The sequence below is a fragment of the Lotus japonicus genome, chromosome 4 (genome assembly GCF_012489685.1).
Source record: "Lotus japonicus ecotype B-129 chromosome 4, LjGifu_v1.2".
NCBI classification, from domain to species: Eukaryota; Viridiplantae; Streptophyta; class Magnoliopsida; order Fabales; family Fabaceae; genus Lotus; species Lotus japonicus.
The window spans coordinates 22,933,175-23,004,785 of NC_080044.1; the positions used below are offsets into that span (position 1 = coordinate 22,933,175).

Consider the following 71,611-nt stretch of genomic DNA (forward strand, 5'->3'; position numbering starts at 1 on the left):
CCGTAGGCAAAATGTACAATCCCCAAAATGATAGGTCAAGTGTCAGCAACACAAACCCTCCAAAAATAAGAATAAGTCAGAGCTATGACACTAACACCCAACCTTAATAGACTCTAATCACCCATCCCCCATACTTCCATCATCGACTCCCATCTGGTCATGCATGAAGTCCGGGTCCACGTCGAAGGCTCAATAGTAGTCATTTCGCTCCGGGTCTTCCCCGAACGACGAGGAATCACGGAAGAATCCACCAACGACATCTGACAAAAAGGGCATACATAGCCCCCCAAACACAGGTAGCACGTGCAAGGGTCAACTTACGGAATATAGGATAGAGAATACAAGACAACAGGTAAAGTATAAGGGGTATAGATATATATGTTATATATATACATATAAGTTCTGCATTGTCTACCCTAAGGTTTAAACATAGCATGTTATCAACACTCTAGTACAATTCCATCATCAAAGCACATAACGATATCTATCAACATCTACTCATCAAAACACATAACGATGTTTATCAACATCAACTCATCAAAACACATAACGATGTTTATCAACATCAACTCATCAAAACACATAACGATACAATTAGAGTGCATGATATGTCAATGCAACGTCACTCTCGACGGTTCCAGAAAGAATAGGCTGGGCACGTTTGAGTCGGTCCTAACACTGGCATTGTGTCGACCATAACCCCCGAGTGTCACTTACAACCTTGACATAGCCGGATCAGTCCTAACCCTGCGGGTCGACTTTTCCCTCCGCTATGCCCGACAATCAACAGGTCGATCCTAACCTCACGGTCGATCATATCCCCCGTCGATGTCCGAATTACCCGAAGGTATAAACTGTACCCGAAGGTATAAACTGTACCCGAAGGCATAAACTGTACCCGAAGGCATAAACGATACCCGAAGGTATAAACTGTACCCGAAGGTATAAACTGTACCCGAAGGCATAAACGGTACCCGAAGGTATAAACTGTACCCGAAGGTATAAACTGTACCCGAAGGCATAAACTGTACCCGAAGGCATAAACTGTACCCGAAGGCATAAACTGTACCCGAAGGCATAAACTGTACCCGAAGGCATAAACTCTACCCGAAGGTATAAACTGTATCTCGTGATGATCTCCAAATCATCCGACTCATCTCTATCCGATGGTCAACACTGCTCAACGAGCAAAGAGCATCAACATGCTCGGAAACTACCCGTTTCCCGGCTTATCTCTCAGATAGCCCAACAACACAACTGCTCCCAGAGCACAAGAGTATCAACATACTCAAAACCTCTCAATATCTCAACACTTGGATCCGACGACACTTCTCGTTTTCCAAAACTAAGATTCGACTCCTAAGCTTCCTTCGAGATTATTATCATTACTTAAAGATTTAGAGGTTGTTTAAGGTCTTATGAGTTTTCTTCACAAAATAATATCCTTTTAGCCTTATCGCAATTCTTATAAGTTCTCGGGATCTCCAAATCCCCAAATGACTCCAGAGAATGTCTCGATCCATAAAACACCATAACAAGGCCCGAATCTCATTCGTCCTATCAAACTTTCCCCAAAACTCTCAAAATAAAATCGGCATGACCTGCCCGCTATTCTCACTATTCAGAAACTCAGATTTCATTGCTAAAGCATAAATAACTCAGCACCATCAATCAACATGTCATATATCAACATAATAAGCAATAACCACATAGCACTTAGCATATAAGGCATGCACCACACATCCTAGATTACCCACATAGCACATAGCATGTAAGTCAATCTCAAAAACATAGTAGTAGATTCATCATCTACATTGTCAGCCGAAGCCTCAGAAAACATTTTCCCAGTCATACACAAACAAGTGCATAAACAGTAAATCAAGTCGAATGCGTCGACACCTAAGGCATTAGCTAGTAAGGTAAGTTGCCCTTACCTCTAGTTATTCCAGCGTTCTCCTCAAACGTTCCTTCACAATGAGCTCCTTGATCTTCAGGAAATTCTTCAAAAGAACCTTTAAAGTAAAACCACAGTATTCTATCAAAATCTATCGGAAACTAAGCTATCAATGCTCACTAAGGTTACACGAAGTAGTTCATACTCCGAGGTACGATAATCTAGCGCGAAAGGACAAGTTTTCGGAAAAGGAATTTTCCTCCTCCTCCCCTATAGGGCTCGGCCACTTTTCACAATTGTGGGGCTCGATTTTTCTTCGATCAAACTTGGTTCCTATGCTTTCATTAGCCGTAACTAAGGGTATTCTGAACTCGGAAAAATTATCGGATCAAAAACTGTCGCAGGGATATTTTGGTCATGATTTTTAACTTAGAAATTTCAAAACTGAAATCCCAAAAACCAAATTTTGCAGGGACGTTACTAACGACGTTTATGACAACTAATCCTACTAACACTAAGCTAAGGCGATAGTTTTTAGCCTAAAGGTTGAAGCTTTACCTCAAAAACTCCAAAAATGGGTATTTAAGGCTAAAATTGATTCCGGCGGAATTCCGGCGACATAACGGAAAATCTAATCCGACAGGAGTGATCTTGGGCACATATAGAAGAGGTTTAGAATCAGAAATGAAAGATTCAGGATAGTTTTGAAAAAACCCATAAACTATCCGCTCAGAAAACTCTACAGAAAAGCTATGGAAAAAGCGATCAGAGGTAAGGATTAGCGACTATACCTCGAAGCCTTGAAGTAGCAACTGATTGATCGACGATCAAGCAAGAAATGAAGAAAATCTCTCCTCCTCCTCTCCTATGCAAACTCGCGGCCTTGAATGGGTTTTTGGGTGAGTTTTGTGATTTTTTTCTCATTTCTTGGCTATATATAGAGGTTGGCAAAACGCGGGAAAATGAAAGTTTCGCGAATCTGATTTTTCCGGCGTCATTCTCCGTGAATTAATAGATATGTTTTGGCAAAAGAATTCCAAAACTATAAAGAGGTCTCCTTGTATTTTTTGCAACTAATGCATAGTCGGTATAAAACTATTTTACCCGATAAGTTGCTTTTTGCATCGAATGTCGGAATAGAAAACTTCCTTCGGAAGAAAGATTGAAATCATCAAGAGAAATGGGTGTACGCGTGTAGAATATTCATTTGAAGCTCTGAATAGATAAAGTCTTCATTGTCGAGAAATTCTAGGGTTTTGAAATACCAGGGTTTCGGTTTCGGCAAACTTCCGATGATTGGAATCGGACGTTCGTAGATCCTAGAGTTTCGCCTCGAAACGATTGTGATATATGGAAAAAGAGAAGTTCTAACATTTCTCTGAAGATTTTTGGAATTAACTTCCATCGTGCCTATAAATGAAAATTAGCTATATATTAGGGTTTCTGACCTAGGTTTAAGCGTATAACGATCGTGCTATAACTTTTATCGACTTCGATACGATCCTTTGACTTTTCCTGAACTTTCTCCTTCATAAATTTATTTCATTTGGTAAACTCTTGTTCAGGTTTCCTTTCACGATACATCAAGCCTAATCGTAAATGGAAATCTCTTCCACTTATTCTAAGCTTAAAATCTTGGGTCTTACATTACTACCCTCCAAAAAGAAAGTTTCGTCCTCGAAACTTAAGGGTCAGTAATAGTTCTGGATATTATTCCTTGATCTTTTCCTCTAACTCTCACATAACACCGTCCGTGTCTTTATTCCAAATAATTTTCACTAAAACACTCTGCTTTCCCTTCGATTGTTTCACTCTTCTAGTCCCAATGTTGACCAACGGCGTCTCAACAGACATATCATCTTTCAACTTGCCGAGGTTTAACTACAATCATCAATGATAACACCACTAAAACTCTTACTCGAATATGATCTCCAGCTTCTGAAGTCAATCTTTACCCTAAGATTCTCATTCCACTTAGCAAAATTCACTCGCTAATCTCTAGCTCGTATCACCGAAATCCATAACAAGTTTCATTCACTCTTAGACTTTAAGCAACTTGTCCAAATATGACAACCTCAAGTGTTCATCTTAATACTAACACTTCCCTTTTCTGTAACTTGATCACCATCTCGTCAATCAACTTCTTAATCTCTCTATCAAATTCTAACCAACTTCGAGTCCTAGAAACTTAAGACAACAATTCATAGACTTAAAACCTGAACCTTCACCAAGTTTGGACCTCTAATGTCCGTTAATTCTTCAATGCTTCCTAAATGAATATCCATTTCTTCAAACTATATCTCCTTCGCAAGAGAACTTATACTTAATGCGAACTTTTTCCTCCCAGCTCGACTAATCCTCGATCCAATCAAGTTAATCTTACCAATCCTTCTATCAAAGTCCATAGCCAGCTCTGATTCCGAATATCACCCCCTCAATATTAAGTTGATCAAGCCTAATACATCGAAGGTGAAATTTAGAAAAACCCACTGGAACAGTCAATGAGTTCCTATCATCCAATAGTCACAAATATCCTGACCTCACATCCTCAACGATTCCGCTACGGAACTACACGCCCTCGACATCATACGTATACTATCCATAAGAAATCTCTATGAGATTCATTCTTCAGCTTCTAGCTTCCTTTTAAACGCATCGGTAGAAGACTACTTTCTAAGCTTAGCGGGTCATTCTAAACCTCGTATAACTTCTATAGCTAAAATACGAGCTACGATCAAATAAGGTATTAATAGGCATAATAACTATAAGGTCAAAGCTTAGACAGTATAAGTAAGTTAGGTGTGTTTGCACACGCTACGAGAGTAATGGAATATATTATACTGAAATGAGAAAGAATGGTTAGAAGGTTACCGTCGTTCTTGCGCTCTCCTCTGGCTAACTTCTTCGATCCTCCTCCGTCCATGATATAAACTCTTCCCCTAGTAGTGAGGCGCTTTCCCCTTGCAGTGTTAACAGATGGCTCCTTCTTGGGCGCCTTACAATCCACAGCTCGATGTCCCACTCGGTTGCAATTAAAGCATCTTGGTCCAGTCACTGGGCACTTGTCAGCAAAATGTCCAGTCTTCCCACACCTGAAACATGTCACGTCCGTGTTGCCGACTTGATTCCCTGCACCTCCAGTAGCAAGGGTCATCGGTTTGTACTGTCCTAGGGTATAACCTTCCCCCATAGGGCGCTGATAAGGCTTCTTCATCTGAAACCTTCCCTTTCCAAGATTGTCTTGGGAACTCGACCTCATCGGTCCCCCAGTTCCAGCTCCATTCATCCTTCTATTTTTCATCAGCTCCACCTCTGTGGCCTTCTCCACTAAGGCTTGAAACCGCATAATACCCAACGGCCTCACAGAATCTTCGATGTCTGCTCTCAGCCCATTCAGAAACCGCTTACACATGTAGCGTTCATCAACATGGTTGTTGAAAAACTGGAAGTGCTTAGCCAATGATTCCAGCTTGGAAGCATACTCAGGTACGGTCATGCTCCCTTGACCCAGGGTCAGAAATTGTGCCTCCCGCTCGTCTCGAGCGCTAGTTGGAAAGTACTTCTCTAGAAACGCAGTACGAAAGGAGTTCCAATTCACCTCTTCGTGGTTAGCCCTCATAATTCCTCTGGTACCCTTCCACCAGTACTCAGCGTCGCCCAGCAGCAGATAAGTTGCCAGGCCCACCTTAGCCCCTTCAGCAGTCTGCAGTACTTCGAAAATCTTCTCAATTTCTTGGATCCACAAATCCGCATTGTCCGGGTCAGTCCCACCCGTGAACTTGGGTGGATTCTGCCTTCTGAAATCATTCAGTCCTCTGTTCTGGTCCAGGGCTACTTCTCTCTGAAGCCGGTGTAGCTCGCGTGTATCCTCAGTAGCACGCCTATGTGCATTGTCATTCGTCTGTACAGTCATTGCTTGGACCAAAGTGGCCACCATCTCAGCAAGTTGGTTAGAGTTCACCATGTTCTGTTAAGTTAAGCAAACAGTTAGTACTCATCATAAGATAGCATTTCCATAACTATACAATATGATTAAGCAATAACTTCAATCAATTTTTAAGCGAACAATCGCTTGCAGACAATCAATTTTTCACTCTTTGCAGAGTCACACAACCTAGCACAGAAGACCTATTCCCCAACAACTCCCGAAAGACTCGACAAGCTCTGATACCACAATGTAACACCCCGATTTCGGTGGCGTCACTTTAGTAACCAAAATAAACTTAATGCGGAAAAACGTAAATATTTTTTTTTTTGATGACAACTAAGACTGAAATAAATAAAACCCAAATGCGAAAGGTAACAGAACTAATACACAATACATATAACATTCCCCGCTGTAAGTAGCGACCTCGTCACGAGTAACCTCCAGTGACGGAAAGTAGAAAAATGTAACGCCCGTAGGCAAAATGTACAATCCCCAAAATGATAGGTCAAGTGTCAGCAACACAAGCCCTCCAAAAATAAGAATAAGTCAGAGCTATGACACTAACACCCAACCTTAATAGACTCTAATCACCCATCCCCCATACTTCCATCATCGACTCCCATCTGGTCATGCATGAAGTCTGGGTCCACGTCGAAGGCTCAATAGTAGTCATTTCGCTCCGGGTCTTCCCCGAACGACGAGGAATCACGGAAGAATCCACCAACGACATCTGACAAAAAGGGCATACATAGCCCCCCAAACACAGGTAGCACGTGCAAGGGTCAACTTACGGAATATAGGATAGAGAATACAAGACAACAGGTAAAGTATAAGGGGTATAGATATATATGTTATATATATACATATAAGTTCTGCATTGTCTACCCTAAGGTTTAAACATAGCATGTTATCAACACTCTAGTACAATTCCATCATCAAAGCACATAACGATATCTATCAACATCTACTCATCAAAACACATAACGATGTTTATCAACATCAACTCATCAAAACACATAACGATACAATTAGAGTGCATGATATGTCAATGCAACGTCACTCTCGACGGTTCCAGAAAGAATAGGCTGGGCACGTTTGAGTCGGTCCTAACACTGGCATTGTGTCGACCATAACCCCCGAGTGTCACTTACAACCTTGACATAGCCGGATCAGTCCTAACCCTGCGGGTCGACTTTTCCCTCCGCTATGCCCGACAATCAACAGGTCGATCCTAACCTCACGGTCGATCATATCCCCCGTCGATGTCCGAATTACCCGAAGGTATAAACTGTACCCGAAGGTATAAACTGTACCCGAAGGCATAAACTGTACCCGAAGGCATAAACGATACCCGAAGGTATAAACTGTACCCGAAGGTATAAACTGTACCCGAAGGCATAAACGGTACCCGAAGGTATAAACTGTACCCGAAGGTATAAACTGTACCCGAAGGCATAAACTGTACCCGAAGGTATAAACTGTACCCGAAGGCATAAACTGTACCCGAAGGCATAAACTGTACCCGAAGGTATAAACTGTACCCGAAGGCATAAACTGTACCCGAAGGCATAAACTCTACCCGAAGGTATAAACTGTGTCTCGTGATGATCTCCAAATCATCCGACTCATCTCTATCCGATGGTCAACACTGCTCAACGAGCAAAGAGCATCAACATGCTCGGAAACTACCCGTTTCCCGGCTTATCTCTCAGATAGCCCAACAACACAACTGCTCCCAGAGCACAAGAGTATAACCATACTCAAAACCTCTCAATATCTCAACACTTGGATCCGACGACACTTCTCGTTTTCCAAAACTAAGATTCGACTCCTAAGCTTCCTTCGAGATTATTATCATTACTTAAAGATTTAGAGGTTGTTTAAGGTCTTATGAGTTTTCTTCACAAAATAATATCCTTTTAGCCTTATCGCAATTCTTATAAGTTCTCGGGATCTCCAAATCCCCAAATGACTCCAGAGAATGTCTCGATCCATAAAACACCATAACAAGGCCCGAATCTCATTCGTCCTATCAAACTTTCCCCAAAACTCTCAAAATAAAATCGGCATGACCTGCCCGCTATTCTCACTATTCAGAAACTCAGATTTCATTGCTAAAGCATAAATAACTCAGCACCATCAATCAACATGTCATATATCAACATAATAAGCAATAACCACATAGCACTTAGCATATAAGGCATGCACCACACATCCTAGATTACCCACATAGCACATAGCATGTAAGTCAATCTCAAAAACATAGTAGTAGATTCATCATCTACATTGTCAGCCGAAGCCTCAGAAAACATTTTCCCAGTCATACACAAACAAGTGCATAAACAGTAAATCAAGTCGAATGCGTCGACACCTAAGGCATTAGCTAGTAAGGTAAGTTTCCCTTACCACTAGTTATTCCAGCGTTCTCCTCAAACGTTCCTTCACAATGAGCTCCTTGATCTTCAGGAAATTCTTCAAAAGAACCTTTAAAGTAAAACCACAGTATTCTATCAAAATCTATCGGAAACTAAGCTATCAATGCTCACTAAGGTTACACGAAGTAGTTCATACTCCGAGGTACGATAATCTAGCGCGAAAGGACAAGTTTTCGGAAAAGGAATTTTCCTCCTCCTCCCCTATAGGGCTCGGCCACTTTTCACAATTGTGGGGCTCGATTTTTCTTCGATCAAACTTGGTTCCTATGCTTTCATTAGCCGTAACTAAGGGTATTCTGAACTCGGAAAAATTATCGGATCAAAAACTGTCGCAGGGATATTTTGGTCATGATTTTTAACTTAGAAATTTCAAAACTGAAATCCCAAAAACCAAATTTTGCAGGGACGTTACTAACGACGTTTATGACAACTAATCCTACTAACACTAAGCTAAGGCGATAGTTTTTAGCCTAAAGGTTGAAGCTTTACCTCAAAAACTCCAAAAATGGGTATTTAAGGCTAAAATTGATTCCGGCGGAATTCCGGCGACATAACGGAAAATCTAATCCGGCAGGAGTGATCTTGGGCACATATAGAAGAGGTTTAGAATCAGAAATGAAAGATTCAGGATAGTTTTGCAAAAACCCATAAACTATCCGCTCAGAAAACTCTACAGAAAAGCTATGGAAAAAGCGATCAGAGGTAAGGATTAGCGACTATACCTCGAAGCCTTGAAGTAGCAACTGATTGATCGACGATCAAGCAAGAAATGAAGAAAATCTCTCCTCCTCCTCTCCTATGCAAACTCGCGGCCTTGAATGGGTTTTTGGGTGAGTTTTGTGATTTTTTTCTCATTTCTTGGCTATATATAGAGGTTGGCAAAACGCGGGAAAATGAAAGTTTCGCGAATCTGATTTTTCCGGCGTCATTCTCCGTGAATTAATAGATATGTTTTGGCAAAAGAATTCCAAAACTATAAAGAGGTCTCCTTGTATTTTTTGCAACTAATGCATAGTCGGTATAAAACTATTTTACCCGATAAGTTGCTTTTTGCATCGAATGTCGGAATAGAAAACTTCCTTCGGAAGAAAGATTGAAATCATCAAGAGAAATGGGTGTACGCGTGTAGAATATTCATTTGAAGCTCTGAATAGATAAAGTCTTCATTGTCGAGAAATTCTAGGGTTTTGAAATACCAGGGTTTCGGTTTCGGCAAACTTCCGATGATTGGAATCGGACGTTCGTAGATCCTAGAGTTTCGCCTCGAAACGATTGTGATATATGGAAAAAGAGAAGTTCTAACATTTCTCTGAAGATTTTTGGAATTAACTTCCATCGTGCCTATAAATGAAAATTAGCTATATATTAGGGTTTCTGACCTAGGTTTAAGCGTATAACGATCGTGCTATAACTTTTATCGACTTCGATACGATCCTTTGACTTTTCCTGAACTTTCTCCTTCATAAATTTATTTCATTTGGTAAACTCTTGTTCAGGTTTCCTTTCACGATACATCAAGCCTAATCGTAAATGGAAATCTCTTCCACTTATTCTAAGCTTAAAATCTTGGGTCTTACAGCCACCCTTAGAGAAAGGGCCTCATTAAAACCTTACAAGGAAAAATCCATTAGGGAGAAAACCAAGTGAAGGAAAAAGAGTACCACAATCCCTGAGAGAGCTTTCAAATACACAACCTCCCAAAATCCTCACCAAGCCACCCACGAACTAAACAACCCAAAAACCCCTAAGCTGGTATGCAAACCATTATATTTATCAGCCAAACAAAAACTTCCCCTCGGAGGGACGATGATACTATGCAAATGATGTTTGGAAAGGTTCTGGCTATGAAATACTTGGTATTTAAGCGTGTCCATCAATGTAACTCACCTCTCTTTCCTGGGGACTTACCTGGCGCACAATTTACAACTATTATACACATGCGATGGTGTTGTAATGGAGAAATTGGATGGAAAAGTCTATGTGATCAAGATTATACAAGACATTCTCAGCATGTACAAAAAAATTGTCTAGGTAGCAAACATACATTGGTTGACATAGATGCAGGTGTGTGGAGAAAGCAAATGAACATCGATTGACAAGAATGTAAGGTGTGTGGTGATAACGCACGAGAAATATTGGTTGATGTCGATGAAATATGTGTGGTTATATCGATGAATGATTAACTACCAGAGAAATCCAATAAGGAAGTTGCACCATAAGTTTTCAGCATGGTTTCAATATGTAGAAATTATTTGGATGTTTTTGTTTCAAGTGAAGTGAAATTCTTGGGACGATTTAGTTCAAGTGAAGTGTACTCATTATGATGTAGTTTGATGATTTTCTTCCTCGGTATAGACAATGAACATTATGATTATCGCTTAAGCCAATGAAAACTATGATTGTTGATATAGACGACGAAGGCTGAGGACCTTTCCATCGGTCGATTTCGGTCGGATTCGAGTCAAAATAGTCAATTTTATCGGGTGAAAAACATCAAAACACTAGATCCATCACCAACCAATTAGTAACTACGAGTTATTCGGGTTTAGTTTGCACAAATCATAGTTTTATCGAATGGGTTCATACTTTTCATAGACTAACATTATGTTTGGATCGGGTGATTTTACATGGAAGGAAAACAGATGGGCTGGAAAATGGCATGAAAACACACTCATTATGTGTTTGGATAACACATGCATGGAATTTGATGGGAAATCCGTACCTCCACAGTATTGTGTCAGTTTTCTTCGCATAGATGAAGTGAACATAGACAGAGGGTGAGAAACTCATTTGTGCCCCTATTCTTTTTTACAAGAAGAACAAATATTTTGGTGCAAGTTCACGTTACCACTTATGATAGAATAGAATAATAGGAATAATTTATTTATTCTATTTCCTGTAATTACGTTGGTAATTAGGTTTAGTCATTATTATTTAGTCAACTGTATTTTGTATAAATACCTCATCTATTATCAATAATAGACATGAAAAATATTTCCTTCATGGTATCATTGAGCAGGTTCAGATCCTCTCCTTTTCTGACCTAATTTTAATCATTGTTTTTTTTCTCTCCTCCTTCAACCACCCAAACCCTAGCCGCCGCCTACAGCCTCCCACGGGCCGCCGCCGTCGCTCTTCAAACCGCTGCCGCTCCGTTGCTCGTCCCTCAGCCACCGAGCCGTCGCTCCTCCCCTCCAGCCGCGCGTCTGCCCCGCACCTGGTTCTTCTTCACTTCGCGCGTTTCTCCAACCGCGACAGAACCACCGCCCAGGCCACCGCAGTTGTCGCGCCGCTCTCCGCCAGCCGCGCACGCTCTTGCCCGCGCCGCCGCCTCAACCGTCCCGTCCCTCTCTCGGATCCGCGTCTCACAACCCAGGTGAGGCGGACCCAGATTGAAGAAGAGACCCGACCCACATCAGATCCGAGTCTGTCTCTTGTTTCCGATTCGCCCGCAACCGGTTCAATCAAACACGGTCCAACCGCTCCAGCCAGAACCTAAAAAAAATTTATTTATTCTATTTTGCAGTTTCTATGGCTACCTCCAATGACTCGACCACTGGCTCTCCAATCGGCGACCCCACTATGGTCCCCGCGCCCACGGCGTCGTCGTCCTCCTCTGCCAAGCCGGATTTTCAAACTACCCTTGATGTCACCAATATCAAAAACAACATTCCTTTCAAACTCGAGATAGACAAGGATCATTATGCTTTGTGGATTGAATTGTTTGAGACTCATGCTCACGCCACTCAGGTCTCCACCACATTATTCCTCAAGCTGACATGGAGCCTCCTGCGCGCACCGATCCTTCCTATGCCCGGTGGGCTACTCTTGACTCTACTGTCAAACAGTGGATTTGTTCCACCATCTCCTTTGACCTTCTCTCCACTGTTATGGAGAAAGGTTCTACTGCTATGGCTACTTGGAACTATATAGCTTCTATGTTTGAGGACAATCAGAACTCCTGTGCTGTTGCTCTCGACTAGGATTTCATCTCCACTCGCATGGAGGATTTTCCTAATGTTTCGGCCTATTGTCAGCGTCTGAAACATATCTCTGATCAGTTGAGGAATGTTGGTGCCCCCGTTAGTGACCATCGTCTTGTTCTCCAGTTGGTCTCTGGTCTCACTGAGCCTTTCCGTGGTGTTGCCACTCTGATCCGTCTGAGTGAGCCTTTGCCTCATTTCCTCAAGGTCCGCTCCATGCTGATTCTCGAGGAATCCGGTCTCGCAAAGATGTCAGGCCCTGCCTCTCAGACTGCTTTGCACACTTCAGCTTCCCATCCACGGGACTCTGATGACTCTTCTCAGTAGCGCGCCCCCAACCGCAACAATCAGGGACACTCTAACTACCGTTCTGGGTCCAGGCAAAATCGTAACTATCAGGGTAGTTCTGGAAAACCTAAAAAGAAAGATGGCTCCCGCTATACTGGATCATCTGGCTCCTCTGGTTCCCCTGCTGCAGCTCCTCCACCATGGCACCCGCCTCCACAGGCATCCTGTAATCTCTGGGGTTGGACTCCTCCCCTTAGTTGGGCCCCTTCCCCTTGGGGCATTGGGGCATGCCTCCTTGTCCTTACCCCACCTCTCAGTGGCCGCGTCCCATGGGTCCTCCGCAGCAACCCGGCGTTATGGGTCAGCGTCCTCAAGCCTACACCGCTACTGCTTCTCCAGCACCCACTGATATCGCTGCTGCCATGCACACCGTGTCCTTGACTCCTTCAGACACCACGTGGTACATGGACACCAGCGCCTCGTCCCATACTGCGTCATCTCAAGGTACTCTCACGTCTTATTCTAATTTAAGTCATTTTAATCAGAAATTGATAGTTGGTAGTGGTCAGGGCATTCCAATTCAGGGTTCGGGACACACTTCTATTCCCATCCCTCACAAACCTTTAGCACTCAACCATGTCTTGCACACTCCGCGAATTATTAAAAACTTAATTTCTGTGCGACAACTCACTACTGACAATAATGTTTCTGTTTCTTTTGGATTCTCAGTGTCTGACTTCCAGACGGGGATGCCTCTCCTGGGATGTAACAGCCTCGGCGACCTCTACCCAGTCACCTGTTCCTCTCATTTTGCTGGTCTTGCTTCTGGTATTTGGCACAATCGTCTTGGTCATCCAGCTTCCTCAGTTTTAAATCACCTTAGGAATAATAAACTTATTTATTGTGAACTTTCGCGTTCTAGTACTGTTTGTGATTCTTGTGTTTTAGGCAAACATGTTCGGTTTCCTTTCGGTTCCTCTGAAACTATTACTTTGAGGCCATTTGATATTTTGCATAGTGATTTATGGACGTCTCCTATTTTAAGCACTTATGGTCATCGTTATTACGTTTTGTTTTTGGATGATCACACTGATTTTTTGATGGACGTTTCCTAGTAGCAAGAAATCTCAGGTTTATGATATATTTACTGCTCTTGCTACACTTATTAAAACTCAATTTTCTGCAAATATTAAATGTCTTCAATGTGATAATGGGCGTGAATATGACAATGATTCCTTTCACCGGTATTGTGATGCTAATGGCCTTATTTATCGCTTCTCTTGCCCTCACACTTCTTCTCAAAACGGCAAAGCATAACGAAAAATCTGCACCATTAACAACATGATCCGCACCCTCTTGGCTCATTCGTCTGTTCCTCCTTCCTTTTGGCATCACGCCCTTCAAATGGCAATGTACCTTCTGAACATTCTGCTCCGCAAGACTCTTAGAAATGATTCCTCCACTCAGCTGTTGTATCATCGTGACCCTTCATTCTCACACTTACGTGTCTTTGGTTGTCTATGTTTTCCTCTTTTTCCTTCCGCTACAATAAACAAACTACAGCCACGATCGTCTCCGTGTGTTTTCCTGGGGTATCCGATGAATCACAGAGGTTATAAATGTTATGATTTGTCAAACAGAAAACTAATAATTTCGCGGCATGTTATCTTTGACGAATCTAGATTTCCTTTTGCTGATTTGCCCTTGGACTCTACGTCCTCTTATGATTGTTTCACCGAGGACCTACCTCCTTCTCTGATCCATCATTGGCAAACTACATCCACACACCCTCCTGACCTTTCGATCCCACCGTCGAGTCCCACTGACTCTACGACACCCTCACCGACCCCCACCTCCTCACCTACTTCTTTCGTGCCTTTACCCTTGCCTCCGGTCCCACCTGCACCTCCAACTCGTACCATGACCACCCGTAGCATGCACAGTATTTCCAAACCTAAAAAGCCTTTTAGTTTTTCGGTCTCTATTGATGACCCGTCCATCTCACCCTTGCCTCGTAACCCAAAACAAGCCTTATCCGATCCTAATTGGAAGTCCGCTATGCAGTCTGAATTTAATGCTCTTATTAGAAATAATATGTGGGAGTTGGTTCCCCGTCCTTGTGATGTTAATGTTATTCGATGTATGTGGATTTTTCGCCATAAAAAGAGTCTAATGGTTTGTTTGAGCGTTATAAGGCTCGTCTTGTAGGTGATGGCAGGTCTCAGATTGCAGGTGTGGATTGTGACGAGACTTTCAGCCCCGTGGTCAAACCGGCTACCATACAGACAGTTCTCAGCATTGCTCTCTCCAGATCCTGACCCATTCATCAGTTGGATGTCCAGAATGTCTTTCTGCATGGTGATCTCCATGAGACTGTCTACATGCATCATCCATTGGGTTTCCGCGACTCTCAGCACCCGAACTATGTCTGTCGTCTGAAGAAGTCTCTTTATGGTCTGAAACAGGCGCCTCGTGCTTGGTATCAGCAGTTTGCTGACTATGTTTCCTCTATTGGCTTCCAACACAACAGTTCTGATCATTCCCTTTTTATCTTCCGACGGGGTACTAACATTGCCTATATTCTGCTATATGTTGATGATATCATCCTCGTTGCTTCTTCTCATGATCTCCGCAAATCCTATATGGCACTTCTTGCATCTGAATTTGCTATGAAGGATCTGGGTCCTCTGAGTTATTTCCTTGGCATCGTTGTCACTCGGCATGCCGGTGGCCTTTTCCTCAGTCAGAGCAGTTATGCTAGTGAGATCATTGCCCGCGCCGGCATGGCGTCGTGCAACCCTTCTGCTACTCCGGTTGACACCATGCAGAAGCTCAGTTCTTCTTCTGGGACTCCTTGTGAGGATGTCACGTTGTATCGGAGTCTTGCTGGTGCCTTACATTACCTCACCTTCACTCGTCCTGACATTTTCTATGTTGTTCAGCAAGTGTGCTTGCACATGCATGCTCCCCACACCGAGCATATGCTTGCTCTTAAGCGTGTCTTACGCCATATTTGTGGCACTCTGACTTACGGTCTTCACTTGTATCCCTCCCCTATTGAGAAACTTATTTCTTATACGGATGCTGACTAGGGGGGATGTCCTGACACCAGACGCTCTACTTCTGGCTACTGTGTTTTCCTCGGTGACAATCTTATTTCTTGGTCATCTAAGTGGCAACCCACCCTATCTCGCTCTAGTGCTGAAGCTGAATACCGGGGTGTTGCTAATGTTGTCTCCGAGTTTTGTTGGATCTGCAATTTACTTATGGAGCTTCACTTTCCTCTCTCTCAGGCAACATTGGTCCACTGTGACAATGTTAGTGTCATCTACCTCTCTGGAAATCCAGTGCACCATCAGCGTACCAAACATATAGAGATGGATATTCACATTGTTCGGGAAAAGGTCGCGCGTGGCCAGACTCGCATTCTTCATGTTCCTTCCCGTCATCAGATTGTGGACATTTTTACTAATGGCCTTCCTCGGGTCCTCTTTGATGATTTTCGTTCTAGTCTCAGCGTCGGTGAACCTCCCGCTTCGACTGCGGGGGTGTGATAGAATAGAATAATAGGAATAATTTATTTATTCTATTTCCTTTAATTACGTTGGTAATTAGGTTTAGTCATTATTATTTAGTCAACTGTATTTTGTATAAATACCTCATCTATTATCAATAATAGACACGAAAAATATTTCCTTCAACTTACCAATATGCTATTATTATTTTGAAATAAAACGTCAAATTTAAACTAAAACATGATTATTATGCAGTTGCATGTAAAAAGATAAAATATAGTTATAATAATTTATTAAATTTATTTTAAAATATGTTAACTTAACATATATTTAAATTCTGAAAAAAGAATATATAAAAGGGTGACGTAGTAATTACATGAACATTACTTTCACTTTTCCTTTCATTTTTTCATCTTTTTCTCTCAATCCAAACAACTTGACAATCATTTCATTTTCCATCTATATTCATTCCTCTTATATCCTTTTCACTTATATTCATTTCACTCATTTTCATCTCTATCCAAACTGAGCATAAAAGTATGTTCACATTAGAAAGGCATGAAAGCTAAAGGAAATTATTTATGTGCATAATAATTTTGGCTCAGTAAATGTTTTTAAATGTGTGTCTCTTAGAATAAAAAAGGTAATAATAATATGTGTCTGTCAGACTGAAAGAGAGAAAGGGCGCGAGTCATGATTGTACCCTAAAGATATTAGTATCTCATCTCTGCAATGTGAAATGATACTTTGAAAAATAAAACTACAATAGAAAAATTGATTGAATTCAAACTAAGTTAATTTTGATAGATTAAATTAAGTCTGAATTCAAGATCAAACTACTGCCCTTTCAAAAAAGATCAAACTACTGTACAATAAAATAAAGACCAAAAGGTTTAGAACCCTTCAAAATTGATTCGGTCCATTTACAAACAACTTTAGGTCCCTGAGCTTTACCAACTCATTAAATCTGACTTTTGTCGCTGGTCGTTACATGTGGGCTAACATGAGCTTTCCTTCCATAACACTAACTCCGTTCATATACATATTACATATGTCACTTTTACGTATGATTTGGTACCTTAGTTCAGGTCAAGATATGGTACCTTAAATAAGTTAGCATAGTAATAAAGACTTATATATCACATGAGTTATCAATTGTATTTTCTCAATAATGTACCTTAAGATTAATTGCGTCGATTAAATAGGTGTTAAGCCTCTTTCTTGTTGAAATCATGTCGCTCAAACTCAATGTTAAGGTCGAGATTCACTGCAACCTCTGCAAGGTTGTGGACTCGTGGTGGACGTCAACAAAGATTGTCGGGGAACAAGTTCAGTTGCCTAATGAATGAGTACTATTGAGACTAGAATTATAACATTGAGAATTCTAAATTGCGGGTACGACGAAATTCACCTTTTTTAAGAATTAATAAAATTAGTTAATATTAATAATTTTGTAAAAACGTTTCGTTAGTATTAATTCACAAGCATTTGATTTTACATATCTTGGTACAGTTCATTATGATAGTATTCACATTTTGTTGTTTTTTTTTTTTTTGGTCACTACATTTTGTTGTTACAATACAAACAAAACTTCCAAATCCTACATCAAAACGACTAAACGATGCTTCGAGCCACTGTAGTATAAGGCCACTGCAACATGCCAGAGTCACAAAAAAATAAAAAGAGATAAAACGACAGACAGAGACGTATCAATCGAGCTTATTAAAAACGAACCGCACTTTCCTCTCCACTATATAAATCCCCAAACAAACACGTCTTAAATGAGGACACGCAGCACCGATCACAATAAACGCAGCAGATTCCCTTTCCGATCAACAGATTCCGACGACGAATCGCCGCGGCGAACCAGAACCGCATTCCGACGGAGGGCTTTTCTCGCTCTGGTGGTGGCCATGGCGGGGCAATCACGGAAATGGATGATTCTCGTCGCCACGATTTGGATTCAGGCGTTTACAGGGACCAATTTCGATTTCTCCCAGTACTCGTCGTCGTTGAAATCGGCGCTTGATATCTCGCAGGTTCAGCTCAATTATCTCGCCACCGCGAATGATATGGGGAAGGTTTTCGGTTGGTCGTCGGGGCTTGCTTTGATGTATCTTCCTCTGTCTTTCGTCATGTTCATCGCTGCTTCCATGGGTTTCATTGGTTATGGCCTTCAGTGGCTTGTGATCAACCATGTCATCACTTTGCCTTATTTTCTGGTAATTTCTTTCCCCTTTCTTGTTGTTCTTGACATTTCACATCGATTAGTTAGTTGTAGTAATTAGTGCTTGTTTGGTAATTGATTCTGAAGCATTCCCAAATTAAGTAGCTTTTCACTGCCAAATTAGGAGAAAAGAGAACAACCATGGTATTAAATTAGTAACTATTATGAAGCAAAATGGTTACTACTATAGTTGTTACTGGCCCCATTCACCAAGCCCTTGGCTTTGATTTGGTTTGGTGTACCAAACCTGAGTATGAAAAAAATGGGTTTAGAAAAGAATATAATATTTTTTATAATTAGTATTTTGTTAAGTTATTTTTTGATTGCAATAATTTTCACAAACGAAACTTATTTTCATAACTATCAGGTTTATTAAATACAAATATACTTAAATTTAGAATAAATTGATGCATTTATAATTTTAAATTTTATATAATTTAATTTGAGAGAATGATATTTTTTTTAGTTTTAGAATAATATTAGAAAAGAAAATATAAAAAAATTTGGCTAGTAATATGGAATAACTTTTAAGATATAAATAAACATGGATGTATTTTTGTGGATTTTATATAAATTATGAAAATATAAAAAAATCCACTTCTATTAAATGTAAGTGTAATTTATTTAGTAGAATAATTACACAAAAGTAATTCAAGGGAAACAAAATAAATTTGTACAAAAAAAACTAATTTCAACAGTTAAATGTTATTTTTTATATCTGAAACTCCAACATAAGCTGTTTTTTTTTTTATATGTTAAAATCAAGACTTTTTTTTACGTTTAAATTAAGACTTTATATGATTGACTTGTCTCATAGGTTTTTGTTATTATAATATGAAAAGACAAACAGAAATCATGGAAGAGAGAGTGAAATTGAATAGAGAAAAAATTAGTAATAATTTGGTATAAGAATGAGTTCGAATTATGTAATACATTTTTTCTGAATATATGTTTCTATTTAATTATTCAATACTAGCTACTTCTACATTGTACCCTAAAAAGTTCAATTTCCATTTCCAATTCAAGTGGTTAATGCAAAAAAAAAAACCTTTGAATTACATTTTTGTGTTAATTGCTCTTGTAATTCCGATCTGGGAGTAGTGGAAGTTAAATGTCTCTTCAAGAGTGCTGCATCTTTTATGAATCGAGCTCTCAACTTAAGAGTTTAAACAATTATATTTTACCACTACGACCGACACCTGTTAACCGTTGAGTATAATTTTTGCGCTTTTAATACCCTCACTTTTAACCTATAAAATTTCAAATGCCACAGTCATAATTAGAAAAATATAAATTGTAGTAGATAATATGTTAATGCAAAACAGTCACATCTCGGTTGCAGTCGTTAAAAGTAATTTGCTATGAATCGCACATGAGAGATTCACTTTAAATTAAAAATTGAAGTAAACAATCCGAATCATTCAACATTTCAACTATTGTGAAATCAATAATTGAGATTGTAATTGTATATTTGCATGCATTAAAAACTATGGTGTGCTTTAAATCACTATCATTGTTTTCTCAAATAAAAATTATAGGAGTAATGATTTACTTTATTCCCCACGGTTAAGTGAAGTGTGTTTGAAAAATCCAAATAAATCAACATTTAGTAGAAAATAAAAAATATTTATTTTTAAGAAGATAAATTCATATCTAGTAGTATAAGAATTAAAACCAAACATGCACTAAATACAAGACATTTGACCCGACCACATTGAGGTCAGATTACTATAGCAATTTACAATACCAACAAAATGTTGATGCAAAACCGTTACTGTTTAATAATATTTTGTATCTGCGGTGACTCGTGTATTTGAAATACTGTTGTCGTCAGGTTTTCCTTTCCTGGGTTCATAGGAAACAAGTTAAATTGTGAGGTTATGATTTTCTCAGGATTTTTGTCTGTTGTGGTTCATGGTTTGGTTTTCCTTGTATGTCGTTTTCACTACCACAATTCTCCACTGGTCAGTGGTCACCATTGATTCATTGTATATTCTTGCGGACTTAGCTCCATAAAAGTTAGACCAGCCATAAACTAAAGTGACTTCTTTTCTTAATTTAAAAATTGAGCAGCCGCGTATTGACAAATAAATTATTGACGCACATAAATTTTTTATGCTGCATTAGCACTCTGTTTATCAACCTGCACTAGTAAAAGCCTGTTGTCATGTTGAATATTTTTGGATCTATATTCCTAGATCATTAGTGGTAAATTAAGGATATAATGAGTCTTTAAATTATTAATGGAATCATTAATGACTAATACCGAATTTCATTGCAAGCCCGTGAGATTCAATGATTGATTTGAAACCATTTACTTTTTTTTTTAAACATAAACCATTTACTGATCACTATTATGAGATCTATCTATTGTTAGAATATAATATAAAATCATTAAAGTGGCCCTTACCCAACAGCTTAAGCTTTTGGGATACGTGGTTATTTGACATGGTATCAAAGCTTCTATGACCGAGAGGTCTAGAATTCGATCCCTGCTCCCCTCACTTTCTAATTAAAAAAGTGGAATTTAATTAAGCACATGGTAGGTGGACGGGCCTGTGCATTTATCCACGCTTCAAGTCCAAAGGGCTCTTGCGTGAGGGGAAGTATTATAATATAATATAAAACCATTCATGTGGCTCTTACCTAACAGCTTAAGCTTTTGGGATTAAGTGGTTATTTGACATGGTATCAGAGCCTCTATGACCGAGAGGTCTAGAGTTCGATCCTTGCTCCCCTCACTTTCTAATTAAAAAGTGGAATTTAACTAAGCACATGGTAGGTGGGCCTGTGCATTTATCCACGCTTCAAGCCCAAAGAGCTCTTGCGTGAGGGGTTATTTGACATTATTTGACATCTATGAATGTATAATTCAATTGTAGCTTGCATCTTTCAGCTTTTAATACATGCCAATCTCACGTGGTTTATTTCATAAAATCAAATATTTATTATCTGATTTTAGCTGGAAGTTGTTATAGATCTTTAATAAAGAACACATCTAGATTTGTGAGGGTGGACATGTGCATGATTTCTCTGTAAAGATGTGCTGTATTGTAACAGAAGCTCTGTACGTATCTGAAAAGGAGTAGAAGAAAATAATGAGAATAATTAATTTGTAATTACATCTGGTAACTCTAAACCATGAATGGTTGGTTAACTCTTAAACATCACTGAAGTGAATTGCAATATACAGAAATTTGCTCACAGCCTTCATCGCGTTAACTGTGTTTTAATTCTTTCTTGCAGGTCTTTCTTCTGTGTCTTTTAGGTGGCTGTAGCATCTGTTGGTTCAACACGGTTTGTTTTGTTCTCTGCATTAGGAACTTTCCAGTTAACCGAACCCTTGCATTATCACTCACTGTGAGTTTTAATGGTGTTAGTGCAGCCCTCTACACCCTTGCTGCCAATTCAATAGACCCTTCATCCAAAGCACTGTATCTGCTTCTGAATGCTCTTGTTCCTCTTCTCGTTTGCATCTTTGCACTTATTCCGATTCTACGCCAACCGGCTCTAGACCCTCTCCCTCCTGATGCTGTTAACCGGGACTCGCTGATATTTCTAATACTGAACTTCATAGCCATCTTAACTGGCGTTTACCTACTCCTCTTTGGCTCATCTGCTTCTTCCGTGACTTCAGCTCGACTCTACTTTGGTGGAGCTATTCTCCTCCTCCTCTTCCCATTATTCATTCCTGGAATCGTATATGCTCGGGCTTGGTTTAACCGTACCATCCATTCCAGCTTTCGGATGGAAGGCTCGAGCTTCATTCTTGTTCACGATGATGATCTTGAGCTGCATAAAGAACTCAGCCGTCACAATAGTATCGCCAGCAATGGAGATGCCTACTACAGCCTGCTGGGTAACAATGGTAACATGTTTGAAAGTCAGAAGACGTCAGATAGTGATGTGTGCTGCGAGAGGATGATTGACCAGGATCAGTTGACAATGCTAGGAGAAGAGCACTCAGCTGCAGTCATTGTTCGCAGATTGGACTTTTGGTTATACTATGTTACATACTTCTGCGGCGGCACAATTGGTCTTGTCTATAGCAATAATCTGGGACAGATTGCACAATCTCTTGGCCTGAGTTCAAATACTTCCACTCTTGTCACACTCTATGCGTCCTTTTCTTTTTTTGGCCGTTTGCTTTCGGCTGGGCCAGACTATATTCGCAAGTAAGTATTCTCTTCAATTTGTAATCTAATTTATTATTTATACTAGTACGTGCACGGTGCACCCATACTATGCATGGAGAATTCTTTTCCTTGCGATTTAGAAAGAAAACAATGTTCTGCTTTAGGATTTAATAGTGAACCTTAGAGCATTTATGATGATAGTTTCTTCTGTATCGCAGTAAGTTATACTTTGCAAGGACTGGTTGGCTATCCGTTGCACTTATTCCGACCCCGATCGCGTTCATCTTGCTTGCTGCATCAGACAGTTCTCTGGCACTGCAAACAGGCACTGCCCTAATTGGGTTGAGTTCCGGTTTCATATTTGCAGCTGCTGTGTCTGTTACATCTGAGCTGTTTGGACCTAACAGCGTCGGTGTCAATCATAATATTCTCATAACAAATATCCCAATTGGATCACTTCTCTATGGTTTTCTCGCAGCGCTTGTTTATGATGCCAATGCAAACTCAAAACCAGGAAACCTGATAATGTCTGACAAAGTAGTGTGTATGGGAAGGCAGTGCTACTTCTGGACGTTTGTCTGGTGGGGATGCATATCTGTCCTCGGGCTTGCTTCGAGTGCGCTGTTATTCTTAAGAACCAGACATGCATATGGTCATTTCGAGAAACACCGGACTTCAACACAAACAATTGTGTCTTAACTGTTGTTACTGATGAGACATGAAGATCATAGTGTGACTGAATTCATTTGGACAGTAGCAGAAGCTTCACTAGTCGTAGATATGAATTGTAGGCAGAGATAGAGGAGCAGAGCCAAAGCTCGTGCGATTTTTGAGGAGTATTCTATTGTAGAGGTGAGCAAGATATTCAGAAGCAAAGAGCATAAGGTTTTTGTTACTCATTCACTGTGCATAGATGAAAAAATAAAACAATAAAAAAGAATAGATGAAAAGTGGTTTGAGGAAAGATGCACCAATAAAGCAGATGACATCTGAGTCTGGACCTTCTGGAAGTTTTGCGGCCATGATTTGGTTCACATAAGCAAATAACTTTGAACAGAGTGTGATATTTAGCCTGATAACTTTTCTGTAGAAGCAGGAGCTATGCTTTGTCCATGCTTGCTGCAAGTTGGATCGAAGATGCTGCAACAACTACTTCTTGTTTAGCTTTTAGCAAAGATTTCTCCAACAAAGCCAGACATGACATTTTAAACAGCTGTAATTGTTTCATATCTTTCAAGATCTCTATAGAATATACGGCTCAAATGCCTGAGTTTTACCCTTTGTTTTCATTTTTTTCAGTTTCTTCCATCTTAAAAGAAAAATAAGACTTAGAAAGTTTGATTTTGTAATATAGGAACTCCCCAAGCTTCATCCCACTTTATGATTTGAACGAGGCTTTTGTCTTTTCCCAAGCTCTGTTATGAAAATTCTGATTACTCATCACTTGCCATATGCCAAGGTTGAGGTTGATATAGACTCATTCGGCCATTCTTTGAATGCTAACAGAGATTTACTTGTAAAATTGCCCTCTGATTTCATCATCTTTATTATGTTCTGAATTAAAGAAAAATAAATGAAAGAAAGAAATAAGAGTTTCTAGCCTAAGCCTCAAGGGTAGGCACAAAATGTATGATCTTTTATACATAGAAATAACCTCTCATATGCTAATGCCATCTTTTTTGCTGTGAACATTGAGGCAGCGAATTCCCGGCATGCCTTTCCTCTCCTTGCTAGCCTCTGTGGTCCTTCCTTCACCACCGCTTCGAGCGCCTCCAACAGGGACTCCACATTTGGAGAGAACATGAAGCCATATTCATCATCAACCACTATAGTACCTTTAATGCTTGGAAATCTTGACGCCAAAAGAGGCTTCCCACTCATCATTGCTTCCATCAAAGTAAGATCAAGCCCTTGTGGTCGTAGTGTCGGATTGACAAAAATGTCAACAGCATTATAAAATGCTCTTAACTTGGAAGGACTCATTGATCCTAGAACAAGAACCTGGCTTCCTAAATCCTTGTACCGGTTCCCCCACGGTCCAGAACCCGCAACGATCAAGTACACATTGGGGTGCTTTGTTATTAGCCTTGAGAATGCTTCATGAAGCAGAGGATGGCCTTTGTCCTTCACTAACCTTCCAGCTACACCAAGTACCAAACTTGCATTTCTTGGAATGCCAATTTTGGTTCTGAATTCCCTTCCCAATGAAACATCTTCTCTGAAATCTTCCCCATCAACCCCATTAATAATTACATGGACTCTTCTGCTAGGAATCTGGTACACATCTCTTAGCATCTCACCACAGCTATCACTAATAGCAACATGATGAGCATAGTTTCTGAAGAATCTTATCTCATTCAGCACCTTAGGGACAACACCCTGTATGCTCTGGTTGAAAAGAGGGGACATGGGTTCATCAGGTCCACGAGCTAAGTCCTGGAAAATACTCGATTGCAAGCTCTCAAGGGCTATTCCATGCCAAGACACTGCAAGGTTTGAAAGGTTGCGAGCTAGCCAGTGAGGAAGAGCTACACTTTCTGAGTGAACAACATCAAATGGTTCTCCCTTGTTTTCCTCCACAAACTGTTCCCATGCCTTGTTGTAGCGCCATTTCCCCGGCTCGCCTTCATGGAAATGGATATAAGGCGAAGAAGAAGAAGAAGGTGCAGTTTCTTGGGGCGATGTGAAGACATGAACTTTGTGGCCGCGGTGAGCTAAGGCGGTGTGGAGGGTGTAGGCATGGCGCTCCATTCCACCAGGGGTGGTGCCAATAGGCCATTTTCTGGAGAAAACAGCAATTTTGAGAGGTTTTGGAGGTGGTTTATTTTGAGAAAATTGGAGGCGGTTCCATGAAAATTTAGCTAAACGAAGATCACCAGACCAAGGTTTTGCTTGGGAGGCAAGGGTGGTGATGCATATGGAGGATGTAGTGGAGGCGTGGAGGAGGAAAAGTACTGGTATGGTGAAGAGGACAATGAAGAAAAGGGTAGTGCAGAAGTAAAAATTTGAAGGGGAAGAAGAATTGGGTGATCTTCTGGACCTGCTATTGTTGAAGGCCATTTCCTCAGGGAGTTCTGAAGATGTGGGCATAGAGATTTTTTGAGTTTTGTTGTTTAAATTATTCTGAGACGACTCTGTTGAAAGTTATGGGAAGATGAAGAAGACTATGGGCATTTGGGAGGTAGGCACGCACTGAAGAAAGTGCGTTGAGTTGGAATCTTGTATCAAGTGCGTTCCTCACGCCTCACTTTGAGGCCAAAAAGTGGATTCATGTGATGAGTTACTTATTACAGGTTTTGTATCTAGGTAGTTGAATATGCACAAACAATTAGGCATTCCCAAACACCCATGCCTATTGCCGGCAGAGGGTTCAGATTAAGAATAATTTATATCCTAAATTCCTGGTTAAGTTTTCATAAGCTTTGTTATGGTGAGAGGAATTTAGGTACAAAAACCTGTATTATGTTCGAGTCATGAACATGTACATCACCGTGAAGCTGGTTCTCCTATTAGAGTTTTTTCGTCCACAACCAACCATATCATCATGTCAATTTTACAAATGAATTAAATCTGATGCATAGAATTATTTAAAGAATTCAATATAAAATAAAACTTATTTTATGGGTAGCTCTCTCATATATTCTCTCTAATTTATAAGTTTCACACTGCGGAGTTGACTATCTTACTCGGCTGTTTGTTTTTCAATTTTGGGGCAAAATGAGATATATAAATCATACACTTTAAGGCTTGTAGATTGAGTAAAAAGACTTTCATTTAAATATAAACAGGCCCAATAAACCTATCCAAGCTGGCTTGTTGTTGATTGTTGATGTTCTTTTTAATTACTAGTTTTTACCATGTTGGTCGTTTGATGCAACCAGCTTGTATTTGAGAGTCAAAGAAATTGTGGTTGTATAGGCACTTGCAATTGCAAGCACGTCTCAATTTATTTGTATTTTCAAAAGAGATGCTGCTTATTACCTAACATACATGCATATTAGCTTATAAAATTGCCATATTGAAGAAAGTAAACGTTTGTTCTCTCCTCCATATTACACTGCAGTCTGCAATTATATTACAGGTTTATGCTTAACATTTACCAATACAAATATTAGATACGCAGAAAATGAAAGTTTAAGAGCATTTCCAATGGTAGCATCTAATGTTAAATACATACTCATATGAGTATCTATTATCATTGGAGTACATATTCAATTCCAACATGACAAAGATGAGTAGCTGAGAATAGATACTCCAAACTAGACTTGAAAAGTGAGCTAGTATTTATTACAAACACTTACAATTAATATAATTAGAGATAAACAATAAAATATACGAATGTGATGTTTTTTGTGGGATCCACTATAGAAACTCTTAAGAGTTGTTGGGTTGGAGTAAAAAGTTAGTAAAGTGATATAGATGATGTGACACTATGGAGAATTGTAAAAAATGAAGTGTAGATATTTTAGAGCATCTCCAATGGGAGTGTCTCACACTAAAGAGACTCTCTCACTAGTGTCTCACACCATTGGAGAGAAATTGTTCTTCCATCATGTCTAATTTGGGTGTGGTCAGTGGCGGATCCAGGACCCGGGGTCAGGGGGGTCAAATTTTTCAAATGAGCACATCGATAAAAATAAATTAAAAATAACTGTAAATTAAAGCCCTCAGCATACCAAATGTAAATTAAAACACAGCAATAACGACTTATCAAGGAGCACAAGATATCCCAAAGCCAGCAAAAATGAATCTCCCAAATTCTGGTACACTCCATTGCCACAAAAACATCCAAAATCAGCCACCAATATCAACCATCCATAAAAACCAATGACATCCTTATGCAGCAAATTATGCAGCAAAAAAACAGCACCTGCACAAGTATATGATATTGACTATGAGTCTTGATCTTATATGATATTTAAACATTAGTAATGTTCTGTGGTTTGTCCCTGCACAAATAATAATGTTTGGCCCCCTAAATGCTGCCAATGCCAAGCTGTTTTGGAGGAGGGGGATGGATCTCAAACTACTCGACTGGGTTGCTTACGAATGTGATATTGCTTTTGTATTCCTTTGAAATAAATATTGTTGAACTTTCACTGATTACATATTACAATTTGAAATTTTGTACATAGATGTTATCCACACAAATTGCTTGGTCTCACATATCAAGAGTTTTCCTCCACAACATAACAGCTCTATCACACCCTGAGCATTGAATCACTCTCAATCACAACAATTGACAAATTGATTTAAGCAAATTCAACAATTGACAACATACTCTACTTAACTACTTTCAAACTCAGCAAAAGGGAAAGCAAATCAAAATAATAGCAGTTAGGGTTTTCAATTTGGGGTTTAGGTTTTCAATTTGGGGGTTTTCAATTCCAACCAACCTTCAAGCTTCAACAGAGAGAGAGAGTGGCTGAGTGGGTGGTGGCGTTGTGGCCGCCGGTGGTGGTGGACTGGTGGCGTGGTGTCACTGGTGTGGCTTGTGCTTGAGAGAGAGAGTGGGTGGTGCCTTGAGTGACAGCGTGAGAGAGAGAGAAGGTAGTGAGCAGAGAAGGATTGTGGTGGGCTGGTGGCCGGTGGCGGTGGTGCGTCGGCTGGTGGTGGTGGACTGGATCGGTGGTGGTCAGAACTCAGGAGAAGAGGTGTGTGTGAGTGAGAGAATCGTGAGTGTGGTGAGAGAGAGACTGAGTGAATGAGTGCGTGAGAGAGAGGAGTGACCATGGGACCTAGGTGCAATTTTTTAATTTCAGGGGTTCAAAAAAAAATTACTTTAGGGGGGTAGGTAGGAATTTTTTTTTCCAGGGGGTTCAACTGAACCCCCTGAACTGTATGTGGGTCCGCCACTGGGTGTGGTAGTGTAGACAATTCTCTCTCATGTGTCTCTCATAAATATGTTCATATTGCTTATCATTTAATCACCCAAAGTATGTAGTTGATTGTGGGGTCTACAAGAGAAACTTTAAAGAGTTTATGGGTTGAAGTAAAAAATTAGTGAGTGGTTTAGATGATGTGACACTATGAAAAATTGTAAAAAATAAAGTGTAGACACTCTAGTAAATGTGATGGATAAAAATGTTTTTAGTGAGTATGATGAATGTAGATGCTCTAAATCACTTTTTTTAAGAAACCAAGTGACAATAAAGAAAGAAGTCAACGGGATCAGCATGTGCATTTTGACTTAGAGTAGCTCTTTTAGGCTTGTTTGGTTGATTAGCAAAGTGCGTTGCATGATTTGAAAATTTAATAAATGTGTCTATTTCCTGCATTTTGTCTTAATATATTGAAGTTCGTCAAACAATGTGAGCGCAACGTTTGCTTGGGCATTTCAAAAAAAAAAAAAACGTTTGCTTGGGACTTCCACACACTCTCGAGCTGCCATTTCATTGTATAAAACTTTGAGCACACACCATATGGAAAGGTGGTAGCACCCTAAACGATAAATGTTATTAACAGCGCCCCATATTTCTAAGCCCAAGAGGACTATTTGTAACCCCAAGTGGCTGACTTATCAGTTATAGGCTGAATCCTCAAATTAGTCTCTGTCTTTGTGTTGCCGTTTGAACTAGATCCCTCACCGAAAAAATTTATGGGATAAGTCCATATTTTAGAAAAACGTATGGAGTCGGTCCTCGCCGGAGCTCGAAGCTTTGACAAGTGATAAAATGACATGCTAACTGTGTAAATGAAGCTGATGTGACATTAAAAAAAATTAACACATCAGAAATTTAAATTAAATTAAAACCCCAAATCTAAATCCCCAATTCAACACTAAATCACAATTCCTAACTCTAAATCAAACTCAATTCCTCAGCATCATATCTTCTTCTCATCTCACGAAAAAAAAAAATCTTCTTCATCAACATGAATTCAGATATTGCAGGTCTCCACTCCAGAACCCTGCTCTTCACCAATCATCCTCACCTTTCTCTTCCCTTCTCCATCTCCCAACCCTAACCCTCTCCTCCTTCTCTTTCTCCCAGCCATCGCAACTCCCAAGCACCTCTGCAACCCCAGATCTGCAAGGAATTAACGGAGGAGCACAGATCAGAATTGACGCCGGTGGGAAACAAGGTGATAACCTCCAATGACACCGACCTTGTGAACCAGATACTGCCGGCGATACAGAACATGCAAAACGCCCAAAGACATACTGGATCTAGGGATGAGAAGGCAGAGGGTGGTGGCGGCGTCGGGATCCCGAGAGAAAGGAGATAGTCATCAGAATTCAGGGAAGGATGGGGTTGCAGCGAGGCTGAATTTAGGTTTGGGGTAGATGAAGGTGGAGGGGCAGCACCGGGTTTCATCATGAAAGGGAGAGCTAGGATTTTTTGTGGGTTCGGTGATGATGAAACACATTTTTCTCCGCTGTGGCGGCTCCTGATACTTTCTTACCCTTCACCATCTTCATCTCCAATTGCATATCTGATATGAAATTATTTTCAAAACAGATCTTGAAACCAGTAGCTTCTCGTAAAGATGGAGGGAACGAAGATGACCATAAGCTTCTCATCAACCTACTTTGTTCTTGTTCTGATTTTTCTGGATTTGGGAGTTTAATTTTGTGGAAAACTAGAGCTTGAGAGCAATGAAATCGTTGCAAATTATCAACGTCGTACAGCTGATAACGTTTTCTAGTTTGTCACATTGTGGCTAATGTTTGGATTTTGCTTAATTTTCATATTTTTTCTAGATTGTCTGCACGTCGTGGAGTTTGCTTAATTTCTTGTGGATTGGTTGCTGTTGTCCTGGGAATGGATAATTTATGGGTAAATTTTCTTGGCTTGGTGGAGGGTTGATCTTGGATATAAAGAACAAGGATAATAAAGATGAAGGTGGGTGATTAAGATCAAGATAATGAAGAATTAAATTTAGTGCTTAATTTCATTTAATTTTTTTCATTTAATTTAAATTTCTGATGTGTTAATTTTTTTAATTTTTTTTAATGCCACATCAGCTTCATTTACACAGTCAGTATGTCATTTCATCACTTGCCGGAGCTCCGGCGAGGACTAGCTCCATACGTTTTTCAAAAATAGGGACTTATTCCACAAATTTTTCCGGTGAGGGGCCTGGTTCAGACGACGACACAAAAACAGAGACTAATTTGAGGATTAAGCCTTAGTTATAATAAACATTTTTCCATTCCCCTTTCAACTTATTTTCATCTCTCTCATTTTGGTCTTCAGCATCTACATTCATGTGCAGGATATCTCTTCGATTTGGATTTCTCCAATAGCATCACTCCAACACAAGAAGATCTTCCATCAGGTTAGAAAATTTTCTTTTGCGTCTTTTCTTCTCCACCGGTCACTTCTTCTTCATCATTTTTCATTCTCAAACATGATGTTTTTCTCCATCATCATCTTCCATCCGGTAAGAGCTCTTCTTTTTTCGCCTTATTTATCCCTTTTGATTTATCTGTTCTAATTTCGCCATCATTTCTTCTTCATATTTTTGTTCTCATGCTACGTTCTTCCCAAACGATCTTATTTGTTCTCATTCATTCTTCTCATTTTTCATCTCTCACACATGTAAGATTCATTCTTTCTTCGCAATATGCATGTTGTTATCGCTTATTCAATAGATGAAACTTAGACATTTTATTTTACTTTTGTAATTGATGCATGGTTTATTCTTTGTTGTTAATTATCAATATTATTATGATATGTTCGTAACTTCTATTTTGTTTCAGAAATATTTTTTCTTCATAAACTATTAAAGTCATCTACTTGATTATTTCTCTAATTGTGTTTCATTATTTTTCTTGCATAATTTTATGATGTTTGCTTTCATTCCTTTGATAGTTTAATCTTCACCCAATGTAAGTTTCTTGCTTTTTTTTTTTGATTAATTTATTATCAATTTAGTTGACCAAATGATAACCTTTTCTTCTAATCTTGTACAATGAAACTTCTTTTTCTCTTTTACATTTCATTGATTTAGTTTCAATTTGATTTTTTTTTTCCAGATTTTTCCATTGCTGTTTTCCATTCTTCCAATGTTACATCTTGAAAACATGTAAGTTTCTTGCATTTTTCTTAATTTTTTTTCGTAACTTTTTAAAGATTGAATCTTTATTAATATATATCATTTTGCTTTTAAAAAACGTATTATTTCATATGTGATTTTTCAGAACCGTTCGATATTCAGCAGACTTTAAATCTCAGCCGTTCGATATTCCCCTTGAACTTCTTCCATCAATGTTAGTATATAACTTTCTACTATTAAGGTCAAAATTATTTTAAAAGAAATTATTATTATTTAATTTATATGAGTTATGGAATGTCATAGGTCAAAATTAATATTAAATATGATATTAGTTATGAAGACACATATTATTAGTTTAGGTTTGTTGAAGTATTAATCAACTAATAATTATATTAATAATAAACCTTAAAAGTTAAATGTCACTCAATAAAAAAAAACTTCACTATCCCTTCCTCTTGAACTTCTATCATCAATGTCATTATAGACATCTACTATTAATTGAAAATTACTTTAAATCAATTTATTATTATTTATTTCATATGAGTTATGAAAGGGAAATTCAAAAAGGTATGCTTCAGAATTTTATGGTTCAAGCATCTTCTAGAAAACATAGAGTCACAAAGCACAATTACATGATTACTTGAATGAGCATCTCAAAAACTGAAGAGGCTACAAGTGACACTACTCCTACAGTAAAATATGATTTTGTACAATTTAATATAGTTGACATCATTTTCATGTAATCGGTCATCAATGAAGAAACTAAGGATTATAGTGCTAATTTATTTTATAAAATAAAGGACGTATAATAGCACATAGAAACTAATTGCAACTTCTAAACAACAATAATACATATGGCTTAATCTCTATAAAATTGCTTCCTTAAATGAAAATACTATGTTGTTTCTTACCTTTTTTTCCATTCTTCATTACTTTACTCTACATTGTATCGTTCTCCTCAATAACTACCATACTCAATTTTCCCAAGATGCATATTGCATATATACAAAACTTCTTCTGATATAACTTTCAGATGTCCATGTTCACAAATAAGTATTCGTAGCTTACTACTTCTCTTATTTGATTTCATCCTACTTTATATTTGGTTTAATATGAACAAACTATAAATTATTTATTTTTTACATATTTACTACTTTCAAGTTTATATATCAACGTTAATATAATTATAATTTTTATAAATACTTAATTTTATGATAACGAATAACAAAACCTAATATTAACAAATTACAAATTTTGTATTTAAGCACATATATTATTGAATTCATATGAGTTATGAAATTTCATAGGAAAAATTTTACATTAAGACTTAGGGAATTTCATAAGACACACAAGTTTGACAAAATAAGTAAATCATTAAATTCGATGCATCGCTCACAAGTTCCCAAACTAGAAAACTCCCAAACCCTATCCTCGTCTCCACTGGAAACCTCAATGACCTCCTCCTCGAGACGACGCTTCTTGACTGGCGGTAGCGACTCAAGTGGCGGAGCCTCAAACTGACCGAATACACAGCAAGCTTCCATGTCACCCCACCAAGCTGGTATTTCAGGAACTCGCCCATTCACCTCAGCATTATCATCATGCTTTGGCTCCTCAGCTTGAACATGTGTTGGGACAATGACTTGCTCGACCGGTCGCTGGGACTCAACTCCTGCTACTTCGAAGGGATCACTTTCCACTGATGCAACTTGAGAGCCTTCATCCTTCGGGTAAAAGAAACGTGGAGGTGGATATGGCATAGTGATGACTCCACCCGCCATACGTTGTGTCTCCACGACATTCCCATGCACATCTCTACTTGTAAGCCTTGCATCGCCGACATAGACTCGTCGGACTTCGGACGTGTCGGTCGCCCAAGCCCGATCTTCATTCTCATCAAGCAACGTCAGTTTCCAGGAATGGGTCGACGTTGTGGTCTTCGTCAGAACCATCTACCCCCCTCCCCCCCCAAATAACAAATAAACAAGTAGCGCAAGGGTCAGCTCGCAAATAACATAATCATAATCCATATCATAAAGCACGGTAATCGTTTATGTAATTTAAGTTTTATGACAGTTAGTTAGTTAGACTAGCGCATCCTCACATCACACAATCCACCAAAACTCCTTGGCCAATTACATACATCCGCAGATGTCCAATCACGTGGATTTGCAATGATCCACTAACACAAGTCTCACGGTGGCCGCAGTCAACCAATTCACGTGGAGCCGCAATGATCCACAAAATCTCCCTCGCGTGCAAGCTACCGTTTGTCTCTAACGACACCATCGTTCTCATGGTACATAGTCTCACCTAGACCTATGTTCCATTATTTCTGGTTTACTTGCAAGCGATTAATCTCATTCTCTTGGTTAAGGCTCTAACATTATCTTAGAGTCTTACACATGCATCGAATAAATATAACGATAGAACAATCACAGTCACATCGGGAATTACAGCTAGGTGAGCGACCCATTTAATAGTTATTCGAATGAACATCATAAAACACATCCTCATGCATGGCAGATCGTGACAAAATCATTAGAAAAAAAATCGTAAGACTCATGCATCCAAGCGAAAGAAAAGAATTCACCGAACCCACAAAACTAGGGCCGAACCATAAATAGGCCCTTAGGGTTCTAAATTTTTTTCTTTTCTTTCTCCTTGATCACATGGTCCTAATACAGCCCCAAACAATACTTTAATCATACAAGCAATTCAGAATTCATCCCAACACAACCATCATGTTATAACGTACAATTTTTGCATGGCAATCTAGCAAGCATGCAAGTAATTTTCATATGTCATCAAGATCCCAATCAAGTAAATAGTTTAGAGTATAGTGGAGCATGACATCATGTTGCAAAAATACAGCAAGCATCACAAACTCAAACCCTCATGCAAAACCCCCATAATCATAGATTCATGCATGGCAATTCATGTCAAGACTCCCTAGCATCCTACCCCTCCTAGACCAGCCCTTACCTTGGTCTTTAGGCTTGAAATAAGGATGAAGATGAAGAGTAGAATTCTGGTTTTTCCCTTCCTCTCCCACGCGTCTCCCTTCTTCTCTCTCTCGCTCGCGTTTCCTCCTCTCTCTCGCGCGTTCACGACTGGCGGTGGCTAGGGTGCAAGCGGCGGCGGCAAGGGTACAAGGAGGAGGCTTCTCTCACTTTCTCTCTTCTGGTTTACGTGTTGCAGAGGTGCACAAGGTTTCTATCTTCACATTTTTGTGAAAAGAAAACCCTTCCCCCCCCCCCCAAAACCCTCTTAACCCGCGACCTCCCCCTCTTCATGGGCTAGGGTTTTTTTTTTCAAGCCCGATCCAAGTCAACTCTCTTGACCCACTGATTTCTAAGTAATCAGACCTGAAACCCAAATAAAACCCTCCCCCTTTCTCCAAAATCAAAGGTAAATTCGAAATTAAAAAGTTATTATTTCAACAAAAATCGCTAGCACTGTACAGCCAGACCTTCGCTCACAAAAATACAATTATCTTGGGCTACAGATATCAGATTGACACGAAACCAATTGAATAATTTAGCTAACTCAGAGAGCTAAATTCACAGGCAGATTAGCAATAAAGTCAAACTTCACTACAAACTTCATTTTTATTGAATAAATCACTTAAGCATTACATAGTAAAGGTTATAGAGTCTTACAACCTTTCTCCTTCATTAAGTTGCACGTTTAGGGCTTCGGCAACGTCTTGTAGAGTGACGTCGATGATCTGGTTGTTTGCCCTGGACTTGATAGTTTCCCGGCCCTTCACCACAGCACAGTCATAGAATTCCTTGACGAGAGGCACATAAACTTCACGTTGTACCATATCGTAAACATTTTCCCAGTCTTGAAACAGGAGGTCATTAAGTCCTGCCATTTTTACAAAGGCAAAGACCTTCATGTCCAGATATCTTAGTGAAACAAGGGCATTGTCACCCAGTTTCTCAGTCTTGACTACCCCTATCTCTTGGTTTTGAACGGATCGTTGCTGATTGACCCTTTCTGTTCTTCTCTGGATGATTTCCATTTCAATCTTAGTGTAAGGTGACTTGCCACCCTTCTTGGAAGGAGCTTTGGATGAGGTTGCGAGAAATCCGACCATTTAGTTTCTGGAAGATGAAGAAATTTTGCAGAGAGAATGAGGTTGCTTTTCTTGGAAGAGAGAGAGAGCAAATTGCAAATGGGTTAGCGTGTGTGAAGTTTACGAAATCTCTTAGGGATATGGTGATTGAGAATATGGAATGACGGTTTTGGAAAAATGTGTGATTGCCGGTTATCTTTGGAGAGAGAAAATATTAAATAAATAGGTTGTGGTTACACGCACGGTTAAAGCTGATTGAGTAACTGCTCCGCATTGAATGTAATGTGACTTGTCAGAAGGGAACTGTTGAAGCACGTGCCACAGATATGATGACGTTGAACTTTGACAATTGCATTGCCAGCTGTGAATGAACGGTAGAGAAGATAAATTCATAGTACGATGTAATCACTAAACGATTATCATTAGCTTCTTGCTGATGGATATGCTGAACGATACATAATTTTGTTGAACTGGTTGATTCACGGAATGGTACCTGCAAAATAGAAAAACTGCGTTTTCGTACCTTCAATGAGCAGATTGCATATTGATCCTTTTTCTCAAGTATGAGAATCTGCCTTCCAGTAATGGTTTTGTGAGAATGTCCGCAAGTTGATCTTCAGTGTGCACATGAGATATATCAATATGTCCTTTCGCAACGAGATCTCTAATGAAGTGATGTTTGATTTCAATATGCTTTGTCCTTGAGTGCTGAACTGGATTCTTTGCTATATTGATGGCACTTGTATTGTCACATAGCAAAGGTATGTTGTTCTCATGGATATTGTAATATTCAAGTTGATGCTTGATCCAGAGGAGTTGAGTACAGCAAGAACTAGCTGCAACATATTCAACTTCAGCAGTAGATAGAGAAATGGTGCTTTGTCTTTTGCTAGACCAAGAAACTAAATAGTTTCCTAGAAAGTGACATCATCCACTGGTGCTCTTTCATTCAACTCTATCTTCAGCATAGTCAGCGTCACAATACCCGTTTAACCTGAAATTACTACATTTCTCATACAGTAGACCAAGATTAGCAGTACCTATTAAATATCTAAATATTCGTTTAACTGCACTAAGGTGTGATTGTTGGGGATTTACCTGGAATTTTGCACATAAACAAACGCTGAACATGATGTCAGGTCTGCTTGATGTAAGATACAGAAGAGATTCTATCATTCCTCTGTACGATGTTGGATCAACTGGTGAGCTCTCATCGTTCTTGTCCAGAATGGTGTTTGGATACATTGGTGTGTTCATCTCATTTGACTTATGCATGTTGTATTTCTTGAGCATGTTCTTTATGTATTTGGTCTGATGTATGTAGATCTTGTCTTTCTCTTGCTTGATTTGGAGACCAAGGAAGAATTTCAGTTCTCCCATCATGCTCATCTCGAATTCGCTTTGCATGAGTGTGGAAAATTCTTTGCATAGTTTATCACTGGTGGCTCCAAAAATAATGTCATCAACGCACAGTTGTACAAGAATGTAATTGTCCTTCAGATGTTTTCTGAACAGTGTGTTGTCGATCTTTCCTCTTGAGAAATCGTTCTTCATGAGAAAGCTGCTTAGTTGGTCGTACCATGCTCTTGGTGCTTGCTTTAAACCATAAAGAGCTTTCTTGAGTTTGAACACATGTTCTGAGGCTGATTGTAAGACCCAAGATTTTAAGCTTAGAATAAGTGGAAGAGATTTCCATTTACGATTAGGCTTGATGTATCGTGAAAGGAAACCTGAACAAGAGTTTACCAAATGAAATAAATTTATGAAGGAGAAAGTTCAGGAAAAGTCAAAGGATCGTATCGAAGTCGATAAAAGTTATAGCACGATCGTTATACGCTTAAACCTAGGTCAGAAACCCTAATATATAGCTAATTTTCATTTATAGGCACGACGGAAGTTAATTCCAAAAATCTTCAGAGAAATGTTAGAACTTCTCTTTTTCCATATATCACAATCGTTTCGAGGCGAAACTCTAGGATCTACGAACGTCCGATTCCAATCATCGGAAGTTTGCCGAAACCGAAACCCTGGTATTTCAAAACCCTAGAATTTCTCGACAATGAAGACTTTATCTATTCAGAGCTTCAAATGAATATTCTACACGCGTACACCCATTTCTCTTGATGATTTCAATCTTTCTTCCGAAGGAAGTTTTCTATTCCGACATTCGATGCAAAAAACAACTTATCGGGTAAAATAGTTTTATACCGACTATGCATTAGTTGCCAAAAATACAAGGAGACCTCTTTATAGTTTTGGAATTCTTTTGCCAAAACATATCTATTAATTCACGGAGAATGACGCCGGAAAAATCAGATTCGCGAAACTTTCATTTTCCCGCGTTTTGCCAACCTCTATATATAGCCAAGAAATGAGAAAAAACAAATATCTTACCCATTTCATCCAAGGAGGCCGCGAGTTTGAGAGGAGAGGAGGAGAAGAAGATTTTGTTCAATCCTTGCTTGATCGTTGATTAATCAGTTGCTGCTTCAAGGTTTCGAGGTATAGTCGCTAATCCTTACCTCTGATCGCTTTTTCCATAGCTTTTCTGTAGAGTTTTCTGAGCGGATAGTTTATGGGTTTTTGCAAAACTATCCTGAATCTTTCATTTCTGATTCTAAACCTCTTCTATATGTGCCCAAGATCACTCCTGCCGGATTAGATTTTCCGTTATGTCGCCGGAATTCCGCCGGAATCAATTTTAGCCTTAAATACCCATTTTTGGAGTTTTTGAGGTAAAGCTTCAACCTTTAGGCTAAAAACTATCGCCTTAGCTTAGTGTTAGTAGGATTAGTTTTCATAAACGTCGTTAGTAACGTCCCTGCAAAATTTGGTTTTTGGGATTTCAGTTTTGAAATTTCTAAGTTAAAAATCATGACCAAAATACCCCTGCGACAGTTTTTGATCCGATAATTTTTCCGAGTTCAGAATACCCTTAGTTACGGCTAATGAAAGCATAGGAACCAAGTTTGATCGAAGAAAAATCGAGCCCCACAATTGTGAAAAGTGGCCGAGCCCTATAGGGGAGGAGGAGGAAAATTCCTTTTTCGAAAACTTGTTCTTTCGCGCTAGATTATCGTACCTCGGAGTATGTACTACTTCGGGTAACCTTAGTAAGTATTAGTAGCTTAGTTTCCGATAGATTTTGATAGAATTCTGTGGTTTTACTTTAAAGGTTCTTTTGAAGAATTTCCTGAAGATCAAGGAGCTCATTGTGAAGGAACGTTTGAGGAGAACGCTGGAATAACCAGAGGTAAGGGCAACTTACCTTACTAGCTAATGCTTTAGGTGTGGACGCATTCGACTTGATTTACTGTTTATGCACTTGTTTGTGTATGATTGGGAAAATGTTTTCTGAGGCTTCGGCTGACAATGTAGATGATTCATCTACTGACTGTTTTTGAGATTGAATTATATGCTATGTGCTATGTGGGTAATCTAGGATGTGTGGTGCATGCCTTATATGCTAAGTGCTATGTGGTTATTGCTTATTATGTTGATATATGACATGTTGATTGATGGTGCTGAGTTATTTATGCTTTAGCAATGAAATCTGAGTTTCTGAATAGTGAGAATAGCGGGCAGGTCATGCCGATTTTATTTTGAGAGTTTTGGGGAAAGTTTGATAGGACGAATGAGATTCGGGCCTTGTTATGGTGTTTTATGGATCGAGACATTCTCTGGAGTCATTTGGGGATTTGGAGATCCCGAGAATTTATAAGAATTGCGATAAGGCTAAAAGGATATTATTTTGTGAAGAAAACTCATAAGACCTTAAACAACCTCTAAATCTTTAAGTAATGATAATAATCTCGAAGGAAGCTTAGGAGTCGAATCTTAGTTTTGGAAAACGAGAAGTGTCGTCGGATCCAAGTGTTGAGATATTGAGAGGTTTTGAGTATGTTGATACTCTTGTGCTCTGGGAGCAGTTGTGTTGTTGGGCTATCTGAGAGATAAGCCGGGAAACGGGTAGTTTCCGAGCATGTTGATGCTCTTTGCTCGTTGAGCAGTGTTGACCATCGGATAGAGATGAGTCGGATGATTTGGAGATCATCATGAGATACAGTTTATAACTTCGGGTACAGTTTATACCTTCGGGTACCGTTTATGCCTTCGGGTACAGTTTATGCCTTCGGGTACAGTTTATACCTTCGGGTACAGTTTATACCTTCGGGTACCGTTTATGCCTTCGGGTACAGTTTATACCTTCGGGTACAATTTATACCTTCGGGTACCGTTTATGCCTTCGGGTACCGTTTATGCCTTCGGGTACAGTTTATACCTTCGGGTACAGTTTATACCTTCGGGTACAGTTTATGCCTTCGGGTACAGTTTATACCTTCGGGTACAGTTTATACCTTCGGGTAATTCGGACATCGACGGGGGATATGATCGACCGTGAGGTTAGGATCGACCTGTTGATTGTCGGGCATAGCGGAGGGAAAAGTCGACCCGCAGGGTTAGGACTGATCCGGCTATGTCAAGGTTGTAAGTGACACTCGGGGGTTATGGTCGACACAATGCCAGTGTGAGGACCGACTCAAACGTGCCCAGCCTATTCTTTCTTCGGGTAATTCGGACATCGACGGGGGATATGATCGACCGTGAGGTTAGGATCGACCTGTTGATTGTCGGGCATAGCGGAGGGAAAAGTCGACCCGCAGGGTTAGGACTGATCCGGCTATGTCAAGGTTGTAAGTGACACTCGGGGGTTGTGGTCGACACAATGCCAGTGTTAGGACCGACTCAAACGTGCCCAGCCTACTCTTTCTGGATCCGTCGAGAGTGACGTTGCATTGACATATCATGCACTCTAATTGTATCGTTATGTGTTTTGATGAGTTGATGTTGATAAACATCGTTATGTGTTTTGATGAGTAGATGTTGATAGATATCGTTATGTGCTTTGATGATGGAATTGTACTAGAGATTTGATAACATGCTATGTTTAAACCTTAGGGTAGACAATGCAGAACTTATATGTATATAGACAACATATATATATATACCCCTTATACTTTATCTGGTGTCTTGTATTCTCTATCCTATATTCCGTAAGTTGACCCTTGCACGTGCTACCTGTGTTTGGGGGGCTATGTATGCCCTTTTTGTCAGATGTCGTTGGTGGATTCTTTCGTGATTCGTCGTCGTTCGGGGAAGACCCGGAGCGAAATGACTACTATTGAGCCTTCGACGTGGACCCGGACTTCATGCATGACCAGATGGGAGTCGATGATGGAAGTATGGGGGATGGGTGATTAGAGTCTATTAAGGTTGGGTGTTAGTGTCATAGCTCTGACTTATTCTTATTTTTGGAGGGCTTGTGTTGCTGACACTTGACCTATCATTTTGGGGATTGTACATTTTGCCTACGGGCGTTACACTTTTCTACTTTCCGTCACTGGAGGTTACTCGTGACGAGGTCGCTACTTACAGCGGGGAATGTTATATGTATTGTGTATTAGTTCTGTTACCTTTCGCATTTGGGTTTTATTTATTTCAGTCTTGTCTTAGTTATTATATCGGAAAAAAAAAATATTCACGTATTTCCGCATTAAGTTTACTTTTGGTTACTAAAGTGACGCCACCGAAATCGGGGTGTTACACTGATGGTTCTTCAAATCCTGGGGGCTGCTTCACTTAGACTTCTTCTTCAATTACTCCGTTCAGAAAAGCACTTTTGACATCCATTTGATATAATTTGATAGAGTTTTGACATGCAAAAGCTAGAAGAATGTGAATTGCTTCAATTCTTGCCACATGAGCAAAGGTTTCTGTGTAGTCAATTCCTTCTTGCCTTGTTCCTTATTACTTTCCCATTTTCATCCATCTTGTTCCTGAAAACCCACTTGGTACCAATGATTGATTTTCCTTTAGGTTTTGGTACAAGTGTCCAGACTTCGCTTCTTTCAAACTGATTCAGTTCTTCTTGCATGGCTAGGATCCATCCTTCATCTTGTAAGGCTTCATCTACGGTTTTAGGTTCAATCTCTGAAATGAATGCGCTGTTGGATTCTTCTCTAAAGGCTGATCTTGTCTTGACTTTTTCTGAGACACTTCCAATGATCTGTTCTGGTGGATGATCAGATTTGTATTTCCACTCCTTTGGTAGAGAGATACCACTTGAAGTCATTACATGATCAGACGGTTCTGGAGAGTCTGATTGAGATGTAGTGGACTGTTCTACATGTGTGATGTCAGAAGTTGAACTTCCTCGGAGATCTCTTCATTCTCTCGATCAGATAGATCAAGATTTAGAAAGTCTCTTTCCAAACTATCAGTTGTTTCGGTTGAGTGATCGTCAAACTTGACATTGATGGATTCCTCGACTGCTTTCGTCCTAGAGTTGAAAACTCTGTATGCTTTAGAGTGAGTGGAGTATCCAAGGAGAATACCTTGATCAGACTTGTTGTCAAACTTTCCAACATTGTCCTTGGTGTTCAGAATGAAGCACTTGCATCCAAAAGGATGAAAATGCGATACGGTTGGTCTTCCACGCCATAGTTCATAAGGAGTCTTCTTTAGTAACGGTCGCATGGATATTCTGTTTTGGATGTAGCATGCAGTTTCAATAGCTTCAGCCCAAATGTACTTAAGTAGAGAAGTTTCACTTAGCATCGTTCTTGCCATTTCTTGAAGTAACCTGTTCTTCCGTTCAACAACACCATTTTGTTGAGGGGTTCTGGGAGCTGAGAATTGGTGAGTAATGCCTTCTTGTTTACAGAATTTTTCAAATTCTTCATTTACAAATTCTCCTCCTCTATCACTGCGGATGGTTGTGATGCAGTAACCTTTTTCATTCTAAACTCTCTTGCTGAACACTTTGAAAGCTTGGAAGGTTTCATCTTTGCTTGTTAGGAAGAATACCCAACAAAATCTTGTGTAGTCATCGATTATGACAAAACAATATCTTCTTCCAGAGATACTAGCTACTCTAGTAGGTCCAAACAGATCCATATGTAAGAGGTCCAGAGGTTTGCTAGTACTGACAAAGTTTTTAGCACGACAGGAGGTACGATGTTGTTTGCGTTGAACACAAGCAGAACATGTAACATCAGATTTGATAGTTAGTTTTGGCAGACCACGTACTAAGTCATTACTTATGATTTTAGTGATGGTCCTTAAGGAAGCATGCCCTAGCTTCCAATGCCAAAGCCAAGTATTGTCCTATGATGATACTAGACAAGTTACATTTTGATTTGCCAGATTTTCCAAGTTCGTCTTATATAGATTCCCTTCTCTCTGAGCTTCAAAGATGATCTTGTCATCGGTATCAGTGACACTACACTTCACTTTATTAAAGGAAACAGTGAACCTACTATCACATAATTGACTTATGCTAAGTAGATTGTGTTTTAATCCTTTAACTAACAAAACATTATTAATCACAAGAAGTGGTTCCTTACCGACATTAACTTCTCCAACAATGAGTCCTTTCTGATTTCCTCCAAAAGTAACTGATCCACCGTTCTTTCTAGTTTGGATCTTTGGGAACATAGACTTTCTCCCGTCATGTGACGCGAGCATTCACTATCCAGGTACCATTGTTGGCGTTTCCTTCGTTCTGTTAAATAAGTCTGCAACAGAGATAATTGACTTTTTAGGTACCCAGATTTTCTTGGGTCTTGGAGGGTTAGTAGCATTTTTAGGAGGAACCTTCTTTTCATAAGAAGTTTTCCTTTCATCTCGCTCAATTTTGCAGTTCACAACATACTTAGTTTGACCAGACTCAGACGACTTTAAGGATATGTCAGACATGTTTTCACTAGATGAGGCTGATTCATTGTCAAAACCTAATCCGCTTTTATCATACAGTTCGCGACTGTTGCCGCACAGTTTAACTAGATTATCATGACCAATTGTGAATGTAGATAAATCATCTATTAAGACTTTAATTATTTTCTTCAAAGTAGTTACTTCCTTAACGAAATCTTGTTCCTTTAAGGCAGTGTTTTCTTTAACTATGTGGTTCTTTTCTGTCAACACTTTTTCATGCTCTAGTTGTAGCTTAGCAAACTGGTTCTTCAAGGTTTTGTATTTTTCAGATAATGCATATGAATGTTCAAGTAGTTCATTGAATTCTTCTTTAAGATTTTCAGGTTTTACCTCATCATCCTCTTCATCGTCTGAACTTTCTGCAGATGCCATGAGAGCAACGAGTGCATCTTCATCATCATCTTCTGAACCGTCCTCAGAGTCATCCCATCCGGCTGCTAAGGCTTTCTTTTTCTTGTAGAATGGTTTCTTGATTGACTTTTTCGCAAGTCTTGGACAGTCCGGCTTGATGTGACCTTGCTTTTTGCATTCGAAGCATGTAATGTTGCTCTTGTCTATATTTGAGCCGCCTTCACCTTTGTGAGTGAAAGATTTATTTTTCATGCTTGATTCTCGTTTGTTGTCTTTCCTTGATGTTCCTTTTCCTTTTTGTCGTTTGATCCACATTCTCTTGAACTTCCTGTTGAAGAGAGCTTGTTCATCCTCTGACAGTTCTTCTGAGGATTCTTCATTTTCAGATTGTTCCTTTGTTTGAATGGCTTTTGAACTGTTTGCTTTGAACGCAATGCTCTTCTGCTTCTTCAGTCCTTCGTCATTAGCCAGTTCTATTTCATGAACCTTTAGAGATCCGAGGAGATCTTCCAGTCTCAATGTGCTGAGATCTTTAGCTTCTTGAATAGCGGTGACTTTGGGTCTCCATCTCCTGGGAAGGCATCTTAGAATCTTTGTGATTTGATCAACATTTTCATATTTGCGATCAAGATTCCTAAGACCGTTAACGATGGTTTGGAATCTTCCAAACATATCATCAGTGCTTTCATTTTCCTTCATCTTGAAGGTTTCATATTCAGCCACAAGTAAGCTCACTTTGGCTTGTCTGACATTTGCTATACCCTCATAGGCAAGTCCTAGAGCTTCCCAGACTTCTTTGGCTGTAGCTAGACCATCAACTTTGTCCAGCTGAGATTTGCTCAAAGCACATAACATGAACAACTTTGCTCTAGCGTTGAGTTGATAGTCTTTGCGTTGTGCTTATGTTAGTTGATCTTTCTTTATAGGTTCTCCAGCATCATCTTTGTGAACAATGTTGCCATTTTCAATGATGTCCCACAGTTTGTAGTTTGAGGACTCAATGAATAGTTGCATGTGGATCTTCCAGTACGGATATTCAGTTCCATCAAAGAATGGAGGCTTGTTGGTGGATGAGCCCGTAGCTATTGCTAGATCTTCTGCCATGGATCTTTACTTTACACCTGTTTAAGATGTTAGTTTTCTAGAGACTAAGCTCTGATGCCAATTGAGATGCAAATAAGTATCACAAGAAAGGGGGGTTTGAATTGTTTACTTGAAATTTACTTTTTAAAACTTTGTTTTATGAAAAGAATATAAGTTCTTTTGTAAAAACGTTTAAGTATGACTTTTCGTAAATTGTTCAGTGCAGCGGAAGTAAAACAATAAATGAGACAGAACGATCAGCATACAGAGATTTATACTGGTTCACCCTAAACGATTGGGCTACGTCTAGTACTTGGCCACCACCAAGATTTTCACTAGCAAGTATCAAGGACTTCTCCAATACAAGTATTCGACAGGACTTCTCCAAGTATTATCACGGACTTCTCCAAGTATTCTACAGGACTCCTCCTACAAGTATTGTTCATGACTTCTCCAAAATCTTACAATGATTTGAATCACTCTACAGGATTTCTCTTCTTTCAAGAGTAGTGGTAGAGAATTTATGGCACTGGAACTCTAAGTGTTTTGGATTCAGATTTGACTTTGGATCACTTATGAGTTCTAACAAAAATGTAAAGAGAATAAAGAGATATGACTCTTTTAAGGTACGAGGTTTTCTCTTTCACTTGCAGAAGTAATGACTTGTATTTGACACTAAAGAATTTCTGCTTGAGCTTTGAATGCTTTTGAGAAGTTTGGAATGAATGCTTGAATGCTTGTTTTCTTGGAATTGATTCTCTCTTACTTCAGATCTTCAAGAGTGTCTTAAATACTTTCTTTCTAGTGTTGTAGCCGTTGAGAGATGAGATCCAATCGTTGTATTAGCCGTTATGAAGTAAGATCGAACCGTTGATTCAAAAGGTTTGGTTGGTAGCTTCATTAAATGTTGATTCAGAAGAAAGTCTATCCTTTAGCTAAAAAGATGATATTTTTCAGCTAGTAGGTGGTGATAGACTTTGGGCTACTTTTCAGACATGGGACAATTTGGCAATTTGATGTTGACGGCTTGTACTTTTCCTTGTTGGTCAGCGTGCCTGTTGCTGAAGTAGATTGTCTTCACGTGATCTGGTTTGAATATAAGTTGATTAGTTGTCTTTTGATTTGAATGTTGGACAACTGGTTGTAATCAAACTAAGACTTTGGCGCTCAAAAATTGTCTTTGATAAATCTGACTGACGACGTGTCATTGGACAGTCAGAGACTTTAGGCTGGATAAAAGTTAGTTTTCCTTTGCAGAACTGTTTTGTAAAAATAAGACTCTTCTTCTATCTGATATCTCTTTCTTTTTTTGAAGTGATAGAACGTTGAAGCGTATAGCATTCTTTTGAGTTTCTCCTGAAATCAGAAACGTTAACAAGAGTTTAATTTCCAGCGAAACTTCTGGTATAAAATTGTTATGATCAAAATAAGATTTTAAAACGTTATGATGCGTTTGAACTTAACATGTACCTCATCGTCCTCATCATTGTCTGAGCTGTTCACAGATGCCATGAGTGCGAAGAGGGACTCTTCATCATCATCTTCTGAGTTTTCATCAGAATCATCCCATCCTGCCACCAAGGCTTTCTTTTTCTTGTAGAACGACTTCTTGGTAGGCTTTTTGGCTAGCTTTGGACAATCTGGCTTGATGTGTTCTGGCTTCTTGCACTCAAAGCAAGTGATGTGACTTTTGTCTGCACTTGGACCACTTTCACCTTTGTGTGTGAATGATTTCTTTCTTTGACTTGGTTCCCATTTGTTGTCTTTCTTTGATGGGCTTTTTCCTCTTTGTTGTTTGATCCACATTTCTCTTGAATCTTCTGTTGATGAAAGCTTGTTCATCATCTGATATTTCTTATAAGGTATCTTCCTCATCAGACGGTTCCTTAGCTTGGACAGCCTTGGAACTTTTGGCCTTGAACAAAACGTTCTTCTGCTTCTTCACTCCTTCATCTTGAGCAAGTTCTATTTCATGAACTTTCAGAGATCCGAGTAGATCTTCAATCTTCAAGGTGATAAGATCCTTAGCCTCTTGAATAGCAGTGACTTTAGGCCTCCATTTATTGGGAAGACATCTTAGAATCTTTGTGATCAGATCAATGTTCTCGTATTTGCGATCAAGATTCCTAAGACCATTGACAACGGTTTGGAACCTTCCAAACATGTCGTCAATGCTTTCATTCTATTTTATCTTGAAGGCTTCATATTCAGCCACAAGCAAACTAACTTTGGCTTTTCTTACTGTAAGGCCCAAGTTTTTCAGCTTATGCTAAGTGAATAAACTTTCTTATTCACGATTAGGGTTGATGTAATGTGAAGGGAAACCTGAACAAAAGTTCGATAAATGAAATATATTTATGAAGGAGAAAGTTCAGGAAAAGTTCAAGGATTGCATTATGATCGATAAAAGTTATAGCACGATCGTTATACGCTTAAACCTAGGTCAGAAACCCTAGTATATAGCTAATTTTCACTTTTAGGCACGATGGAAGTTAATTCCAAAAATCTTCAGAGAAATGTTAGAACTTCTCTTCTTCCATATATCACAATCGTTTCGAGGCGAAACTCTAGGATCTACGAACGTCCGATTCCAATCATCGGAAGTTTGCCGAAACCGAAACCCTGGTATTTCAAAACCCTAGAATTTCTCGACAATGAAGACTTTTTCTATTCAGAGCTTCAAATGAAGATTCTACACGCGTACACCCATTTCTCTTGATGATCTCAATCTTTCTTCAGAAGGAAGTTTTCCATTCCGACATCCGATGCAAAAAGCAACTTATCGGGTAAAATAGTTTTACACCGACTATGCATTAGTTGCCAAAAATACAAGGAGACCTCATTTTAGTTTTGGAATTCTTTCGCCAAAACCTATCTTAGAATTCATGGAGAATGACGCCGGAAAAATCAGATTCGCGAAACTTTCATTTTCCCGCGTTTTGCCAACATCTATATATAGCCAAGAAAGGAAGAAAAACATAAATTTTCCACCATTTTCCCCACCCAAACCCGCGGCCAAGAAGAAGAAGAAGGAGGAAGAGATTTTGTTCAATCCTTGCTTGATCGTCGATCAATCAGTTGCTGCTTCAAGGTTTCGAGGTATAGTCGCTAATCCTTACCTCTGATCGCTTTTTCCATAGCTTTTCTGTAGACTTTTCTGAGCGGATAGTTTATGGGTTTTTGCAAAACTATCCTGAATATTTCATTTCTGATTCTAAACCTCTTCCTTATGTGCCCAAGATCACTTCTGCCGGGTTAGATTTTCCGTTATGTCGCCGGAATTCCGCCGGAATCAATTTTAGCCTAAAATACCCATTTTTGGAGTTTTTGAAGTAAAGCTTCAACCTTTAGGCTGAAAACTATCGCCTTAGCTTAGTGCTAGTAGGATTAGTTGTCATAAACGTCGTTAGTAACGTCCCTGCAAAATTTGGTTTTTGGGATTTCAGTTTTGAAATTTCTAAGTTAAAAATCATGACCAAAATACCCCTGCGACAGTTTTTGATCCGATAATTTTTCCGAGTTCAGAATACCCTTAGTTACGGCTAATGATAGCATAGGAACCAAGTTTGATCGAAGAAAAATCGAGTCTCCTAATTACCTAAAGTGGCCGAACCTATTAAAGGGGGAGGAGGAAATTTCCTTTTCCGAAAACTTGTCTTTCGCGCTAGATTACCGTACCTTAGAGAATAGTTTACTTCGTGTAACCTTAGTAAGTATTGATAGCTTAGTTTCCGATAGATTTTGATTGATTTCTGTGGTTTTGTTCTAAAGGTGCTTTTGAAGAGTTTCCTGAGGAACAACACTTTGAGTGTGAGGAAGCGTTTGACGATCATTCTGGAGAACCTACAGGTGAGGGCTACTCACTGAATCTCTAGTTAATGCTTAGGGTCGATGCTTTCGACATTGTTTACTGTTTATGCACTTGTTTGTGTTTGATTGGAAAAACGTTTTCTGAGGCTTCGGCTGACAATGTAGATGATATATCTACTGAATGTTTTTGAGATTGACTTACATGCTATGTGCTATGTGGGTAATCTAGGATGTGTGGTGCATGCTTTATATGCTAAATGCTAAGTGTTTATAATGAGATTTATTGATATATGACATGTTGTTGATTGTGATGATTTAAATATGCTTTGCACTGGAATATGAGATTCTGAATGGTGAGAATAGCGGGCAGGTCATGCCGATTTTATTTTGAGAGTTTTGAGAAAGTTTGATAGGACGAACGAGGTTCGGGCCTAAATTTTGTTTAGTGGATCGAGACATTCTCTGGAAGCGACTTGGGATTGGGAGATCCTGAAAATGTATAAGACTTGCGATAAGACAAAATGGAATCTATTTTATAAAGAAAACTCATAAGACCTTAAATAACCTCTAAATCTTTAAGTAATGATAACAACCTCGAAAGGAAGGCGTGGAAGTCAAATCTTAGTTTTGGAAAACGAGAAGTGTCGTCGGATCCCAGTATTGAGAAAGTTGAGAGGCTTCGAGTATGTAGATGTTGTGGTGCTGTTGGAGCAGCGTTTGTTGTTGTGCTGTTGGAGCAGCTATTGTTGTTGTGCTGTTGGAGCAGCTATGTTGTTAGGCTATCCTGGGGATAAGTCCGGGGAATTGATAGTTCCCGAGTATGTGATACTCTTGTGCTGTTGGAGCAGCTATGTGTTGTGGTGAAGCGTGTCTTTTGGTCGCAGAATCGACCGTTACCTTAGGGTAAGCTTTTAAAGACTTTAATTTACCTAGAACACGTGGCGACGTGTCGAGTGAGATTCGGAGACGTTGTTTGACTAATCATCCTGCATACATGCAACATTAATGAGGTATTAACACAGGACGTACTCTGGACCTCGTCGGTTTCCAAAATGGTCATAAGACCCGGAATGCCGTGTAAGAGCGTTTTTAGACGTCTCTTGTAGCAGACCGAAATGGCAGACCTACGGGTTTACTGCTGATCTGACTACCGCTGTTGTTGGAGTAAGAGGCACGCGGTCCGAAATGGCTCCGCCGTGGCTGGTGTTAGGGCTGATCCGTTGATGTCCATCCGTTTCCGGATTGCATATTGGTTGACTGGGTTAACCTGCATTGCATATCATGCAACATGCATACTAATTTAGTTGTCGAATGTGATTGTTATTTGTTAATCCTATTTGGAACACGTTAATTGTTATTATTGCTGTTAAGTTCATTATGGAGTATGCAACCCTAGGATGTTATCCCTAGCTATAAGCCTAAGTGGCTATTCTCTTATCTATATCTATTGGTGCTACTATTTACGTAATTCTTTGGAGTTGACCCTCGCGTCTTCTGTGTGTGCTTTGGCGAACAAACGCCCTTTGTCAGATGTCTTTGGCGGACTAGATCATGATGGTTCACCCTTCGGGGGGAACTAGAGTTGAGATGCTGGAACAGGAGCACATCGCGGTAGCGAGAGTATGACGGATGGTGTACATAGACTAGGTCATTCTGGATTTCGAATTCGGACGACGATCATGCTAGCATGTAGGTTTTAGTGCTGGTGTGAGCTCCTCAAGATGGGATTAGTGTAGGAGTAGAGTCTTAGCTCTGAACATCATTTGTTTCTTTTGGGACAGGGTAGTTTCCCACCTATAGCTTTTTGTGTGGTTTCGTTACAGGAATCACAGAGAGTTGGTTGGACTTAGGAGGTCTTGCTTCAGGCCGATGGGCCAGCTGATTCTCAGTTTTGAGGGATGGTGTTGCGGACACTTCACCTTTACTTTCAGTCTGTACATATTGCCTTCGGGCGCTACACTTTTCTTTCCGTCACTGGAGGTTACTCGTGACGAGGTTGTTACTCACAGCGGGGGCTGTTTATATATTGTATATTAGTTCTATTGCTTTTCGCATTTGCGTTTTATTTAATTCAGTCTTGTCTTAGTTACTATCGACAAAAAAAAAATATACACGTTTTTCCGCATTAAGTTTATTGTTGGTTACTAAAGTGACGCCACCGAAATCGGGGTGTTACACTTACACTTGTTGTACCTTCATATGCAACTCCTAGAGCATCTCATACTTCTTTAGTTGTTGTCAGCCCATCAACTTTGTCCAGTTGAGCTTTACTCAATGCACATAGAAGAAATAGTTTTGCTATTGCATTGAGTTGGTAATCTTTGCGTTGTTCTGCCGTCAGCTGATCTTTCTTGATAGGTTCTCCAGCATCATCTCTGTGGACAATGTTGTCAGCTTTAATGATGTCCCACAACTTATAGTTTGAGGACTCAATGAATAGTTGCATATGAGTTTTCCAGTAAGGATACTGAGTTCCATTAAAGAAAGGAGGTTTGTTGGTGGATGAGCCCATAGCGAAGCTAGATCTTCTGCCAGGGATCTTTACTCTACACCTGTTTAAGATGTTAGTTCTAGAGACTAAGCTCTAATACCGATTGAGATGCAAGTAAATAACATAAGAAAAAGGGGTTTGAATTGTGTTCTTATAAATCACTTTTAAAAACTTAGGTTTTTAAAAACTTTTCGTAAACCGTTTAGTGCAACGAAAATTTAAGCAGTATAAAGCAGACGATAACCACACGGAGATTTATATTGGTTCACCCTAAACGATCGGGCTACGTCCAGTACTTGGCCACCACCAAGATTTTCACTATCAAGTTTCAAGGACTTCTCCAATACAAGTATTCTCAAGGACTTCTCCCACAAGTATTCTCACGGACTTCTCCAAATATTCTACATGACTCCTCCTATAAGTATTGTATAGGACTTCTCTTACAATCCTTTCAAGATCGTTTAGCTCTACAAGGTTTCTCTTCTCACAAGAGTAATGGTAGAGAATTTAAAGCACTGGAACTCTAAGTGTTTGAGTTCAGATTTGACTTTGAATCACTCAAGAGTTCTAGATCTAAGAGATAAATAAATAAAGAGATTCGACTCTTTTAAGGTACAAGGTTCTCTATTTTACTTAGCAGATGTAGTGGCTGGAATTTGACACTTAGGAATTTTTCTGTTTTGAGCTTTGAATGCTTTGAAGAATGTTGAAATGAATTCTTTGAATTCTTGTGCTTGCAGCGTTAATTCTCTATGTCTTCATTCTTCATGTTTGCCTTAAATACTCGCTTGCTAGTGTTGTAGTCGTTGAGAGACATGATCTAACCGTTGAGAGATGAAATGTGTCCATTGATTCAAAGGCTTCAGTTGGTAGCTTCAATGCATGCTCAGATCAAGTCAATCCTTTAGCCGAAAAAGTGATGTTTGTCAGCTAGTAGGTGACAATAGACTTGGGCTACTTTTCAAACATGAGGCAATTGGGAAATATGATGTTGACAAGTTGTCATTTTCCCTTGTTGGTCAGCGCGCTTTTAGCAAAAGTAACATAGTCTTCACATGATTTATTTTGAATATAAGTCAATTGGTTGCAATCTGACTTTATCTTTGACGTCTAAAATTTGTCTTCAATTTTTCTGACTGATGAGTTGGCATTGGACGGTCAAGACGAATGTGTCTTTACTTGAATTTGTTTGCCTGTCAGACAGTCTTGTGAATTCTGAAGCTTTTTCTTTTTGTAGCGATTGAATGTTGAAGCATTGTGTGCAAATTGAATTTCTCCTGAAATTCAAATTAATTGAGAAGCTTAGTTCACGATTAGAGTGCTTCTATATAAAAATTGTTATTGATCAAAATTAGTTAAAAACGTTATGATGCGTTTGAACTTAACAAAATGTTATAATTCGAGGGCTAACGTTTTCTTTTATCTGATAATTCAATCTTTTATTTTCCTGCTTGATAATCAACAATCAACCCCTTTTACTTGCTTTTGTCTCTAAATTCAGTTCATAATTCACTTTAGTCGTGGTAAAAACGATCCTGGTGTTACACCTTGTATTGCACTAATCAGTTTTGTTGCAGGATTACTTTGACACGCACTCGCGACAGTGCGTTCGTCAAATTGACGCTGTTGCCAGGGACTACGGTAGCTATTCACAGTTTTGGAGATTTTCTTTTCTGAATTTTTTTTTTTATTCCATATCTTTATCTAATCTTTTCCGTATCATATCTTTGTTCGTTAATCCATTTCCATATCATATCATCTTCCTTATTCATATACTAATCTTAATAATATATAAAGCCCATCCACCAAAGTGGGCCGTACTGTTATTTAATTTCCACATGTCACAGCTCCATTGGTTGGTTTCACCTATTTTCCACATGTCGTTAGCTGATTGGTCCAAATCCTTGCATTTTGATTGGTCGAAATCATTGAATCATTAATTAGAAATGTCAATAGCACACGGTTTTGTCTTTATTCATACATGGTTTTGTCAATATTAATGGAAAATAAGTTTGAAATTATTGTTATATTCCTTAATTTCATTAAGATACCAGCTGTTTTTACGTTTTTATTTTTCCACACGGTTAATTTTCATTCCAAATCTGTGGCCATATTGCTCCTTAATTAACCCCAAATCTGATTCATATTTTCGAAATCACTTAATTCGTGATGAATCAACTTTAAATCGTGATTTCATCCCTAAGCTCTCCATCTCTTTTAATTCGTGTTTCTTACGGCCTCTTCAGATGTTGGTCCTGTCAACCCCCCTTTCTTCCTGTTTCATCTTCTCCAATTTGTTTACGAGCAGTTCGTGATTCGGTTTCTCGCGGCCTCATCGACTCAGGAAAATTCATCTCTGATGCAAATTATACACGTAATTTTGTGAGAGAAATCAGATCTGGCCTAAACCCCAATCTGTCGACGCTGACGATGGCCAATTTCAGACTCAGAACGATGCTCCACCAATAAGATCGTGAGATCGCAGTGCAGAACGGAGGAGGTTGAATCTGGAAAGTTCATAAGGAAATATGAGAAAACCGTAGAGCTTATCCGCAACTGCGTCGGAAGGTTAGGATTCGTAATACCCTTCTTCTATTTCATTCATTTTCACCCTGCAAACTCTCAATTTGTATGTCCTTTGATTGATTTAGGGTTTACCATACCAATTAGTGTTACCCTTCAAGAATTACGGCAGAGACTTGAGGTATAGATTTTGAATGAAAAGTTTGTTCAAACACTAATTTTTCTTTTTCTTTCTATAATTACTGTGAATTTGGAAAAACATAGAGCTACGTATGAAAATGGATGGCATATCCTTTTCTTAGGCATAACCTTATAACTGCAACAATCAAGCATTTCACTTTCAGGCTAACGTTTTAGCCACTGTTTATGCCTTTTATTAACTTTTAGAAGAATCGGTTAAATTTATGTTTAAGATGAAATCAAATCACTAAATTATATATTTGATCCCAATATAATATATAGATGATTTAAACTGATTGATTATTTCTATTGTCTTAGGACTTAGGAGCAAAGCTCCAACTGTGGAAGTGATGCTCAAGAATTTGACTATTGAGGTTGATTCCTATGTTGTCAGCACTCAGCAGAGCTTTGCCAAACCTACCAAGCTCTGCATTGAACATTGTAGAAATACTTCTTAGTGCCTGTGGGATTAGTACTGCTACGAGAACAAAGCTCATACTTCCAAGTACGAGCATCTCTTGCTCTTTCATTTTTTTCAGTAATCTTTACACACTAGATTCAGCTAATTACTGATGCTCCTTCTCTCTTGAGTTCATTTGCTCGCTGAGATAAGAAGGAAATGCTTTAGTGATGAAATCCAAACCCTTTGTCAACTAGATTTCAGTTTCATTGACATGTTGAACTTACATGACATTGTTTATGCTTATTTTCTAATTAGTTTTTCTTTTCGTTTGTGGTTCAGATTTTTCTTCATTGTTACGAGATATATAGGCTTCATTGCACAGGTACTTTATCTTTTCTCTGCTCTCTATGTGGTTACATGATTGGAAATTTTTTATTTTATTCTGTTCATATTTTTCCTCTTTTCTCTCTTATGTGGTTATGGGTACTGCGATGGTTATCCGTAGCGACTTGATGCTCACTCACCTAGCAACAACTGATTCATGTATCAGGTACTCTTCACTCCTAAGTTGTTGGTTTATATTTTTAGTGATCTGATTTATTTACTTTCATGTGGTTTTTGGACTTAACTGAATTTGTTCTTTTTTCTTTGACCAATATCACCGTTTTCTCTATTTAACTCTTGCTTTGGATATTGGTTCTTTTGTTTGTATTTAGTTTGAAACCAGTAAATTGTGGTTTTTCATAAAGAAATTGATTACTTTATATTTCTTTAAATAAGCTTTTGTTTGTCTTGCTCAAATTTGGGTTGGGATTTGTGTGTTCCCTTAAACTTTTTTTAAGGTTTCTATCACCGATTTGTCTGCAGTAGAAAACTTAGAATTCATGGTTATGAGATATGAAAGCTTATCAATTCAAAGAGTCAAGCAAACTTAGAGTGATTATATTCTAACAACTATTATTGAAGTTGAGGTTTTCTCCCTGGAAAGATAAGGTTGGAAAGAGTGGAAATGTTGAATCAGCTCCAATCCTCAAAACTCAAGTTTCAGCTTTTTTAATTATTATTACTATGTCCCTTTTACCATTCCATGATTTCCAACCTTGAAAAATTTCAATCTTTGCAGTTTACTGAATTTCTTATGTTCATTATTGAGTGCTACTCGATCGGTGATTCATCCTCCCGAGAAATTGAGTATCATAGTGCCACTGTAAGGGACTGTTTTATCTCTTTCTCCCTTTTGCACATGTTGTAAACTATTGCTTATTTGCTATTTGTTTCTCCTAAGGCTTTTACGAAAGGGATGATTGAAATATCGTATGTTTGTGAGTGAGTGGAATGGTGAAAATTTAATTAATTAGAGTGTCTTTTGTTTATGAACAACACACCTATTAGCAAACTTTGCAATACTACAAGTCTTATTAATTATCATATCTTCAGTTTCTCTTTAAATGCTTTCGTGAATCTGTTTTATTATTTATAAATTTAAATTCTCCTTAATCCAAAAGGATTGAGATCATCAACAGTTCTGACACACAATAGCACCATTTTCCACCTTAGATTCCATTGCATTCTTACCTTCAGCCTTCATATAAGATGCCAGCTAGCAGCATCCTTTTCCTTGAACTGATAACACTAGCTCTCATCAAATTACATGGTATAATAAACCTCAATGGAAATTGGGTATTTGTGATCTTTATCTATGGATTGCGATTTTAGGCAGAATAAGAAATTAAACCCAGGGGCAGAATTTAAGAACATTTCAGACATGATTGGAGCTAAATGGAAGATGATTATATCGTAAGAGAAAAATTCTTAACATAATATGAAACCTTCTTTTCTTGCATGTTACAAGTGACTGAAAATATCATTATTGTGTTTGGGTGAATGAATTTGTAAATGGAGTGATGATTTTGTAGTTTTGAGGATTTTTCATTGTAGAATCCAAAGAAGACATCGTGGGTTGGAAATGGAGAGAAGAGTAAAGGCAGAATGAGAAAGGAGTAAAGGTAAAGCCCGCAACATAAGCCAAGTTTATTATAATTTATTTTTCACTTTGGTAAGTTAGTTAAACTTATTAAACCGAGTTGGAAGGCTTAGACAAACTTCTTCCATTCAGATGTTTCTTAACATGTTTTGTTGTATCTCCATATGGATTCATTGGAATGGATCCTAAATCTCACTCTCCCAAAGAGATGAATCTAATAATGAAACTATAGGATTATTAATTTCACTCTGAAGAAATGTTTCTTTTTCACATTTAACCATCAGCTGACAAATGTAGGATTCCATTTCCATATATTATATGGAGTCACTTCACAAATTAAAGAGTTAATGTGTTATCAGTTCTGTAGAGTTTTATTAACAAAATTAGCTTATAGACTCCCTGTTGAAATACCTTTTTTGCGTTATAGTTCCATTAAACAATACTGATTTTGTTGTTTTTTATTCGACCAGGATTGCCTTCCACCAAGGGTAATAACCAACCAACAAGGTGCCTGAAGATATTGCAAGATTTTGAAAAGTGACAACTCGGATAAAATGGCAGTGTCTAAGCTCATGTCTATGTTTTAATATATTCATTAAGCTAGTCTTATTGATGGTTGTATGTTGTGCCATCCTTACTAAGGTCTTTTTGCTTAGTGAAGTTCAAGCTTTTTATTCATATTTGTTTTCTTTAGATCTTTTAGTTGTCTCTGGTATTAGAACAAGATCTTTTCATGGAACTATCGAGTAATGATTGTGAGAGATTTCTAGGTTCTAACAATTTTTTTTTATATCTATTAGCATTAATATTCCCTCATAATTAAGTTTTTGAAAGAGCGCAATAACGTAATGTGATTCATATAACTGCCCTCCTTCCTCATTTAGTGGGATAAAGCTTTTATTGTTATTGTTGTCTTAGTTATTAACATGAAATTGACTTATAACAAGGTTGTAGTATTAGATAGTGCTTCATCTGCAATTACAGTTGTGATTCTTTAGTCTCCCAATATTCTTCAACTTTATGATTAAGAATTTCCATATTAGTCAATATATGTCAAACAGACACACTGAAGTTGACAATTTATATCATATCATGGATTCTCAAGGTATTGTCTCTCATCCTTGCTAAGAGTAAAAATGAAGGGTCTTGTGATAAAAAAGGACAAAACATAATTAGAAGAGCAATTGGGCAAGAAGTTCCTCACACAAGTAATAGTTGCCAATCAGTTTTTTGTTACCTATTTACCATGCATTGATACCTCGTGCCTCTTGGTAAAGATTTTAAATTTTAATTATTTTGAAATTAAGCATTAAAATACTTCACTTTAGAGTAATAAATATTTGGCTAAAATTTATTTTTCTTATTTATAATAAAAATGAGTAATAATCATTTCTTTACCAAAAAACAGTAATACATATTTTGCTTATTTTTTTATTTTTTTTAGGTAACACGGAGGGGCAAGCCCTACATATTTTGCTTATTATTTAAGAGTTTAATGGATATATACAATCAGTATAAATAGTTTATACTAAATTATTAACATCCAATCAATATATGTTGTAGTTAATTTTTTAAAATGTTTCTATTCTAAATAAATGTTATCAAATATAACTTTTGTTTTAAAAATATATATATAACTTTCTCACAAAACTTTATTATTATATTATTTCTATATTGATCAGCTATTTTACTCTTTCATCTGTTATATCATTTAGGTTTTCATTTTAGAAAATATATTTATCTTAGGAATATTTTTGCCTATAAAAAAAACTTAGTTTTAACATAAATATTATTAAAAAATCAAATATATATTTTACTCAAAAACCTCGTGTATTGCACGGGCTACTGAATCTATTTCTTCTCTAAACCTACCTTTTGTTACAATGTTTAAGCAATTTACTCTTTTATCTGAAATGAAGCCTGTGAAGGTGGACTGGAGAGTCAGAGCCAGAGTCATCAGGAAGTGGAACGATTTAGATATCAATGACCACACCAAATTTACAACCATTGTGATGATACTACTTGATGAGAAGGTATCTTTCGTTAAGTTTATACAATTTATATGCGTCACTTAAAGATCTAGAGGACTAATTGTGCTTAATGTTGCTTCTCGTGGCATAGCATCATTACTCTTGCCTGGAGGTAGAACCACTCATTCTAAATTTTGCATTCCATTAGATGCTACAAAGACCTCAACATGTAATATAAAGCAGGTAGTCTACGAGCAAAGCTTCTGCTTGAAATAAACCTTATTATATGGGATGAAGCTCCAATGTTGAAAAAGTTTTGTTCCGAAGCTCTAGACGTTACACTCCGAGATTTAATGAGGTTGAAAAATGAAGACAACGTATATAAACCTTTTGGAGGAGAAGTAGTAATACTTGGAGGTGATTTTAGACAAATACTACCTGTAATAACTAGAGGAAGCTACTCTAAACTATTCGTCATTGTGGAAGCATTGCAAAATTATGAAATTGTCTAAGAACATGTGCCTAACGACAGCTAAGACGATTGATGAAGAAAAATAAATCAAAGAGTTTGCATATTGGATTCTTAAAATCAAAGAGTTATAAATGGTGATCATCCTAATTCCGTAGCAAGAGAGTATAACTTTCAAATCCCGCCAGATCTGCACATCCCAATTAGTCCTGACCCATGAATGAAATTGATTAAATATACATATCCTGACCTTCCGCACATAATGAAAGACCTGCAATTCTAAGGGCCGGTAAAATGTAGTAACATACCAGTATAGATTGGCTTAAAGAAGTAACAATAAAATGAGGGCTCATTTGAGTGGTTGAGAAGCGGAAAGGTTGATTGTCAGCGTTTAGTTTGTGTTTTTCGCTGTGGAATTCATATATGTAACTTTTATACAAAGAGCTGTTATTTTGTTCATGGTGATAGCAATTTTTCAGGTTTCATATGCAACTGTAGAATACCATGTGAATTGGAGCCGGCTGTAAGATCAAGTTTTGATCTAGTAGTACAACTCTATGTTTTGATGATTACAAATTAACCTTTTGATATGAACAATTGTGGTACTCTAACGTGTTTTTCTGAGTGTGCTATTTACAGGCTCTGACCTCAACTCAATCTCACACAAATCAGAAGCACTGTGTATAAAGAGCAACCCAAGCAACGCTTTCGCACTCACCATGTTCAGTATGAACAGTGGAAAAGCTTCAGAAGTTCTGAAGTTATACAAACTCTGATATGGACTCAGTCACTAGAAGCTCTGAAGATCCAGAAAGTCTGATAACCAAGAAACACTGAAGGCTCAGATGTTCTGATGGTGTAGAAGACTCTGAAGATACAGAAGCTGAATAGTGGAAACTCTGAAGTCCGGAAGCAAGAAACTCTGAAGGCCATGTTCTTCCCTCTGAGTTCAGAATCAGAAGATACAATGGTCAGAGGATCTGTGCTTTCCCTCTGACTCTGATCAACCGGCTTCACAAGTTCCTATATGAAGCATCCCCTGATCAGAAGTCTCCTAGGTTTAAAGGTCAAGTCGCTATCCAAGTACAAAAGCAACTGTACCTTCCTGACGACCTACCTAACAGTCTCAGACACAGCAGAAGCTGGATTTTCCAGAACTGCCCTCCAACGGTAGCATTTCTCATGCAACGCTCAACCCTAATCCTTGGAGTATATAAAGAGACTGAAGACTGAAAGAAACGGCTAGAAGCATTCACATACGCGCAAGACAATCTTAAATTCTTCTAAGTTTTCTTTCATCTGAAATTCATTGAGTTTACTATTAGCTTTTTAGAAGCAAATCTCTTGTAAACAATTCTTTGATAAACAGTTTGTTTAGTTCCTTTAGGAGATCAAGGTTGATCGGATCCTAGAGAAGACTAAGAGAGTGAATCTTAGTGTGAGCTAAGTCAGTGTAATTGTTAGTCACTTGTAGGTTTCAAGTGCAGTTGTAACTCTTACCTGATTAGTGGATTGCATTCATTCTAAGAAGGAAGAAATCACCTTAACGGGTGGACTGGAGTAGCTTGAGTGATTTATCAAGTGAACCAGGATAAAATCCGTGTGTGCTTTTCTATCTCTTATCTTTAGCACTTAAGTTCTCGAAAGATTTGTCAAAATCTTTAAGGTGGAAGTTTTATACTGAAAACGTTATTCAAACCCCCCCTTTCTACCGTTTTTCATACCTTCAATTGGTATCAGAGCGCAAGTTCTGATTACCACACCTAACAGTGTTCAGTGATCCGGGCCGGTGTGAAAAACAATGGCTGCCACCACCAGTGAAACTCAAAGAGATGGTTACAATGCAAAGCCTCCTATGTTCGACGGTCAAAGGTTCGAATATTGGAAAGATAGACTGGAAAGTTTCTTTCTGGGTTTCGATGCAGATCTCTGGGATATTATTGTGGATGGCTACGAGCGTCCAGTTGATGCAGATGGCAAGAAGATCCCAAGGTCAGAGATGACTGCAGATCAAAAGAAGCTGTACTCACAACATCACAAAGCAAGAGCAATTCTTCTAAGTGCTATTTCCTATGAAGAGTACCAGAAGATTACAGATCGTGAGTTTGCAAAAGGCATTTTCGAATCTCTGAAGATGTCTCATGAAGGAAACAAGAAAGTCAAAGAATCAAAGGCATTGTCTTTGATCCAAAAGTATGAATCCTTCATCATGGAGCCAAATGAGTCCATTGAAGAAATGTTCTCCAGATTTCAGTTGCTTGTAGCTGGCATACGACCTCTCAACAAGAGCTACACAACAAAAGATCATGTCATAAGGGTCATCAGGTGTCTTCCTGAAAGTTGGATGCCTTTAGTGACTTCAATAGAGCTCACGAGAGACGTTGAGAATATGAGTTTAGAAGAACTCATCAGCATTTTGAAATGCCATGAGCTGAAGCGCTCAGAGATGCAAGATCTGAGGAAAAAGTCCATAGCCTTGAAATCTAAATCTGAAAAGGCTAAGGTTGAGAAGTCAAAAGCTCTTCAAGCTGACGAAGAGGAATCTGAAGAAGCATCAGAAGATTCTGATGAAGATGAGCTGACTCTGATCTCCAAGAGACTCAACCGCATCTGGAAGCACAGGCAGAGCAAGTACAAAGGCTCTGGAAAGGCAAAAGGAAAGTATGAGTCCTCAGGCAAGAAGAAGTCTTCAATCAAGGAAGTCACATGTTTTGAGTGCAAAGAATCAGGGCACTACAAAAGTGATTGTCCAAAGTTGAAGAAGGACAAGAAGCCAAAGAAGCACTTCAAGACAAAGAAGAGTCTGATGGTAACCTTTGATGAATCAGAGTCAGAGGATGTTGACTCTGATGGTGAAGTCCAAGGACTTATGGCTATTGTCAAAGACAAAGAAGCAGAGTCAAAGGAAGCTGTTGACTCTGACTCAGAATCAGAAGGAGATCCTAACTCAGACGATGAAAATGAGGTATTCGCTTCTTTCTCTACCTCTGAACTGAAACATGCCTTGTCTGATATCATGGATAAGTATAACTCTTTATTGTCTAAGCATAAGAAGCTGAAAAAGAACTTATCAGCTGTTTCCAAGACTCCTTCTGAACATGAGAAAATTATTTCTGATTTGAAAAATGATAATCATGCCTTGATCAATTCTAACTCTGTGCTTAAGAACCAGATTGCTAAGTTAGAAGAAATTATTGCCTGTGATGCCTCTGATTGTAGAAATGAATCTAAGTATGAAAAGTCTTTTCAAAGATTCCTAGCTAAAAGCGTGGATAGAAGCTTAATGGCTTCAATGATCTATGGCGTAAGCAGAAATGGAATGCATGGCATTGGCTATTCTAAACCAATTAGAAATGAGCCCTCTGTGTCTAAAGCTAAATCCTTGTATGAATGCTTTGTTCCCTCTGGTACCATATTGCCTGATCCTGTACCTGCTAAAGTTGCTAAAAACCCTCTTAAAAAGGGATCTTTCTCTATGACTAAATATCATGCAAATATTCCTTTAAAATATCATGTTGAGACACCCAAGGTGATCAGAACCTCTGGGGTAACTAACAAGAGAGGACCCAGAAAGTGGGTACCTAAGGACAAGATTATCTATGTTGCAGATATCCTTGATAGCTCCACTGAAACACCAATCATGGTATCTGGACAGTGGATGCTCGCGTCACATGACGGGAGAAAGGCGTATGTTCCGAGAGCTGAAACTTAAGCCTGGAGGCGAAGTTGGCTTTGGAGGAAATGAAAAGGGTAAAATTGTTGGTACTGGTACTATATGTGTAGATAGTAGTCCATGCATTGATAATGTGTTATTGGTAGACGGCTTAACACATAACTTATTGTCTATAAGTCAATTAGCTGACAAGGGTTATGATGTTATATTCAATCAAAAGTCCTGCCGGGCTGTAAGTCAAATCGATGGCTCTGTTCTGTTTAACAGCAAGAGGAAGAACAACATTTATAAGATCAGATTATCTGAGTTGGAGGCTCAGAATGTGAAGTGCCTTCTGTCTGTTAATGAAGAGCAGTGGGTATGGCATAGACGGTTAGGGCATGCCAGTATGAGAAAGATTTCTCAGCTGAGCAAGCTAAACCTTGTCAGGGGCTTACCCAATCTGAAGTTCGCTTCAGACGCTCTTTGTGAAGCATGTCAGAAAGGCAAATTCACAAAAGTCCCTTTCAAGGCAAAGAATGTTGTCTCAACCTCAAGGCCGTTAGAACTTCTGCATATCGACCTTTTTGGACCAGTGAAAACTGAGTCTATAGGTGGCAAGAGATATGGGATGGTTATCGTTGATGACTATAGCCGCTGGACATGGGTAAAGTTGAAGGTGTGAAAAACGACTAGAAGGGGGGGTTGAATAGCGTTTTGAATATAAAAACTTTCCCCTTAAGATTTAAAGTAAATCTTTTCGGTTTCTCTACGATAGATGGTGCAGCGGATAAAGATAGAGAGAAGAGAGAAGCACACAAGTATTTTATCCTGGTTCACTTGATAAATCCCTCAAGCTAATCCAGTCCACCCGTTAAGGTGATTTCTTCCTTCTTAGAATGAAGGCAATCCACTAATCAGATAATTGTTACAACTGCACTTGAAACCTACAAGTGACTAACAATACACTGACTTAGCTCTCACTAAGATTCACTCTCTTAGTCTTCTCTAGGATCCGATCAACCTTGATCTCCTAAAGGAATCACCACTAAGATTCACTCTCTTAGTCTTCTTAAGGATACTGACCTACCCGGTCCCTTAAGGAAAATCAAACAACTGTTTGAGGTTGGTGTTTACAAAGGTTTGCTTCTAAATAAGCTGAGTGTAAACTAAATAAGAACAGATGAAGAAAGTAGAGGCTTGAATCTTTTCTTGTATTGCAGCTCTTGGTTTTTCTCTCTTAGTTTTCTTCTTTTTCTTCAGCCTTTTATAGTCCAAGGTGCAAAGGATATTTCTGTTGAGAGAATATGACCGTTGGAGGGCATTTCTGGAACTTCCAGAACCTGCTGTGGCTGAACCTTGGTAGGTAGGTTTTTCAGAATAGTACACTGCTCTTGTACTTCTTGATAGAGACATTTGCCTTTAACCAATGACTTCTGATCAGAGTTATGCTTCGTGTTGGAACTTGTGAAGCTTGGTGATCAGAGTCAGAGGGAAGCTTGGATCCTCTGACCTTCGTAACTTCTGCTTCTGGACCTTCAGAGCTTCTGAACCTTCAGAGCCTCTGGTCCCTCAGAGCTTCTGGTCTTCAGATCTTCTGATCCTCAGATCTTCTGATCCTCTGATCTTCAGATCCTCTGATCTTCTGATCCTCTGATCTTCAGATCCTCTGATCCTTCTGATCCTCTGATCCTTCTGATCCTCTGATCCTCAGATCTTCTGACGAATATATCTTCTGGTGTCAGAATCAGAACCTGTTTGTCAAAACACTCAAGACAAACATTAGAGTATCATAGTTGTTCATCCACAAATAAATACTTGTTATCATCAAAACATAGAGTTGTACCACATGACCAGATCTTGATCTTACAATCTCCCCCTTTTTGATGATGACAAAACTATGTATTTTGATGAACAACTCTAAACAATTAAACTGAATACACTCAGAGTATAAGGTATCAGAGTTAAAACTTATCCTGATGTGTATAGTTTATCTTGCTCCTTCTGAATCCAAGACTCGTGCTTGATTCTGAGCTAAGCTCCCCCTGAATCTAGTACTTAATATCAACGTTAGTAATATCTAGATTCTGAGCTAAATAATATAGGAGTTGTCAAGATACTATAAGTTCTCCCCCTTTTTGTCATAAGCAAAAAGAATGAAGGTGGAAAAAAAATAGTAAGAGCATAAGACGAAATACTCCCCCTCAGAAGGAATACCAAGGGATACTTGGCTTCTGATTAGCATATCTTCTGATGAGAGCAGAAGTGTGGTTCTGGTGACATCTCCGTTCTGGACAGAATTTCATCTTTAGATACTTCAGAATGAGAAGCTAGGAACCTACTCTTCTTCTGATGACGCAAGTCAGAAGTTGTAGTAGCATCTTCTGATGTTGTTGCTTCTGGTTCGACAAGTTCTGAGTCTTTGTTTCTTTCTGAAACGGTCATGCTCATCTCTGCAAGCTTTTTCAGCTAGCTTTGACTTGACCAAATCTTACTCTACTGATGCCTCCAAGATTAACTTCACCTTCAGGTTCAAGTTTTGGATCTTGGGACATATGCCTTTCTCCCGTCATGTGTTGCCTGCATCCACTGTCCAGGTTCCATGGTTGGAGTTTCGATGGACCTATTGAAGATATCTGCAACATATATAATCTTATCCCTAGGTACCCACTTTCTGGGTCCTTTCTTGTTAGTTAGCCCAGAAGTTCTGACAACTTTGGGTCTTTCAACAGGATAATGTAAAGGAATTTGAGCATGATATTTTGACATAGAGAAAGTTCCTTTCTTAAGAGATGATGCAGCAACTTCAGAAGGTTTAGAATAGAAAATGCCATATATTCCATTTCTGCTTACGCCATAGATCATTGAAGCCATTAAGCTTCTGTCTACGCTTTTAGCCAGGAATCTTTGAAAAGACTTTTCATACTTAGATTCATTTCTACAATCAGAGGCATCACATGCAACAATTTCTTCTAACTTAGCAATCTGGTTCTTAAGCACAGAGTTAGAATTGATCAAAGCATGATTATCATTTTTCAAATCATAAATAATTTTCTCATGTTCAACAGAAGTTTCAGAGGCAGTAGAGAAATTCTTTTTCAACCTTTTATGCTTAGTCAAGAGAGAGTTATATTTATCCATAATTTCAGACAAAGCATCTTTAAGTTCAGAAGTTGAGAAAGAATCAAATACCTCATTTTCATCGTCAGAGTCTGGATCTCCTTCTGATTCTGAGTCAGAGTCAACAGCTTCCTTTGACTCTGCTCCTTTGTCTTTGACAATGGCCATGAGTCCTTGGACTTCACCATCAGAGTTAACATCCTCTGACTCTGATTCATCAAAAGTCACCATCAGACTCTTCTTGGTCTTGAAGTGCTTCTTTGACTTTTTGTCCTTTGATGAGCCTTTGAATTTGCTCTGCCTGTGCTTCCAGATGCAGTTGAGCTTTCTGGATATCAGAGTCAGCTCATCTTCATCAGAATCTTCAGAGGCTTCTTCGGATTCTTCTGCTTCTGCTTGGAGAGCCTTAGCCTTTTCAGATTTGGATTTCAAGGCTATAGACTTCTTCTTCTGATCCTGATGTTCAGCACGCTTTAGTTCATGACACTTCAGTATGCTTATGAGTTCTTCCAAACTCATCTGCTCAACATCTCTAGTTAGCTCCAAGGAAGTTATCAAAGGCATCCAGCTTTCAGGAAGACCTCTAAGGATCCTCATGACATGATCCGCAGTGGTGTAACTATTGTTGAGGGGTCTTATTCCAGCAATAATCAACTGGAATCTGGAAAACATATCCTCAATGGATTCGTCAGGTTCCATTTGGAAGGATTCATATTTCTGGATCAAAGACAGTGTCTTTGATTCTTTCACTTTCTTGTTTCCTTCATGAGACATCTTCAAGGATTCAAAGATGCCCTTGGCGGAATCACGATCAGTAATTTTCTCATATTCTTCATATGAAATGGCACTTTGCAGAATAGCTCTTGATCGGTGATGATCTCTGAACTCCTTCTTTTGATCTTCACTCATCTTCTTCCTTGGGATCTTTACACCATGTACATCAACAGGAGGGGTGTAGCCATCAACAACAAAATCCCAAAGATCAGGATCAAAGCCAAGAAAGAAGCTTTTGATTCTGTCTTTCCAGAAATCAAATCTCTGACCATCAAAGATAGGTGGTCTTGCACTGTATTGATATTTGCTTGTAGTAGTGGTGGAATCCATGAGTTTTTCACACTGGCCCGGATCTACTGAACACTGTTAAGTGTGGTAATCAGAACTTGCGCTCTGATACCAATTGAAGGTGTGAAAAACGACTAGAAGGGGGGGTTGAATAGCGTTTTGAATATAAAAACTTTCCCCTTAAGATTTAAAGTAAATCTTTTCGGTTTCTCTACGATAGATGGTGCAGCGGATAAAGATAGAGAGAAGAGAGAAGCACACAAGTATTTTATCCTGGTTCACTTGATAAATCCCTCAAGCTAATCCAGTCCACCCGTTAAGGTGATTTCTTCCTTCTTAGAATGAAGGCAATCCACTAATCAGATAATTGTTACAACTGCACTTGAAACCTACAAGTGACTAACAATACACTGACTTAGCTCTCACTAAGATTCACTCTCTTAGTCTTCTCTAGGATCCGATCAACCTTGATCTCCTAAAGGAATCACCACTAAGATTCACTCTCTTAGTCTTCTTAAGGATACTGACCTACCCGGTCCCTTAAGGAAAATCAAACAACTGTTTGAGGTTGGTGTTTACAAAGGTTTGCTTCTAAATAAGCTGAGTGTAAACTAAATAAGAACAGATGAAGAAAGTAGAGGCTTGAATCTTTTCTTGTATTGCAGCTCTTGGTTTTTCTCTCTTAGTTTTCTTCTTTTTCTTCAGCCTTTTATAGTCCAAGGTGCAAAGGATATTTCTGTTGAGAGAATATGACCGTTGGAGGGCATTTCTGGAACTTCCAGAACCTGCTGTGGCTGAACCTTGGTAGGTAGGTTTTTCAGAATAGTACACTGCTCTTGTACTTCTTGATAGAGACATTTGCCTTTAACCAATGACTTCTGATCAGAGTTATGCTTCGTGTTGGAACTTGTGAAGCTTGGTGATCAGAGTCAGAGGGAAGCTTGGATCCTCTGACCTTCGTAACTTCTGCTTCTGGACCTTCAGAGCTTCTGAACCTTCAGAGCCTCTGGTCCCTCAGAGCTTCTGGTCTTCAGATCTTCTGATCCTCAGATCTTCTGATCCTCTGATCTTCAGATCCTCTGATCTTCTGATCCTCTGATCTTCAGATCCTCTGATCCTTCTGATCCTCTGATCCTCAGATCTTCTGACGAATATATCTTCTGGTGTCAGAATCAGAACCTGTTTGTCAAAACACTCAAGACAAACATTAGAGTATCATAGTTGTTCATCCACAAATAAATACTTGTTATCATCAAAACATAGAGTTGTACCACATGACCAGATCTTGATCTTACAAAAGTTTCTAACCCGCAAGGATGAGTCTCATGCTGTGTTCTCTACCTTCATTGCTCAAGTGCAAAACGAGAAGGCTTGTAGGATTGTGCGTGTCAGAAGTGACCATGGTGGAGAGTTTGAGAATGACAAGTTTGAGAGTCTGTTTGATTCCTATGGAATTGCACATGATTTCTCTTGTCCCAGAACTCCTCAACAAAATGGTGTTGTGGAGAGGAAGAACAGAACTCTTCAGGAGATGGCTAGAACCATGCTCCAAGAAACTGGCATGGCTAAGCACTTTTGGGCAGAGGCAGTAAATACAGCATGTTACATTCAGAACAGAATCTCGGTGAGACCAATTCTGAATAAGACTCCTTATGAATTGTGGAAGAACATAAAACCCAACATTTCTTATTTTCATCCTTTTGGCTGTGTTTGTTATGTTCTCAATACTAAGGATAGATTGCATAAATTTGATGCTAAGTCTTCTAAGTGTCTATTACTCGGTTACTCTGAGAGATCTAAAGGTTTTAGATTTTATAATACTGATGCTAAGACTATTGAAGAATCTATTCATGTTAGATTTGACGATAAGCTTGACTCTGACCAGTCAAAGCTAGTTGAAAAGTTTGCAGATTTAAGCATTAATGTTTCTGACAAAGGCAAAGCTCCAGAGGAAGTTGAGCCAGAGGAAGATGAACCAGAGGAAGAAGCTGGTCCCTCTAACTCACAAACTCTGAAGAGGAGCAGAATCACTGCAGCTCACCCTAAGGAATTGATTCTGGGCAATAAAGACGAACCAGTCAGAACCAGATCTGCCTTCAGACCCTCTGAAGAGACCTTGCTCAGTCTGAAAGGATTGGTGTCCTTAATTGAACCCAAGTCCATAGATGAAGCTCTTCAGGACAAGGATTGGATTCTGGTCATGGAAGAAGAATTGAATCAATTCTCCAAGAACGATGTTTGGAGCTTAGTGAAGAAGCCTGAGAGTGTCCATGTAATTGGAACAAAATGGGTATTCAGAAACAAGCTGAATGAGAAAGGAGATGTAGTCAGAAACAAGGCAAGGCTAGTTGCTCAAGGCTACAGCCAGCAGGAAGGAATAGACTACACTGAAACATTTGCTCCAGTAGCAAGACTGGAGGCAATCAGACTGTTGATCTCTTTTTCAGTAAATCACAACATAGTTCTACATCAGATGGACGTGAAGAGTGCCTTCCTAAATGGTTATATTTCAGAGGAAGTCTATGTTCATCAACCCCCAGGTTTTGAAGATGAGAAGAAACCAGACCATGTGTTCAAATTGAAGAAATCACTCTACGGTCTGAAGCAAGCTCCCAGAGCATGGTATGAGAGACTTAGCTCATTCCTTCTGGAGAATGAGTTTGTAAGGGGTAAAGTAGATACAACTCTTTTTTGCAAGACTTATAAAGATGATATCTTAATTGTGCAAATTTATGTTGATGATATTATATTTGGTTCTGCTAATCAATCTCTATGCAAAGAATTTTCTGAGATGATGCAGGCTGAATTTGAGATGAGTATGATGGGAGAATTAAAGTACTTTCTGGGAATACAAGTTGATCAAACACCAGAAGGAACATATATCCATCAGAGCAAGTACACTTAAGAACTTCTGAAGAAGTTCAATATGCTGGAATCTACAGTGGCCAAGACTCCAATGCATCCTACATGCATTCTGGAGAAAGAAGATAAAAGTGGTAAAGTATGTCAGAAGCTCTATCGTGGAATGATAGGTTCACTTCTATACTTAACGGCATCTAGGCCAGACATACTATTTAGTGTTCATTTATGTGCTCGTTTCCAATCAGATCCAAGGGAAACCCACTTAACTGCTGTTAAGAGGATCCTAAGGTATCTGAAAGGCACCACTAACCTTGGCTTGATGTATAAGAAAACATCAGAGTATAAGCTTTCAGGTTACTGTGATGCTGATTATGCTGGAGATAGAACAGAGAGAAAAAGTACTTCTGGAAATTGTCAATTTCTGGGAAGCAATCTAGTCTCATGGGCAAGCAAGAGGCAATCAACCATTGCACTATCAACTGCAGAGGCAGAATATATCTCAGCAGCAATATGCAGCACTCAGATGCTCTGGATGAAACATCAGCTGGAGGATTATCAGATCCTTGAGAGCAATATCCCAATCTATTGTGATAACACTGCTGCAATCTCATTGAGTAAGAATCCTATCTTGCATTCAAGGGCAAAGCACATTGAGGTAAAGTATCACTTTATTAGAGATTATGTACAGAAGGGCGTACTTCTTCTGAAGTTTGTTGATACTGACCATCAATGGGCAGATATCTTTACAAAGCCCTTAGCAGAGGATAGATTTAATTTTATTCTAAAAAATCTGAACATGGACTTTTGTCCAGAGTGAAGATGGACCAGAACCTCTGACTATGATACTTCTTGATCAGAAGATGTCTAGTCCAGAAGGTAACTCAATCAGAGTGTGTGTACTCACTGGTACTGACTCTGAAGCTGAGACAGCAACACGTGTGTCAGTATTTCTGATGCATAGTTCCTTGTGCCCGTGTGACAGTCTGTTATGATTGCGTGTAGATGTGCTTCTCTCCTGTGTGTCATTTGTGTATTTACTGTTACTATCTATCTTTAATTTTCAACCGTTGATCTTAAAGTTCTTTTTGAATCAACAACGGTTATTTGTCAAAACCCACTATACACACACGATCTCTTTCACTTCCGGTTTTTACTCTCTCTCTCTCTGCTTTTCGAAACCGCTTATCCTCGATTTCTCTCTCGATCTCTCTTCATCCTTCAACCTTCATCTTCTACCTCAAACCTTCAACCGCTTCAAAAATGGTGAGTCAAACCAGAAGAACTACTGGTGATGCAACCCAGTTCCCTCACATGGTAGTTGGTCTAGCAACGGGTCAAAGGGGCCCTGAGAATCCAACGCCAGATCAAGGTCAAGCTCAAGAGCAGATTATTCCAATTGCAGAACGGGGCTGTGCCGTTCACTGCGTATATGTTCCTGAGGAACTTCAAGTCCTGGCAGAATGGAGATTCGACCTCGACAACCTGGCTACAAATGGGTATGATCTTCGTCCTGAAGTCCAAGTTCAAGGTTGGGGAAATTACTTCAACAGACTTCGAGGACCGGTGTATGATAAACTGATCAAGGAATTCTGGAAGCACGCCGACTGCGATGATACTCAGGTGGTATCTCACATTCTTGGAAGAAAGATCATCATCACAGAGAAGTCTTTCGTGCATTTGCTGGGTGCAAACACTGCTTTTGGGTATCGTTTCCAACTCACGGAATCGAAGCTGAAACCCAGCACCAAGGATACAATCAACCAGGCCCTGTACACCAATTACAAACCGGGCAAAACGAATTACAAGGTGATGGACCTTCATCCCAAGCTCAAGATCTAGCACAAAATCTTGCTCCACTGCATAAACCAGAGACCAAAGGGAAGTTCCCCAGACTACATCAACTTCAACCAGAAGGTGATGTTGTTCTTCATTCAAGACCAGAAGAAGATCTGTCTTCCCTACTTCCTGTTTTCCTACTTGAAGGAATGTATCCGGAAGTCTCGTACCACTGCCTCCATCAAGTCAGCGATCAAGTATATTCCCTTCGGGAGACTTTTGTCTGATCTCTTAATTGAGAGTGGCCTCATTCAAGATCTGATAAACGCTGGATGCACAGAGGATCTGACCACCATTGTCAGTGATGTCTTCACGGCAAACTCTCTAAAGAAGATGGGCCTAATCAAGAAGAAGATTGCTCCTGCCCATGAAGACACATCTTCTGAGATCAGAAGTAGAAGGATGCCTCTGAATGACTACCCTCTGTGGACACAGGCAGACAATCCTGATGCCATTAGGTGCTATGTTGAAGACCTAAGGGCTCAAGGATTCGAAATTGATCTCGATGACTTCTTCAGCAGACTGCCGCCAGCTCCAGAGTTTCCTTCT

General features: G+C 39.0%; 5 protein-coding genes and 3 long non-coding RNA genes across 9 annotated transcripts; 5 read left to right on the forward strand and 3 right to left on the reverse strand.

Annotated features, from left to right (window-relative positions):
- The first annotated feature begins 11,788 nt into the window (after positions 1-11,788).
- On the forward strand, positions 11,789-12,240 carry LOC130712493 (uncharacterized). Its single transcript, XM_057562323.1, has 2 exons — positions 11,789-12,007; positions 12,106-12,240. Exons 1-2 carry the CDS (start codon positions 11,789-11,791, stop codon positions 12,238-12,240), a joined length of 354 nt encoding a protein of 117 aa, XP_057418306.1.
- An 18-nt stretch (positions 12,241-12,258) lies between these two features.
- On the forward strand, positions 12,259-12,567 carry LOC130712494 (uncharacterized). Its single transcript, XM_057562324.1, has one exon. The coding sequence runs from the start codon at positions 12,259-12,261 to the stop codon at positions 12,565-12,567; it is 309 nt and encodes a 102-aa protein (XP_057418307.1).
- Positions 12,568-17,574: 5,007 nt separating this feature from the next.
- Positions 17,575-23,864, forward strand: LOC130710206 (protein NUCLEAR FUSION DEFECTIVE 4-like). Its single transcript, XM_057559389.1, has 3 exons — positions 17,575-18,265; positions 21,517-22,445; positions 22,625-23,864. The coding sequence occupies exons 1-3, from the start codon at positions 17,825-17,827 to the stop codon at positions 23,103-23,105; spliced, it is 1,851 nt and encodes a 616-aa protein (XP_057415372.1). The 5' UTR covers positions 17,575-17,824; the 3' UTR covers positions 23,106-23,864.
- Positions 23,865-23,915: 51 nt separating this feature from the next.
- Positions 23,916-25,928, reverse strand: LOC130710207 (uncharacterized). Its single transcript, XM_057559390.1, has one exon. The coding sequence runs from the start codon at positions 25,494-25,496 to the stop codon at positions 24,015-24,017; it is 1,482 nt and encodes a 493-aa protein (XP_057415373.1). The 5' UTR covers positions 25,497-25,928; the 3' UTR covers positions 23,916-24,014.
- Positions 25,929-26,629: 701 nt separating this feature from the next.
- Positions 26,630-28,145, reverse strand: LOC130710209 (uncharacterized). The gene is made up of 2 exons (XR_009010325.1): positions 27,803-28,145; positions 26,630-27,276 (listed from the first exon to the last, which is right to left on the reverse strand). It is a non-coding gene; the product is annotated as an uncharacterized LOC130710209 (long non-coding RNA).
- Positions 28,146-29,147: 1,002 nt separating this feature from the next.
- Positions 29,148-41,187, forward strand: LOC130711696 (uncharacterized). 2 transcript variants are annotated; one of them, XR_009010741.1, is made up of 7 exons: positions 29,148-30,250; positions 30,373-30,478; positions 30,624-30,686; positions 31,387-31,436; positions 31,552-31,620; positions 38,666-38,743; positions 40,606-41,185. It is a non-coding gene; the product is annotated as an uncharacterized LOC130711696 (long non-coding RNA). The 2 variants fall into 2 exon arrangements; XR_009010742.1 differs by lacking the exon at positions 38,666-38,743 and having other exon boundaries at positions 40,606-41,187.
- Positions 41,188-41,673: 486 nt separating this feature from the next.
- LOC130712495 (uncharacterized) lies at positions 41,674-46,545 on the reverse strand. Its single transcript, XM_057562325.1, has 3 exons — positions 46,171-46,545; positions 43,088-44,445; positions 41,674-42,256 (listed from the first exon to the last, which is right to left on the reverse strand). The coding sequence occupies exons 1-3, from the start codon at positions 46,543-46,545 to the stop codon at positions 41,674-41,676; spliced, it is 2,316 nt and encodes a 771-aa protein (XP_057418308.1).
- A 7,611-nt stretch (positions 46,546-54,156) lies between these two features.
- Positions 54,157-56,881, forward strand: LOC130711697 (uncharacterized). The gene is made up of 6 exons (XR_009010743.1): positions 54,157-54,209; positions 54,447-54,489; positions 54,613-54,657; positions 55,231-55,314; positions 56,046-56,113; positions 56,562-56,881. It is a non-coding gene; the product is annotated as an uncharacterized LOC130711697 (long non-coding RNA).
- The last annotated feature ends 14,730 nt before the right edge of the window (positions 56,882-71,611 follow it).

Bases quoted from the DNA above. Each gene is read 5' to 3' on its own strand.
- LOC130712493 (XM_057562323.1), top strand. From the start codon at position 11,789: ATGGCTACCTCCAATGACTCGACCACTGGCTCTCCAATCGGCGACCCC. The intron at 12,008-12,105 runs GTCTCCACCACA...ACTGTCAAACAG, and splicing joins CTCATGCTCACGCCACTCAG to TGGATTTGTTCCACCATCTC.
- LOC130712494 (XM_057562324.1), top strand. From the start codon at position 12,259: ATGGAGGATTTTCCTAATGTTTCGGCCTATTGTCAGCGTCTGAAACAT.
- LOC130710206 (XM_057559389.1), top strand. From the start codon at position 17,825: ATGAGGACACGCAGCACCGATCACAATAAACGCAGCAGATTCCCTTTC. The intron at 18,266-21,516 runs GTAATTTCTTTC...TCTTTCTTGCAG, and splicing joins TCACTTTGCCTTATTTTCTG to GTCTTTCTTCTGTGTCTTTT. The intron at 22,446-22,624 runs GTAAGTATTCTC...TCTGTATCGCAG, and splicing joins GGGCCAGACTATATTCGCAA to TAAGTTATACTTTGCAAGGA.
- LOC130710207 (XM_057559390.1), bottom strand. From the start codon at position 25,496: ATGCCCACATCTTCAGAACTCCCTGAGGAAATGGCCTTCAACAATAGC.
- LOC130712495 (XM_057562325.1), bottom strand. From the start codon at position 46,545: ATGATGAACAAGCTTTCATCAACAGAAGATTCAAGAGAAATGTGGATC. The intron at 44,446-46,170 runs GTACATGTTAAG...AGCAAATCTCAG, and splicing joins ACAATGATGAGGACGATGAG to CTGGACAAAGTTGATGGTCT. The intron at 42,257-43,087 runs GTCAATTATCTC...AACCATCCGCAG, and splicing joins AAAATCTGGGTACCTAAAAA to TGATAGAGGAGGAGAATTTG.